The 72,089-nt window shown below is 41.9% G+C and overlaps 1 protein-coding gene across 1 annotated transcript; it reads right to left on the reverse strand.

Annotated features, from left to right (window-relative positions):
• Nucleotides 1-24,358: 24,358 nt before the first annotated feature.
• Nucleotides 24,359-49,306, reverse strand: LOC115338669 (hormonally up-regulated neu tumor-associated kinase homolog A-like). The gene is made up of 9 exons (XM_030007404.1): nt 48,888-49,306; nt 47,641-47,933; nt 43,140-43,195; nt 41,887-42,025; nt 37,310-37,437; nt 34,990-35,125; nt 33,258-33,435; nt 26,473-26,692; nt 24,359-25,555 (listed from the first exon to the last, which is right to left on the reverse strand). The coding sequence occupies exons 1-9, from the start codon at nt 49,137-49,139 to the stop codon at nt 24,819-24,821; spliced, it is 2,139 nt and encodes a 712-aa protein (XP_029863264.1). The 5' UTR covers nt 49,140-49,306; the 3' UTR covers nt 24,359-24,818.
• Nucleotides 49,307-72,089: the final 22,783 nt, after the last annotated feature.

A 72,089-nucleotide genomic window follows, 5' to 3' on the forward strand; every position in this document is an offset into this window, starting at 1 on the left:
TGCTGATGGTTAAAGACCCCTCAGTGTGGCTGGGAGACAATGTATTGTAAATTGTATGAGCAAATTATTGTTGGCTCTGTCTGTTACTATGACAGTAATGGTGTGTAAAATATGAAGCTACAGCCAAGGTCAGGATGGACAGTATCTCAATGAGTGAGATACTAAGCTATAACTTTCAGTGTCAATCTGGCCAAATATAAATTTATGCTTACTATGTTGTTTAATGTGGCACAGCTTAGGTCTCTTAAGACAGAACAGAAAACCATGCTGGCTTTAATTCTCAGTTGATTTATTTAAAGATAAGAATAGATACAAGGAACCCTGTATAGATAGCTATTTTGTATGGAGAATTTACCCTTGTTCTGTACAGCCTTGTCATAACAGTGCAAAATGTGCAGAGGCATTCTGCTTATGTGAATTTAACAAATGACATAACTTATTGGTGCTAAGATTTGCTTGTATCTGAACTGTCAGACATATGAGATCATCCTTCTTCTTTCTTTCTTATTTGAGCTGACCTTTTCCTCTAGAAAATATTTTAACCATAATTTCCATTACAATCCTGCTTTAGGCATTACGTACTCTCACAAAAAAGATCATTGCAAGAAAAGAACACTTTCATCCCCCTCTCCAAATTTGAAAACACTACATATCCTGATATTCCACGTCAGGTGGAAAAGTAAATAAAGAAGAGAGAACGAGGTAGGCTGGCAATTAGTTGTGAACAGTGTCGTAAGTAAGAGTCTTAGCACCCCAACTGAGAGTCATCAAGCATATTTGACCTAACTTGCTCCATATATTATTTGCCTTACTTTGGAAGACATGCTCAGTTGCTTTTAATTTCATTGCCACAGCCCAACAGTTATTTTGGTTTATTTTCAGCTGTAATATGTTTAGTAACACATCCAAGGAAAGCAGAGCAGAAGGGTGAAAGCTCGAACAACTTGATCACAAATTGCCAAATCTTGTATCTGAATTCTAGAATGATGATTTAAAACAGTCTAGAACTAACCTATTCCTGGGCTAACTTTGGAGCAAATTTGTCAGCACTGAGCACACAAAGACTAAGTCAGGCACTGAAAACCACAGGCTTTGCAGTATGATGGTGGGAATCACTACCAGGTCCTTGCAGGTAGTTTTACAGTAATTCATCTTCCAGGTTGAGTAGCATAGCAACTTTTTTGAAAAGCTGCACTCTTAGCTTAGCAATGCATATTTTTTAGAAACACAGCAGTGCCAGCTGAGTTTGTTCTCCACCTTAATTTCTTGAATTAGACGTATTATCTGACGCCAGATACCAGAGGACAAGGAGTGTTGCAATGCTGGAGAGCTAACTGGGCTAACAAAATGTCATGTTACTGTTTTATTTACATGTGGGCAAGCTCTTTCCTCACATCATCGTCTGGCTTGCTGACTTTTCTCCGTCTGGAGTTCTTCTTAGTAACTGACCTTCCAGCGGTCTTGCTCCCTTGTGCATGACCTTGAAGTGTTTGAGTCCCTAGATACCTGCTGCCAAGCTCAAACCTCTTAAAGGAGGGCTAGTAATCCTGCAGGTCTCCATGGTATATATTGTCCTCCATCCTCATTTTTAGCCTCAGAGCTCCTTCTTGGATAGAGTCAAGCTGCTCCATTCCCAATTAAATGCTGAAGGCCTGCACAAGTCCAGCCTTGCCTCTCATACATTAGATTGCTTCTCCAGGCTCTCTCTTCATTAATGGCCTCAAAGGGAGCTTCTAATTTCTTTTCTCATTTGTGACTTCAAGCTTGTGTGGAAACTTGTTATGATCCATCTCTCACTTATGCTGATTTTCCCCCTTCTTCCTACTTTCTGCTGCCTTCCTCTGGTTGCTCCTTCTCTTTTGTCCCTTGCCCCCATACTTCTCTTGATCTCCTCCTGTGGATGAATGCCTTTTTTCTGGGATGCCAAGGCAGGATGTTGTAAAAGGCTTTTGGTTCCTTCCTATTCCTCTGATGCATTGGCACCTGTACTCCCTCCGGGTTAAAGTCATAAGCAGAAGGCAATGCTGCAGAAAACACACCTTGGCAAGCAACTACAATATATCTAAAAGCAGCCAATAAGACCAGCACATCAGCACAGTTCTTACAGTTCAGTGCTCAGAATTCACAAGTGAAACTCTTCGATTCTCTACCCCTCCTACCTTTTTTGCCAGGGTATATCACCTCCATCACTTGGGGATCCTCAGACTTGGTGGTGCTCCTCTGATGAACACCTTGAACTCAGCCAACCCAGGAAGTGTGTCCAAGCCACATCCAGCACAAACCAATACTAGTGAGGTCAGGACAAAGAAATAGCAGTCAGCACCACTTTACAAATATGGTGTTATTCACTGCTAGGGAATAGGAAACCTAGGTCAGTTCTTCTCTCAGAAGAGTACTGAAGGAGAAGAGTATTCACCGGTTTACGGTAATAAGGGGCAGTTTCCAATCTTCCTTTTGAAGCTGGGATGCTCTGTAGAAATAAATGCAAGTTTCATGGACCTTGACAGATGACTTTCCATCCAAATAATTGAGTGTTACCTGGGGGGGACCAGAGCTGGGCTCTAATCAACTCTTTTAGGGCTGTTTACACTATTTTACCCAAAATTAAAATCCCAAATGGATAGGGTATAAGACACTTCTCTGTAGCATTTTTTGTTGGCTTCCCACTATGGTCCCAGTTACCAATCTAATCTTCACCTGCCTGGTAGTCCTGTGCACAGTGTAGAGAGCACCAGTGACTGTTCAGTGCTGTGGATTTGAGACTAATGGCCATGCAGTGTATAAGATAGCCATTGACATGCTTGTTATCACTTCCCTTAGTCCCTTTGTGGGTTGAGCCCTGGGTGTCTTTATTAAAATCATGAGAAAAGAGGTGGAGAGGGAGGCAGTCAGTCTCCAGTCCTCAGAAAGAAGTGTGTTCCTAACAGTGGTCCCAGCTTCTCTCCCGAAATGGAAGATGCCCTTCTTTTCACCTTTGTAGCTCTGCCCAGTCAGCAGCTTCTGCTCTTTGCTTTTATTTGACTCAGATGTTCTCAGCTGCCAGCTGGTTCTTCCATCCCAGTGACTGAATCACAAGGCAGACTAGGGCTGTGTGTGACATACTGAATGGTGTCTCAAGAGGTAGTAAATAAAGCCTTGTTTATTCAGAGGAAATGAAATACAAGATAATGAATAAAATTCATTAATTTTTTGCTTAAGAAAATAAGTCTGGTGAGATTCATTTAAAGAGTAGATTTTTTGTCCGTGTTTATGTTTAAGAAAAGTGCATGGATGCCAGAGTTCCAGGTATTTTTTTAGGATAAGCTCATGAATTCTTCAGATGCGACTTTGAAGCTTTTCCCAACCTTTTGAAAGTATAAGTAATAAAATTGGGTGGGTTCAGTGCCTCAGATGGAATCTCCTAGACGTAAAATCCATCTACTAAGGTGTTTCATATTTTCTAAAAGCCAAAATCGTGCAAACTGCAGCCCGAACTACGAGGTGCTTGTTAAGTGTAGGCAGAAAACAGTGTCAAATGTTCTTTAGGCTGCCTTTCATAATCACTTGTTGGCTCCACTCCTGCAGGACCTCCTACAAAGAGGTCTTGGCCATGTTCTAAAATAATACATTTATCCATAGGCAGCAAAGGCTACAGCTGCAGCCTGCTGTTTGTGTGAGATTTAAACACCAATGGAAAGGTCTTTTAACTTCTCTGAATTCCTCATTAAAATGCTGGTGTGATTTTCTGCAGCCACCTCAGCTGAGAGTAGCCGTCCAACAAAGCAGCACTGGAAGAGATTGTATGTTTCTCTTTGAAATGTGGCAAACCAAGGAATAAATTTGGATCCCCCATCGAGAAAAATTTAAGCAGGAAAAGTATTTTCACCACTAGCCGCTATGGGTAAGGATTCTGTGGAGGCAGCTCTCCAGCAAGGAGCTGATGGTGAGAAGTTCAAGGAAAGACTGCAGTCTCAAAATGCTGCATGCCTTTGTGGATGTTGTTGTTTTCTTAAAAAAAAAAAATTTTTTTTTTTTTTTTGTATTGCAATTTTTTCTCTAGCTGGGCTTTCCCCTTTTTAGCACACAAGCTAGTCTGCCTTTGCCATCTATTCAGATCTCTGGGAGTGCAGAGAAGACAGGATAGGATTATCAGGGCTGTGTATCTATGTGTATGATTATGAACAGGTTTATTTGTCCAAGGAATAATGAAAACCAATGGCCTCAAACTGAAGCCAGACAAAGTCATATTGGAAATAAGACATGAGTTTTTAACAGGGAAAATATTAGCCTTTGGAAAATACGACTGTGGGGAATATTAGTGTCTCTATCTCTGGACATCTTCAAATCAAACCAGACCCCCAGCACTAGATCTGTGTGCTGGACTCACCAGAGCCAGGCGCAGATGCTTTAGCCAAGCTCAACCTGTGGGCTCAGCACAGGAATAACTGGGTATGATTTAAAGACCTGGGAAGCCAGACTGTGATCTGGTTCTAGCACATCATCCTCACTTTTTGGATATGAGAAGCTTTACAAGGAAAATAAGAGCACTGAAATTATGCCCAGCTTGAGACTGACAGGCTCAACTCTATTACGCCTGCTTGCTTTTACTAGATGTGTAATGACGTAGTTAAAAGGTATAGTAAATAGTTTTATTTCAAGTCTCCTAAGGTATATGAGCTTTTGAAAGCAGTTTCTCAAGGCTAGTGGGTACCTGATTTATAGATGTTTCCTAACCTGGTCCTTGTGAAGTGATAGTTCATCAACTAAAGGAAGAAGGCCTGGATCTGTTCTTGGATGCATGATGTAGTACTGTGTGACACATTCAGGTGTACTGAAATGAATGGGACCATCTGCTGAGTATTAGTTAGGATGAAGTATCAGAGTAAGACTGGCAGTTAATATTGTTACTCACGTATGACCAGACACATTTTACACTTAGAAGATACTGTCTCTTTTCAAAAGCTTACAATAAAAAAATCTGAGTTTGACATTCTTACAATGATTATTCTGAGACGAGTCCATGGTGGCCTGGGAGTGGCCAGAATTGCATGCAGCATGAGTAACAGGTGTAAAAATCAGTCCTGTTACCAGAGAAAATAGGTAAAAGAGAAAGCTGAAAGCAAGTGGAATTAGGAAGCATTTTTTTTCCTAACATCCCTTGAAGAGAAATAGGTGCCTGTATTCTTATCTTGGAGATGAAGTTTAAAAGTGTGCTTGGTTTTATTTATTGTTCAGAATATCTGGGATTCTGCTGATGCTTTTAAAATTGCAACCACAGTCAGCATTGCATGAATTTGGGATGGCTTTCTGTCTGAAAACCTTTAGGTGGTATGCTGCTTTTGGCTGGGATAGAGTTAATTTTCTTCATAGTAGCTAGCATGGGGCTGTGTTTTGGATTTGTGCTGAAAATAGTGTTGGTAATGGTGAGATGTTTTGGTTCCTGCTGAGCAGTGCTTACCCAGAGCCAAGGGCTGTTCTGCTCCTCACCCCACCCCACCAGCGAGGAGGCTGGGGGGGCACAAGGAGTTGGAGGGGACACAGCCGGGACAGCTGACCCCGACTGACCCGAGGGGTATTCCAGACCGTAGGACGTCATGCTCAGCACACAAAGCTGGGGAAGAAGAAGGAAGGGGGGACGTTGGGAGTGATGGCACTTGTCTTCCCAAGTCACCGTTAGGCGTGATGGAGCCCTGCTTTCCTGGAGATGGCTGAACACCTGCCTGCCCATGGGAAGTGGGGAATGGATTCCTTGGTTTGCTTTGCTTGCATGCACGGCTTTTCCTTTACCTATTAAACTGTCTTTATCTCAACCCACGAGTTTTCTTGCTTTTAACCTTCCAATTCTCTCCCCCATCCCACCGGCGGGGAGTGAGCGAGCGGCTCTGTGGGGCTTAGTTGCCGGCTGGGGTTAAACCACAACAGATGGTTTGTTGCACTTCAAAATCCCTCAATCTCTGTAGACATTTGCACAAATCTGCTTAGCTATATAAATCTTTTTTTAAAGGATTAAGTCATTTGGTGTTCTCCTGACTTTGGAAAGGCCATGAGAGTTAAGTGGCATAGTGAAGATATTAGAGTCAAAATGATAATTTTATTGTAGAATTAGGAAAAGGAAGCAAATTGTGTCTGAGTAATGCTCCTACCTTGGACAGGTAGATACTGGGCCTGAGAACTTTGTACTGCTTGTGAAATGCTTTTTTTTGTGGAGGAGAGAGTTAAAACACAGCAGTGCTTATGAAAGAAAGCATCATATGTGGCAAATTATCACTGTGCAGTAAATAACTGAAAGGGAAGAGATCTACAAGACTTCACGCAGAATTTTATTGGCCTTGATATATTGTTGTCCCAGAATAAGTTGAGTCTGGTTGGGAAACTGTGGTGGGACACCTGCATGAAGGAGTAACAATTGATGTGGATCCAGTAGATACACCAGTCAGAAGAGAAGGAGAATCCAACCATGTAGCTGAGGATATTATCGAAGGAGGCTTTGGAAAACAAAGGTTGTCATCAAACTGTAACACTAAAAGGCACTGTAGTAGTTTAAGAGTAGGTGTAGAGCTGAAGGAGCATGAGTTAAAGTGTGGTGTGCAACTGAATTTCTGCTCACATAATTATGTTCCACCTTGTTCAGATTCAGTAGCGTAAAGCATTCATCACGTCCTAGCCTAAAATACTGCAGAGAGCTTCTGTGCTTTGCTAAGCGCTTATGACAGGTTGTCCTAGAGGCTGAGCACATTTCAGTGGTGGATGAAGAGGTCCCTGTGTACATTGGCCATGTATCAGCTTAATTTTGTAAAACACTTTGGAATCCTTTGGGGCACAAGGCCATGTAATGTAAGGCCATCATCATGTTTGCTAAGAAAGCTGGGTTTGCTGCCAAAAATGACAAAATCTCCTTTAAACTTTGAAAGACTATAGCTAGATTCTCCATTAAAACAGTGCAAGAACAAAGTAAAATGGGACTTACCGGTAATTTCAGTGTTGCCTTGGCGCTGCCTCTTCCCAATGTAGGCAATGTTGATCCTATTCCTTTTCACCTTCTTCCTCTGGGTTCTCCAGAGTCCGTGGCTATAATCATGGGGTGGACTTGGCGGCGGTGTGTAGGACCTGGAATGTGTTTTTCCAGCAGCCGTGTCTGGATTTGTGGCTGACTTCTTTGGCTGACGCCACGGCTGGCTCTGCTGGCAGACAGATCTTCTTGGGGGCTGTTTTGGGTTCACAGGGCTGTCAACTCACTTTCTCTTCTGCCCTGGATGCCGTTTTCTTTGAGTCACACTTTTTTTTTTTTTTTTTTTGAGAACTGTGTTTGTGGACAAACTTTCTATTATGAAAACACATGATACGGCAAAAATCTTTCCATATTTCAGGGTTCCTGTAAATGTTTCCCTGTGAACCAAGAGTAAATATGCACATTCGCTCAGAAAACTGACTGCTGCTGTAGACGTGGTCATTTCCAAATAAAGCTGCTTGGCTGGAGACCTTCTGTGGTAATTTCTGTCACTGGTATTGTGGCAAATCCTGATTCCCATGACAAAAAATGCCCTGCAGTGCCCTTTGCTGAAATAAGACCTTGATCTGCAAAGATATTTAGGTGACTAACCATTATGTAGGTGCCTCATTTCCACTGACTCATATTAAACGCACTAACTGCTTTTAAGGATGTGGGCTTAAACCTTGCAGACAGCCAGAGCCAGGAGGTCATGTGGGTGATGCCAGCTCGGCAGTACGGATTCTCGCTCACAGTCCTGGATTTCCACCTGATCACTCCTTTGCTGGCTAATTGCTCCACTGGAGATTTCTGCAAGTAGTTTCACCAGGGGATGGGATATGTCCATTCATAGTAAAATGAAAGACCCTAATTGGATCCTGATGACAGCTCTCCAAGTTTTTTTGCTTTTTCTGAGATTTTGAAATATATTTTCAGTGATTGATTTTCTTTGTTTTCTCCCTCAGATCTTTCTTTTTCTTTCTTCTTTTCTTCCCACTTTTCCTTCTTTCACTTTCTAGATTCCTTCCTTCAGGGATGGCATGGAAAAGAAGGCAAGCAGGAAAGTAAGGAAAAAAAAGCTAAAAAATAGGAACACTGTGAAAAGCAAAAATATTTCAATTTGGAAAAGTGGCCTGTACTTTTTAGAAATGCTTTGAATGGAGAATGTTGAGAACTGCAATCTTGATAACTGGATTGAGGCAATAATTCTCAACCTATATTAGAACTGTTTTTAGGAAAAAAGGGTTTCCCTTTCTATGTTAGATACTCTTATAAGCATTTTGCATTTTGATGTCTATACTCCTTAGGTGAAGCTGTGAGCATGTACTCTAGGCCATATTGGCATGTCAGCAAAGTTCATTTGGCTTATACCCTCTTTTGACCCTGGTTCCCAGAGGCACTGGTTTACTCCTGGGCTTTTTTCTCAAATGACCCAGCTCTTGATATAAGCTTCTCTCAGGCATTGTTGAGTAGCTAATTGACTAGCATTGAAGTCAGCACCCCTGTGTCCTTTATATGGCTGAGCTTGAGCCTAATTATTATATGCATAGAATATGATTTTTGAGGGGAATTTTCCCCAGAGTCCACCTTGAGTACATTTTTATCTTTTGCGCCTTCTAATCCATCTCTAAAACACAGAAGCAAGACTAAGAGGGAATTAGTAAATAATGATACGGCTTTGTGCAAGAGTAGTGGGAATATCAAGTTCCTCTTTTGCAAATAAATGGGAATTCCAGATTTTTGACAGGGAACAAACTTTTCTTGTTATAACAGCAAGGCTGAGCAGCAAAGGAGAAGTACAAAGTAACATTTTCTGAAGCTGCAGAGGAAAATGGGAATCCCTAAATTCTGGATTACAACTGCAGCGATTTATACTTTCATTAGGTAGAGACACGAGAATGACGTAGCAGAAGATAGTGGATTTCTGTAAATAATTCCAACTTTGCTTCCTAAACAATTGTTTAGAAACAATTTTTTTGGTAAGTTTTTTGTTGTTGTTGTTTTAAATGTGCAGCACTGGGGTTTTATTAATTTTAAAAATATCTGACAGAAAATACCTTCAGGAAGTGTTTATGAGTAAAGTATGCATAAGGGTAGTACATTGTTTAACATTTTAGACAAGTAAGGTTAAGTGATATAAATGGCTAATGCAGTTGAATGAGTCATCACTTGTCTTCTGCATTTTGATGTATAAATATCATAAAGGAAGGAATTATCAAACAATAATAGCTTGCAAGCTCTCTTACCAGCCAGCCCCAGATAGATACCTAATTTTTTTTTTTTCAGTGATTTGTCCAGTTTGCTCTCGAAGTTACTAGGAACAAGACTCCTGATGCTTTTCTTCAGATACTTACTTCTAGTTAACAAAGCTCATTGTTAAGAATGTCCCCTAGTATATTCATTTTCTCTATTTTTAGTTACACCTTCTTGTTCCAGCCTGGTTATTTATTCCCTTCCTTGGTGTTTACACTCTTCAGATACTTGAAGTGGTTAACATATGGCTGTTGGACATTGTGCAGACAATCAAACATCATTCCTTTAATGTCTCCTCATAAATCAGCCCCTCCAGCTGCTCAGTCATTTTTATGGCTTTTTTTCACATACCCATCATTCTGTTGCTCTTTCTGGTATTGAAATACCCAGAATTGTGTAGAGATTCCTGCATATAATCCCCCCAGAGGGAGGCTGAGTCATTCACTCTCTGGTACAGTATCTGTGACCACATACACAGCTAGCTCTGAATTCCACTTTGGGTTGCTGTCTCGCATCTGATAATTTGGTGCTTTGTAACACATCTTTAATTTTGGTTAAACTAGAACAACATTTTGGACTGTTGGAAAGCTTGAATTAATAAATGTATGGTATTTAGAAATTTTAGGAGAGATGCTGTAAATTAGTGAACACAGATTTGCATAACAACCAACAGCAAATAAGGACTAAATATGATCTTGCAATGTCAGGAAGAGATGAAAAAGGAACAAATGTTTTGACATAGCATGTAGGAAGGAGATGTAGTATTCACATGCACTTAAGGATAATTGGTAGTATTACTGAATCAGAAAAATAAGTCAGGAAGGATCTAAGACATCACCTAGTCCATTATCCTGCCTAGAGGTATGATGCAGTATAGCTCTGTTGCTCATGATGGGCTTATCTTTCCTGTTATTAAGGACATCCACCAGAGAGGCTGTAATTTCTACAGGAAGTCTATTCCAGTATTTAAAAAGCAATCCAGCTAGAAGGCTTTTCCTATCTGCATAATTTTGATTTTCAGGCTTCACAGGAGGATTAAGAGTTGCCTTTTTTGCTACTTTAAATGACAACATTGATGAAATATGGGACTGGGACCTGGGTGCACCTGTTCCTTGCAACAAAAAGAAGACAAATGATGAAAGAAATATGGTTACTGTGTGGCCTGTCATTATTGATCTAGTCCTCTAGTCACAAAATATTCGAGCACCCATAATCAGTGCTCTTGAGAATGACTGCCTGGGAGGGAAATACTGACAAGAAGAAGTACTATTAGTTTAACAAGAAAGGGTTTATCCATGCCAGAGTCCCAGCTGCTAGTAGAGATGATTGCAGTAGTGCTGTGCTGATTTGCACAAGCTGAAGGTCTGTGATCTATGTAGACTGAGTTTGTTTGAAAAATACAGAACTGTGGTACAAATTTTGCCCCAGCTCCTTGCTTGTGTACCCAGTTTCCTCTGAACTAACTAAACTTCACTTGTAAAATACTATCAGTTCAAAACTGACCTAACAGGTAAAAGTAGCAGGCCAAGATGCAAAGCCTGCAAAACTGCCCTGGAAATACTGTAAGAAGTTATTTCTTTTTTAAGTTGTGTTTAGAATACTTAATTATTTGGGGAGGGGGACTGGAAGTACATTGCAAATGATTTGTGGTTTTATTGATCCTTCAATCCCATATTCTAGCTAGTGTCAGGAAATGCAGGGAGACATCATGGAGAAAGTCTAGAAAGTGTTTAGTGGTCTGGGAAATGGTCCAAATTGGATATTCAAAGCAAAATATAGCACATCTTTTGAAAGTCTCAGAAGTATTCCAGTTCCCATGTAAGTATTAGCATTTACTGAAAATGTAGTACAGACATACACGCGGGTCATTCTTAGCCGAATCTGGACTCGTTTGATGAATAAGTAAACACACTTTCAAAAGTAAGTACTCAATTTTGAGGTGTGGTTATTGTAGAAATCAGGTGTTCAGATAATTACATGTCTTACTTTCTGCCATTTGCTGCTCATAAATGAACTAATTGTAATATCCTCTGTGTGGATGAGCCTGGAAATTTTTTGCCCAGATTGTATACCCAGAAAACATATAAGTAATGCTTCGTACCTTGGACAAGGGTGCCACAGGTAAGAGAAGTTCTTTGGAATATGCACTTGTCAAGCGGGAATAAGGCCATCAAATATGTCAAGAGTGTGCACCAACATCCCCCTTGATGTCCCTTTTAAAAATAACAACAAAGCAAATGCAATAAAATGGCACCATCTCGCAATTCCGTAACGCACAAAATCACAATACACTGCCACATAACCTTGTAGGGGTTGGTTTACACTACCTCTCTTTAAGCACCTAGTTGAAATGCCTAAATAATGAGCAAAGTCCTCAAGTACGTTCTCTGTAGTCAATGGAAAGTGATGGACACCACTAGAAGGCAATATAGGTCTTAAAGTCTGAACTGTAGTGTTGGTAGAAAGCATTTCTGCTTCCTTCCCCAAATCAAACCTGAATATATATTTTAGTTAGAAAAAAAAGTGCAATTTACCAACTAAATTAAAATACAAACCTTAATAGTCTGCTCAAACCACACAGACTGAATCTCTCCCACAGCCCTTTCCCAGTCAGCCTCACCACGGGATTCTTTGAGAAAATGCATACTGATATACAACAGACCTAAAAATCAGTAAAATTAGACTCTGGGGAGCAAACGGAGGAAATAAAACTTCAGAATCAAGATTTTCTTGTTTAAAATGTCCTGTGTCTAATAGGAACCTTTCTTATTTAACTTGGGATCCAGTCATGTTGGTGATGGAATTCCTGGGTTTTAAAGATGGCACTTGGAAGAACTGTATAGAAGATTATTTTATACTACTCAAATTGTTTTAAACCCACAACTAAGGATGTATGTTTCTATATGTTGTGGATTGTATATGTACATATAAAATATATAATTATCTATTATATTTTTCAAATAGATTTCTGGTTTTGGTAAGCCCATGCCACCATTGAATTCTCCTATCTCAAGTGAAATATAGGGGATAGGAAAGAAACTAAGAGTTAAAGCATCTACTTCTAATAAACTAGGAACTTTTTCAAGGATAACAATATCTAGCAGTATGTATCTTACTAAACACTAATGCTCTTCTAGCATTTAATGTGCAATACCATGCTTACTGTGTCTCTATTTTATGGAAGTTTTCTGTTCTAAAAGTGATATTTCTCTTCTGTAAATTAACCGTCTCAAAATGGGGTCTAAGCTAGTCAGCTTCATCTCCATATATATTCAACGGAAAGAAATGGGCACCCCCAGGGAGCAAATGCATCTGGACCTGTCTTTTCCTAAAACAGAATCACAAAATTGTGCAGGTTAGAAGCAAACTCTGGAGCTTATCTAGTCCAGTTTCTGGCTCAAAGATGGGCCAGTTGTTCAGGGACCTGTCCAGCCTAGTTTTGAAAATCTCCTGGGAAACCTGTTCCAGTGTTTGATCACCCTTGTGGCAAAAAGTTTTTTTCCTTTTATGCAATCAGAATTTCTGATCAAACTGAGCTCCAGCTTGCATCTCTTGCATCTTATTTTACGCCTGTGCACCTCTGAGAAGAGGCGCTCTCTGTCTTTCATATTCCCTCTTATAAGGTAGTTACAGACAGCAATAAGGTCCCCCTTCTCATCATTCCTTCTTCTCTTCTGAAGACTGAACAAACCCAGTTCATGCAGCCTCTTGTTGTGCACCCTGTGTGTTGGCCTCCTGCCCATCTTGGTGGCCCTCCACTGGGCTCACTCCAGCATTTCCATGTCTTTGTGGTACCGAGTAGCCTAAAACTGGTGCAGTACTCCAGGTGCAGTCTCACAAGGGCCAAATAGAGGCAAAGAAACACTTCGCTTGACCTGCCGGCTAAACTCTTCCTAATACAGTTCCATCAGCTCTCTTTGCTGCAAGGGCACACTGCTGGCTTACGTTCAGCATATTGTCCATCAGGATGCCCTGGTCCTTTTCTGCCAAGCTGTTTTCCAGGTGGTTGAGCCCCAGCCTTTATTGCTGCATGGAGATATTCCTTCACAGATGCAGGACTTTGTATTGGCCTTAGCAATCATGAGGTTCCTGTCAGCCCATTCCTCCAGCCTGTCCAGGACCCTCTGAACAGCAGCCTATGCTCCTGCATATTGACTCATCCCCCCAGTTTGTTATTACCTGTGAAGAGGCTGAGCACATCCAGTCACTAGTAAAGACTAAATAGTATCAGCCTTGCTGAGGTCAAGATGTGCAATACATTTTGCTCTTCCCTTGTCCATGGAGCTGATCATCTTATCATACAAACCAGTCAGATTGGTCAGACATGATTTGCCCTTGCTAGATCCCCATCATCTTCTTGCCTTTCATGGGATCAAAAATGGCTTCCTGGAGGATTTGCTCCATAGTCTGCCCAGGGGGTGAGGTAAGGCTGACTGACCTGAGTCATCCCACCTGCCCTTTCCAAAGATGGGTGTGATGTTTACCTTTTTTCAGTCATCAGGAACCAACCCTGACTACAGTGACCTTTCAAAGATGATGGCTCGTTTGCAATGATGTCAGCCAGCTGCCTCAGCACCCTCAGATGTATCTGATCTGCTCCCATGGGCTGCATGTGCTCAATCTGCTTAAGTGGTCCCTGACCCTGCCTTCCTCTCTGCAGGCATGGTGTCATTCCCATAGACTCTGCCGGTAGCCTTCAGGGGCTGGAATGCCTGACAACACACCTACCCAGTGAAAACTAAGGGGAAAACAAAACAGATGGAGTACTTCAGCTTTTTCCATGCCCATTGTCACTCAGTCCCTTGCTCCACTGAGCAGAGAGCCCACATTCACATTAATCTTCTCCCCATCGGACATACTTCTCTTCAGTAAATATAAAGACAGAGCAGGCTGATTAACTTAGTCTTCACTAATTTCCAAAAGCCTAGAAAACAATGACTTGAATTGTACTTCAGATTCAAATAAACCTTTGTTTTGTGATTGACTGTTGCCGTTACCAACCCGCACTGGGCTGGTGCAGCCTTGGCTGGTGGCATGTTTGTACTGGTTGATAGCTGCCTTCAGCAGCCCGGCAGGGTAGTGCCACTGCATTGCACAAGGAGCAAGGGCTTTGATCAAGCGTCAAAATCAGGGTTTTCAGGCTTTTATTCTTTGTCGTGTTCTGACTTGTATACTGGTTTTAATTACTTGAAGAGTGATTCATGGCAGAGAAACTCAGCTTCATGATCAGTGCGGTCTCAAGCAGTTACTTAGCCTGTGATGATGTGGATTGCCAGAAATCTTCCAGCTCTTTGGAGGTTCCTGCTGGTGTGCAGAGGGACATGCGCTTGGCTTACTTGTCACATATGGCAGTTTTGCAGGGTCTAACTTTTGACGTGAAACAGTATTAAGTCAAATAAAGTTGTCAAAGATTACTTTTATCTTATGAGCTAACACTAAAGGAGGGTGGTACAGAAGATGCCTGTAAAGTATTTAAAAGCACTTAAGGGAAGACTCATCTACATGGAGAAGTCATTCTGCTGTTGTTCTGCAACACTTTTCTTTTAGGGGCAGTTTTACTCACAAGAGGCACACTGTCAAGGCACATGTTGCCTTTATGGGTTCTTCCACTTCTCAGTGCCTGTTGAATGTTGGGCTGTGCTGTTGGATGGCTGATTTAGCTCAGGTTTTATACATCAAGATTATGTTAAAAATCAAAACACGTGACAACCTGAACAGAGAAAAACAAGGCAGGAAAGCATTTTCTATCCTAAAACTCTTGAAGAGAATGCTCTAAATAATACTTGGGGGGTGCAAGAATGTAAAAATAAATTGGTGAAAAAGAAGAAATAGTTTATCTCATTAACGTCTCTGCCAGTGCAGTCCTTCCTATAATATCCATAATAATAACTATTCCAGGAGATTTTTGCCTGCCAGGAGACTGGTGTTTCAATGGAGCATGCAACATGCCAAGGGGCTGCGCAGCTCCCAGCGAGGGCAAGGGACAGATTCCAGGTGATTTTAATGCCTTTTCAATCCAGGTCTAAAGCCTACAGTTAGCCTAAGACTACAGTTAAATATGACCTTCCTGTGCTTAAAGGCCCAGATCCGCTATAGCAGGCAGTGCCAGATTAGGGAGGCAAAAATTACTTTATAGATCTTTAGGCTGCTGTAAAACTATTATAAATTAATCTTGGCTACCTGTGAGCCCAAAGAGTACATCTGGCAGCAAGGGAGGAACACAGTATTGATACTACACCCTCTAGCTGAAGAAGGGAGGGTGGCATACAGCCACTATTCCTGCTTTGAATTACCCAGTATTTCCCTGATGGAGAACCATCAGGAGAGCAAGACTGCTGGGTCTCTGGCTCTTTTGCACCGCTGAAGTGGCAAAAAGCAGCTGGAGCAGACCTGAGAATGAAGCTATACAGCTCATTTCATTTAGCATGCTAATATATTTTCTTCCTGTTTCTGAGCTGTACGGCAAATGGCAAAACTTTCAATTGGCTTTAATTACACAATATGTTAAAATATAACTAAGCACTCATCATACATTAATTACCAACAGATTTCTGAAGACACTTACTGACATTGAATAATTACATAGGAGATGTGTGTCTCTTATAAAATGGATAATCCTCAATAAGTTTATTTCTTGCAATCATTCTGTAATTATTTTACACTAACTATATTTAGATTTGGTAGCATAAATCATAAAATACCAAATTATTATTTAAAACAATATTTTAAAAGTCTAAGCTATGTAAGTTAATCCTACGTAAATATGTCTTCAATAATCAACTGGTATTTTTTTAAAAATGCAATTAGAATCTTATTAAATCTAAATTAAAAGCTTACATGAAAAACAATTTAAAAATAGATATTGAAACCTAAGAATTCACACTCTTCAGTGTTTGCTCCTATTACAATGCACACTTAAGAATTTGATAATTTTTTCCAGGTGGACAAAAACAAAAAGGGTTTAAATTTGTAGCTAGTTTCAGATTTTAAAGTAAACAGGCTATTTAAATGGAAGGACGTGGTTTGCCCTGTTGTACCCATATGGGAACATTTAATTTTAAACACATCATAAAAATAAGGCAGATTAACATTTTTAAGGAACTTTGTGCCATTTGAAGGGAGTTTTTCTTTTCATTTCAGACACTGAATTTGGTTTTTCCAACATGCAAATTCTGGGTCAATGATAGGCACAGGGAAGCAAAAGCAAGGATGTGGTGGGCAGGTGTTCATTTTCACAAGACAAATTAAAGTGAAAAAATCTGTAGAGACCACAGGGTATGAGGGCATAAAGTATAGTGAGTGTGCTTAGTCACTGGAGTGGTGCTGAGCTTGGTGCAACTGGTTAAGCCTAAAGCCATGGTTTGCTTTCCTTGCTGTAACGGAAGGGCAAAAATCTCAGCTCTTAGTTATTGCTAAGCCAATTTTTGGTCAGTACTTCCAAACTGGGTTATTACGAGGTTCTCTTACCATGCCACATAATATGTTTATACATTGAAATCTGTGCTTGGCATTTCTTCTATCATATCCACAGGGTAAAAGCAGAATTAGACATAGAAGCAGAGAGATTCCTGCAGAGAAAGCAGCAAGAAAGGGCAGCGTATGAATTCTTTCTGGTATTGCGTAGAGATGTGTAATATATGATCTATAGTCGCAGGCTGTGCCCTTTGAGCTCAGATGTTCAATAGTTGATACTTTCACATACTGATATCTATCAGGATAACATAATAGCTATATAACAGTCATGATTTTACTGACTTTCAGTCACTGCTAGCTATTTTTCAGGCTTTCTGGGAAATTTTGCCATCATGAGCACAGAAGTCTCTCAAATGTCCATTGTTCTCAAAGGATTGCCTTTGGGAACTCAAGGGATGCTTGCTTGCTTTTTTGTGGAAGGAAGATAATTAACTTAATGGAAGAGAATCAGGCTCATTGGAGCAGGGTATCCTTAGAGCATTTCCAACAATTTGGGGGTGGGTTTTCTGAAACATAAATTTTCTTCTCAGCTGCAGGATTGGGTCATTCACTTACTTACTTCTGATGAAAGCAGTGAAGTGACTGGAACATGGTTTTCTTTCTCTAGAAGGATGTCATAACAAAACAGCTTGAGCTGGTACTGTATAATCATCTCTATGACTTGTCTATCTCACTGAATGTCCAAGGAGGGGAATGGTCTCGCAGCAATAAAAGTGAGGCATTATGCACAAACACAGACTGTGTCATTTGACCTTTCATATCCATCGTGTAACAGCATTTCCTTCGCACCTCTCTATGTTACCCTACATGTAAAGGCCTGTAAATCTATGTGGCTTATATGTCAATCATCTTGGGGAGTTATTTTTTGGCTTAGTTGCAGGAGAGACGCTGAGCTATTAAAGCATATGGGAAGCAACAAGTAGAAATGCCTAGAAAGAGCAGGGTCTCTGTAACGTGGGAATTCGCGATTATGCTAGGAAAGGGTGTAGGCTGGCTAAGAGTGGCTGTCTGGCAGATGTATAGGCTGTGTTCTGTGAAAGAGACCTCTTGGTAGTTTGAAATACTGCCATACCCACAAGGGCTTGTATGCAGAACTTAGCTGGAAAGACACCCTGAAGATCTGAAGGAAGGGGCTCCTCCTTTGCTGGGGGAACACTTGCTTTCCTTTCTGGTCCCATTGAAGTGTACTGTAGAAACTGCTGATGTGAGTTAAGTATTTATTAGCATAGAAAAGACTTGTGTAACATAGTCCCTCATGCTTTTCATTGCCTGCTTGAGCTGCTACAATGGATAGGCTTGATATTTAAATCCTTCTTTTGTCTAAATAGGGGAATACTCACTTTCTGCTTTACAGAGGAATTGCTTTCTAAGAAAGGATTTGTAAAAAGTGGCTTCCAGTCTTCTTGGTGGCCTCAGAAAGTTGTTACAGTTACTAAATACAGATGTCCCAAGTAAAATATCTGCCTGCCTAGAAGCAGCTGTTTAGGTTTAAGGACCCATTTGATCCTCCCTTCTACCTTTCTGAGCCTTTGATACATGCTCCAGGTAGAGACTTAGAACTCTTACTTTTGTGCTCCTGTGGAGGTCAGGAAAGAGTCCTGCTGGCTATAATGTTCATGAGATGAGATGAATGCTCCATATTTATTCCCCAGTCTGTGGAAACTCAAAGCCCAAAATACTGGATCAAGTCAGCCTTACGGCAGTGCAGTTGGGCAGCCTTTGAAGACTCTGTCCAAGGAGCTCCAAAACTAATTTACTTTCTCTCTTTTCCAGATGTTCATCATCTCCATTGACAACAAAGGAGTCTAGACAACCAGCTTAGTCAGAGATGTCTCCTCTATTTAACGTTGGGTGACATCCCACTGCAGGACCCTATTGCTCCTCAAAATCTCAACCTCAGTATGCCTCATGGTGTTTAGCTCTATTTGTTCCCTTTGCCCCTCTGCCCACTCTCCTGAGTGGTGGTAGACATCTTAACTTCTATGATAGCTCCTTCCTAGCTGGAAATAGCTCTTTCCTGAAAGTCTCCTCTAGCTTTCTCTCTAATGGATTAGCCACAAAATATGTGTGTATAAGGGACTGGAGCCCAAACACTACAGCCAGGAAAATGGTGGACTTGGTGGGAAGGTCTCTGCTGATTCTCATGCTGGAATAGTTTATGCCAGAAGTCCTAGCAGAAATCTCAAATATTTATTCTTAAGACGACAATGTTTCTTAAGTTCACAACCTTAACATTTTTCTGTAGTATCCATCTATGTAATCTGTAACCCAAACCAACAACCAGAACTGAAAAAGTGGTGAAAGAGAGGAAGGGTATATGTAGTCATTGTCATTATGACACTGAAAGATTTTAATTTCAGATATATAGGTGAGGCAAATGTATGTTACATATAAGGAACATAAAAAATTGTAAGTGCTGCTTTATAGAAGAAAACGTGTTTATATATTTCTCAAGCTCACTTTCAGTTTGGCAAACACTGATTTCTTTTAAAATGGCTTTTGTATGATGAATATCTTCTGAATTTCTTAAACCGTTCACATACCCTATGATTAAAGCCCGGGCAAGTCAAAGGAGTGGATTTCCTTGGGCTGCAGATCAGGTGTTGTAGTTTTAACACCCTGTTTATAAGGAATGAGCAAAATGCTCCTGTTTCCCCTTTCTCATCATCTTGCTGGCACAGACAACAGGTGAACACGAGCTGCTTTCTCTGTTTTTGTGAGCTTCTGATTTGCAGAGTTTTGTTGTTCATAAGCTGTAATGTGAGACAGCTGTGAGAGAATGGGTCAGTCACTTCTATCTCTTTTCAGCGTTTTACCCAGGGTGGATGGGTCAGCATGACAAAGGCTATCTAATGTCAGAACTTATGAATTATTCAGGGATTTCTCAGAGGCTAAACAGAAATTCCTTCACTGGCTGAATTATTAATCTTGTTCATTTATGTGTTTAAAGAATGATGAAATTAAAAGTGCAGTATGAAAGCAGTGACATTTTTTACATATTTTTCCAACTGTAGGTTTGATTCTGCTTCCTGATAGCTTTTTCTAAGTGTATATTTGTACTTCATCCCCAGAATTTCCTGTGGTTTGAAATTCTTTTGCTGACATGAAAACAGTTGTGATTTGAAAAGCAGAACAGTGTTGAAACTGGTAATACATAAAGCAGTTGAACTTATTAATATGGCTCAGAAACAGGATAGAAGTAAAAGGTGCCATTTCCTATGTGTAAATGGAAAACCTATGAAATGGAGGGCTGGGAATCTCTCGTGATTGCATTGACAGACCAGGCATATAGCAGGATCCACTTATAGAGACTGCCTTGAAGGACCTAAAGATCCAGTGTCAGTCCCAGCAGAGACTCTATGCAAAGTTTGTTTGTACAAGGGACTGCTATAGATGTAATGAAGTAGCTAAATGCTCCTTCAGAAGCTGTTTCTTTGGGAGCCTGTTGTTACATTTCTGCTACCAGATGCAGGAGAGGATGTGTGAAAGCCTTGCTGTCCCACTTCACCTTGCCTTGCATCTTATTAGCATTGGCTTTTTATCAGGGTTGTAATAAGACTTTACTCAGTGTTAGGTATTTTCAATAACCGTTCCTCAAGCAGCATGCTGTGGGACTCCTGTGCAAGGTGTTCGGCTCCCTCCTGTCCCCCCACATGAATTGCACTGGTCAAACACTCCTCTGCATGACTCAGTGCATTTCTGGCCAAGTGTGACTTAATATATGTTTTCTTGCCAAGCAGCGATGTCCCCTTCCTTAGTTAGAAGCATATTTTTTAATTTACATTGTTAAATAAAAGGGCAGATTCCAGAGCCCCTCACTTCTTTCTGCAGACTTCACATCCCTGAAGCATAAATTTATCACCTGCTGAAGGAAAACGTTTTTGTGGGAGCCACTTGTTAAAATATTGGCACCATCTCCCTGCCTGGGCCACCCAGGCAGTCTGGCTGCCTGAAGGTGTTTCCATCGTCATGTGCTACGTTATCGGACCCGCTTTTATGGCATTGACCTGTTAACTGCACTCCTTCCTTCTCCCCTTCAGGAATGAGGGTCTTTTATTTCAAAGTGTTAATATCCGTGGTAGATGAGTGCTCCTGCTCAGATATGGCTGCCCTGTGCTAGCTGCAGATATATGTTTCAGAGGTGTTGGAACAGCTCAGGAGAAGGCCAGGCTGAAGCTAGTCCTTAAATGAGTGTATGAAAAGCAAAGGTAGAAAATCTCTTTTCTCTCTACATGATGTCCATAAAGCAATACTCAGCTGTGGCATGTTGAAGAAACATTTATTTCAGCACTGTGACCTTTAAAGGGCCAGACAGGGCAGAAGAAGGGATATTGCCTTACTTTTTAGTAAACCACTCCTAGAAATAAGAAACCTGTATTGGGTTTGCATGGCCAGGTTTTGGTAGTGGGGGGGCTACAGGGGTGGCTTCTATGAGAAGCTGCTAGAAGCTTCCGCCATGTCCAACAGAGCCAATGCCAGCTGGCTCCAAGACAGACCCATCACTGGCCAAGGCCAAGCCTATCAGCGATGGTGGTAGCACCTCTGTGATAACATATTTAAGAAGGGAAACAAGTTGCTGCTGAACAGAAACTGCAGCTGGAGAGAGGAGTGAGAAGATGTGAGAGCACCAGCCCTGCAGACCCCCAGGTCAGTGCAGAAGGAGGGGGAGGAGGTGCTCCAGGCGCCAGAGCAGAGATTCCCCTGCAGCCCCTGGGGAATACCATGGTGAGGCAGGCTGTCCCCCTGCAGCCCAGGGAGGTCCATGGTGGAGCAGATCTCCACCTGCAGCCCGGGGAGGACCCCAAGCCGGAGCAGGGGGATGCCCAAAGGAGGCTGTGACCCCGTGGGAAGCCCGCGCTGGAGCAGGCTCCTGGCAGGACCTGTGGCCCCATGGAGAGAGGAGCCCACGCTGGAGAAGGTTTTCTGGCAGGACTTGTGACCCCGCGGGGGACCCACGCTGGAGCAGTCTGTGCCTGAAGAACTGCAGCCCGTGGGAAGGACCTGTGTTGGAGAAGGTCGTGGAGGACTGCCTCCCATGGGAGGGACCCCACGCTGGAGCAGGGGAGGAGTGTGGAGTCCTCCCCCTGAGGAGGAAGGAGCAGCAGAGACAAGGTGTGATGAACTGACCCCAACCCCCATTCCCCATCCCCCTGCACTGCTGGTGGGGAGGATGTAGAGAAAATCAGGAGTGGAGTTGAGCCTGGGGAGAAGGGAGGGGTGGGGGGAAGGTGTTTTAAGATTTAGTTTTATTTTCTCATTATCCTACTCTGTTTTGATTGGTAATAAATTAAACTAATTTCCCCAAGTTGAGTCTGTTTTGCCCGTGACAGTAATTGGTGAGTGATCTCTCCCTGTCCTTATCTCAACCCACGAGAGCCTTTTGTTATATTTTCTCTCCCCTGTCCAGCTGAGAAGGGGAGTGATAGAGTGGCTTTGGTGGGCACCTGGTGTCCAGCCAGGGTCAACACACCACAGAACCATATTACCTTGAAGATGGAAAGAATAGGGAGGTGGCAGGGACCCCGCAAAGGCTTGATGTTTTCTCTGATCGCTGGTAAGTGTCTCACCCCTTGGAAATCCCTGTCCTCTGCTGCAGCCAGAGCAGAGGCTGGGCTGGAGGCAGCTGAGGCCACGGGAGGATGAAGGCATCACAGTTTGGAGCTCCTCCAGGAAGAGCTGGCTCTTCTGCACTTGGGTCATGGTGCACAGTCACTTAACACTGATCTTTCTGGGCCTTGTTTTAGTGGGGAATGGGTATTCTCCTGTGGCTGTCGTCTGGTTGGCACCTACATAGGCACACATGGACTGACTTGGTGAAGGAGAAGCATAAGCTCCTCTTGCTCTCCTGTCTCTGAGGGCTCATGGAGGAGCTGCAAGATGGTGGTAGAGCTGTTTGGAAAAATGGAGTTTTGACTCGTTGAAAAAAGTTAGAGCATTTCGACATTATTGTCATCTGGAATTAGAGTATAAAGACAAAATATTAAAAAGTGTCAAGGAAAGAAATTTTTCTCAGAAAAAACGATGTGGAGGAAAAAGCTTTTAGACATTATGGTCAGAATGAAGCACTTCAGTATTGTGAAAGGAAACAGTAAATTGAAATGTCAACTTACAGCTGAAATAATTTGTTTCAAACTGTATATTCAAAGAAAAAGTGTTTTGTAAGGGCAATTCAAAGCTAAAAATATTTTCGAGACATAAACATTTTCTAAATTCTAAGGAAATCAGATTTTCTGAGAAAAACATTATCTGGAAATCACTCAGCTACCTCTAGGTTCTGAATTGCATGGTGCCAGAGTTATAAGCAGAGCAAATGGCCCCTGTGCTGCTCATTACCTCAGGTGTGCATAAGTGAAACTGCTGGATTTGAGCTTCCTTGCCACCTGCCCCTGTCCAGGGACCAGTCGTTCTTCCTTGCCCTCTGAGCAGAGGAGTGCAGATGCCACATGTGTATCTATCTGCTTCCTGGCCACGTTCTGCCAAATTGTGCTGGGGTCACCAAGTATTTTTAATAGTAAGTTTCTTTCCAACCTCTATCATTCTGATCAACTAGATTTTGGAGTGACTACATGTGCTGTTATGCTCTGAGGAGACTTTAAGCTTTGGAGAAAAACAACAGGCAGAGGCACTAGCTTTTCCACCTAGCTCAGCTGCAAGCCCAGGTGGCACGTCTGACTTGCAGCCACACGCTCACAGGACAAAGTTACACAGTATGATTTCTTCAGTGGTGAAGCTGGTGTAATAAATTCCTGCTTACACGCCCCATCCTTCCTCTCCAGCTCGTCAGCTGCAGCTCTGGACTTGCCCTGTAAGCCCGGTCAGAAAAGATGTACTGAGTTAAAACCAGCTCTGTTATTCAGAAGTTGTTTCAGGGCTGGCTGAGAGCAGGGCTCCGCAGTAGCTGTTTCAGCCCAGCCGAGGAGAGGTCGGAGTGGCTGGCACCCATGCAGGTCTGCATAAGCTGCCCTCACCGAGGCGGTGCGGCACGCTTGTGCAGGAGCTGCGTGGACCATGAAGAGCTCACCCCGTCGATGTGGTCCTGGCGCATTGGGGAAGGCAAGGCAGAGTAAAATGGGACCACAGGTTTGATCCCGCTTGGTGTGATCAAATGCTTACCACGGTGCTTGTCAGATAAAAGCCTTGGTTTTAGCTCATAGGATTGTGCCTTCTTCTGTGGCTTTTTCTTGCTGCTGTTCTTTGTATATCTATCTGGTGTTACTTAGAAACCCTTTGCGCATCTTTTACTTCTACATGTGAGCTTACAGAGCAGCAAACATGCAGATTCCCATTGTATCCTTACCTCTGTTGGAGTCAATCAAGTTCAAATCTGTCAAATTTAAGGGATTTAAAGTGATATAAAACTGGTTTGAGGACAGAATCAGGCTCAAAGCTTAGTACTATGAAAATCTAACTAAGAAGCATCAGTCTGAAACTGAAAGCAAATGCATGTTTTCAGTAGTAAGGGACAAATGTTGCAAAGGCACACAGTTACAAATAGGCAGTCCTAATTAAGCTGCTAAATTTACAAGGAAAATGTATTAATTTGTTCCTTTCAGGGGAGTTAGGTTGCATAGTCTCCATTAATTAGAATACACACAGTTAAAACTAATAAATAAATAAATAAATAAAAGATCAGTGCCATGACTATTTTATTACAACAATCCCCCCCAAATCAATTATTCCATCATTGTTACTGTTTGTTTGCCTTCTGCATTATGCTCACAGCTTAATGAAAATTGCCTGACCAGGTTTATTTCCTGAATGAAATGTGTAAGTACAAGTGACACAAGTTTGGGACAACATGTATTGATACAAAATATTTAAAATCATATCTTCTGCCTGCAGTGTCCACTTTTTTGCCTAAACATGCTTGATGTTGTACTGTTATAGTGGCATCCGTTTTTCTGCATCTTTGGTGCGCTCTGCAAAATTTGTAGCCCAATGTTTGATGAATATCAGAGGATACGCAGCTTAAATCATATCATTCTTCTTTGTGTTTGCAGGTGTCTCATTTTGAGATTGGATTTCTCTCTCCTGCCTTCCGTTTCTCGCTCTCTGTTTCTCTCCATCTTTATTTCTTTCCTGCCCCTTCATCCTATTTTCTTCTGATGGTCTGTGCGTGTTTTATTTATGCAAAATTTAACCTTAGAATCTCTGCTTTTTTCCCCAACCTGGTTTGATATGGTGGAGATAAAACTGGAAGATTTAGATCTGTAGTTTTAGGTATGTGTCTGAGTTGGACAAAGTTTTTCTTAGTTTTCTTGTTGAAAAAATGGGTTGGCTTTTCTTTAGACTGCCTCATACTTCTTATGGTATATGTTTGCTGTTGGGACATGGGGGAGGCTGGTGGTTTTGAACTTTTACATAAAACCAGAGGGCAGATATTTGTATGTTGCTGTGATGTCCCTAGCCAGGAAATCTTTCTAGCTGGGTTTTCTTTCAGGGTAGCTTGTCGCAGCCTGGGGAAAGGTGACAGCTGGAGAGGGTCAATCATGAGGATGTCAGTGCCCTCTTCATCAAGGTGCCACTGTGTTGGGATGGGAATATTGTCATCTACTGCCTTCAGAAGATCTTTAAACCTCACGTCCTGATGAGACAAAGGACTTCTGGTAATAATTCTGTTTTCTATTAGCAACCTGCGAGGTGCTTTGCTTGTACATGTCATTGCTTGGACGTTTGAAGATGGAGGTTGGTTATCTGTTGGTGTGGATGGTGATTTCTCATCAAGACATGGGGTTTTGTCTTCAGTCAAGTCTTCAAAATCATTCACATTCTCCCGAAAGTCCAAAAGTGGCTGATAAATGGGGTCACTTGGCGCACTTTTGCTTGGTGACTTAGGAGGTCCAAGGTGGACCAACTCTCTGCCTGCAAATTTGGAAACTAAATAGAATATAGAATAAATCAGATCAGCTTCTGTGGGGATGGTATTTTCAAGAAAAATAACATGTTAATATCAAAACAGCTTAATCCCATAATAAAAAAGTCAGTACTTGTAAATGCATAAATAAAAGTAGATTTTGACATAGAAAGAAATTTTGCACCAAGGATTTAAAGCAAATGGTAATCTGCAGGTAGGCAATCAGCAGTTTTTTTGGTTGGGTGAACAGTCTTAAATGAGCATCTCAGCATAAAGTTGCTTGACTTAATTTTAGTGACTATTATTCATTTATGCTTCTGGTGCTATATCACATTCATTTAACCATGCCACATACGCAAATAGCTGTGGGCATGCATTATGGACTAGGAGCAGAAATAAGTCTAAATTCAGATCTGGACTCTGATTTTTCCAGTACTGTGCATCTTCTATATTTTTGAGACTACGGAAAATGATGCCATATATGTGAGTGCAACCCCTTCTTGAGTATAGTGAAGTTGTGACACTTGCGCCATGCCCACATTCATCCTGGGAATGTAAATAATTTCCTTTTTTTTAATCAAAAATGTCTGTTCTTGGAAGTGCCTTAATGTACTAGTACCATCCCAGGGTGACTCATAGAGGAGCTAACCTGCCCAATGACACAGAACTGTGATTTGTAATCAGTACCTGCAGAGTATGAAGTGGATCAGGTGTTCACCTGCTAATTTTTTCACCTGATCAAAATTAAATCAATCACCAAACTTGGGGCTGGGAAACAATTGCTCAAAATACTTGTAATTTCAAAACAAAGTAGAAGGATATTTCTATAGTATTTTCAGGAATTGTGTTCCCTTTTTGTCCCCCAAGACAGATACCCTAGTACCCTTTCAGACTAAGATGCCAAGACTATGTTTCACAACAGTACCTTCTGGCAAGTTTTCTTGGTTTTCCAATGTAATTGCAATCTCATCTTCTTGAATAGCATCTGGCACTGCCAGGGTTAGTACAGAAGGAAATGCCCTATTGCCATAACTCCTGAGGTTTTCCAGAGTGTCCATTTCAGCCTTCTGGGAAATCTGAATTTCTGACTCCTCATTCAAATGTTTATCAGGGTTAACATTGTGGCTTTTTACTTCATTTTCCCTCTGCAAAATGATTGGACAGCATTCAATTAGTATGGAACAAAAAAGCATCTTGAACTTTAAAGGCTATCACAGTATAACATGGGCAATGGGAAATCTTGTTTTCATACAAGCCTTCATTCCACACACCAACTTTTCATCTCAGCAGACCCCATGCCAGAGTTTCTTCCTGAAACCCAGCTGCACAGGGGCTGGCAGAACCTGCCTTTTACCACAGAGGCCATAGGGAGCAAGTTTTCCTGAAAACCCACTGGAGACTAGAACGCTACCTCTGGAGAGCCTGTAGGTCTTCCTTCGAGGCTTATGGCTCACAAAGTCTGCTAATAGATGTCTAAGGGAGACAAGGGTACCACAGAGCTCATGCTGCAAAGCAAAAACATTACAGGATGCTTTGAGCTATCCCCTGATCCAGGAGGAAGATTATTGTGGGACTGTTGCTGTCTGCTGTGAGGAGAGGCAGTCAGCACAGGGCTAGCCCAGTCCTGGGAAGGTTTTGCAGTGGGATTGCAGCAGGAAGACCTCCATGGAGCTGTGGTAACAGGACTGAGCCTTCTGACATGAGCATGGGCTCCAGGACTCCCTCCTGCTGCAGTGCCATCACCCTTACTCCTACGTGCATCCTACATGCACATGGGGGTGTGTTCTCATATGTAGTACACTTGCCTATCCCATGATCCAAGTTTTCAGAGTCCTCACTATGGTAGCCTCATGCACACTGAGTTTCAGGTATCAAAACCTTGTTAAAATGCAAGGGCTGAAGAGTGAAATAAATCCACTTCTACGGTACTAAGTCCCGTGTACTGCTTCTGCCAAAGACCATCTTCCCTCGGGTCTGGCACTCCTGAAAATGAAATTTCTGAAATGTATTGACTACCCACATGGATATTCCAGTTCAATACCAAGCTTTTTTGCACGTTCTCTATATCATTTTTCACAGACCCACTTTGTCATTATGCAGCTACCACTTCAAGGATTTTGTGTAGTGAGTTTTGATCTTTTCACTGCCATCACCACGTAATACAAACTTCTTGCTTCCAGAATTGGAGAACTCATTTGTTTTACTATGGTATAGTTATCTTTCATTGTTTTCTTCTATTCTCTGCATTGCAAATTACCCCCCTTGTGAAAAATATGTTCTAAATCTAACATGCCATTATAAAAAGTGGGTGTAATTTGTGGAGAAAAGGCACTTTTGAAAGCTTGCGTGTATTTTGTGAGTTAACAAAAATGTTTGGAAAAAGTTGAAGGGCCCCAAACCTCAAACTTGTGGGGTTACTCCGTCCTTCGTACATATTTGCAGCACCCAATCACAATTAAGGAAATTATTTTTAAAGTATTTATAAAAAGAAACACAATATGTTTAAGTTGACAACATATTGCTAAAACCACACTCGATCAATTGGGAATTTGAGATGTCATAAGCATTTTAGGCTATGCAATCAAATAGTCTCCCAGGATTTTACACACTGCTAGTTAAGAAAACAAATTTTCATCTTACATTTTGCAAGCTGTCACCTTATATACAGTATATCAGAAAACTTGCCATGACTGGTTTTACTGCCAGACCTCTTAAGAGCTAATTGGTTAAGCACCTGGGCAGGAAGCTTTTTGGCAGAAATGCTATTTTCTGCAAGGACTAGCTATAAAGTTCTGGATGGCAAATTGTAATCATTAAGGCTCCCTCTTCTACAACAGAACACATAAAATGTAAATACATTGCTTGGAGAAATTACGATGCATAAAAGGACAGGGTGTGTTTTAAGTTTATCCAATGACTTATGGCTCAAATTTGAACACGGGAAGGATCTTATGCTTTTTTCAGGGTCAAGCTTTCAGCAGACTTCTCTAATTGCACCCAGAAAAATGAGAATCACATCTGTTTGCATCCACCAAAACTATTATTTGCATGTACAAATGTTAACTTGTGTATACAAGGAGTTTCAAGTACAATGACTCGCACTGGTTTTTCAAACAGGGGTTTTGTACATGAAAAATAATTTCCACAGACTTTTTTGCAGTTGTAGATTAGAAGTTCTGCTGAAAATTTGTCCCCAGGAAATTGTATGTTTCTTCAGTATTGTGTGAAAGATCATAGCATAGTCTGCTGCCTGGAATGAGTTGAACGCAGTGGTTTGTGAATATGTGTTTGAATTCCAAACAATGTTTTGGGCTGATCGCGTTGGTGGATTTTTTTATTGTGTGTTATTCATGAGCATTGTCATGAATGCAAATACTTTTTTGTTTGTGTTGATATTTGATATGCTTGGTTCTTTTTGGACAGAATTTTCAGAAGAGCCAGATGCCAACTTTCTCTCCAATTTACTGAGGGGAGGTTTTTAATTTGCTCAAAAATACTGGAGTATTTTTTTTACCGTAAATTTACTCCTTTAGAAATATTAGCTGTCTGTAAATATCTCTTCATAGGCAGACAAGAATACGCAATAGCCTTTATGGTCCTAGACAGAAGTAATGTAAATGTATGGCAACTTGTTTTCAGGGTACATCCTTTTGCCTGTGACTGTTAGTTGTTACTTATTTGTTTTGGTCATTTAGATCTAAATTTGCACTCATTTAGATGTAAATGCTTATTTTTGTGCTTTAATTTTAGGCACACAAGTTGTCTTGTTGAGCTCAGTGAAACTATTCACATACTTAAAGTTAAAGCAGATGCATATATTTGGAAGATCTGGAGAGCTGAAAGGAAATTATGTGATTTAAAGACAGATCACACACTGCTAGTAATAAATAGCAAATAGTTGGCATTATACAGAATAGAAAGAACATCTATCTATGCATTTTGAAATATCCTTGGCATAATTTGTAATACAAATATCAAATACCCATGCTGTTGTAATTAAGCTCCAGTAACATTATCAGGAACTCAACAAGAAGATGAAGAAAAAGTTGGAAATTTCCCCCTCACACTCTGTTAATCTTTACGCTTCTTCCTGGGTTTCAACTCTCTGTGGCCGGGTGGTCGGATAAGTGCATTGCAGACTGCCAAAGAGGTGGTTGAATTTGGCCTCTTTTAGACCAAAGCAGAGAATCCTCCCCCCAAGATAATGCCCTGCCAGCTGCCTCCTCCAAGAGCCACGCCAGCGCAGCGTGGGCTAGGCTCCAGGGGAGCTGGGGGCTGCTCTTGGCTCTGCCTCTGCCCAAAAACGTCATGCCACCCGTGTGGGGCTCCGCCTTGGGATCCAAGAGATGCATTCTTTTCTTTTCCCTATATACTTTGCATACGCTTAGGGCTAAGTTTTGCCATTGTGTAAGCATGTGCATAAAGTAGCTTTTGCTGAAGAACAGGCCAGAGGATACTGGAAAAATAAGAGCATTGAGTAAGAACGCCCAAATTGATTTCTTAGCCAGCCTTCCCCTCTCTCTCCCCTCTTTTTGCCCAAACACCAACCTTTCTGGGCAATACGAATGTTATTGAACATTGGAGAAACTGACATAAGGTGGTAGCATTGACAGTCATGATTTAAAAGAGCTCCTGGGGAGGACTGATTGCACAGGTTAATTGTGTAAAAGGCTTGAATAAGAAACAACTGAGCAGTGATCATTATTAACTAAAAATAGTTGCAGAGCCTAACTACTAGCAGGGAAGAAATATTAATTTTCATAATACAGAAGAATATAAGGGAGAGTAGATGGACAAAATTAAGAAATAAACAATGTAGAGTGACTGGGAAAAAAACTATGAGTTTTATAAACATTCTCTGATAACAGATAATCTCTAAATGGTACTAGTAGCAGGCTTTGTGTTTATGTGTTTAAAGGTAACATTTACAAATCTTGTGCTGACAAACAAGAGGCAACAAACTTTTAGCAACGTGGAAAGATGGTATGAATTGTTCTGGTCTAAATTCCTAATTTCTATGTCTTAGTAACAGATATGTAAGGTATTATTTATGATAGAATCCACTCTGCCAAATTTAGGCATTTAGCTTGTGCCTGTATTTCGGGTTCTCGGCAAAGATCTCCTAAAAGCGAGTCATTTCCCTGCAAAGCTGTCAAAGGGAGATTCTGTCTGTCTAAATGCAAATTTAAGAAGTCCCCAGATTGAACCTGTGAAGATTTGCAGATCGGCATTGTTTTGTGGTGCAGAAGAAAGAACTGCACACCTGGGATCTACATGGAAAGGGATATAAGGAAGGTGTAGAAATGGGGAGCTGTGATATGACACAGCTGAATAGACCTCAGAGTGTGTACACAGTTTACATGCTAAACATGTTCCCGCTAGGTTTAGTTCAGCAAGGGGAAGTGCGAAGTCCTGCTCCTGGGGAGGAACAGCCCAGCTGGAAAGCAGCTTGGCAGAAAAGGACCTGGGGGTCCTGGTGGACACCGAGTTGATCATGAGCTGGCAATGTGCCCTTGCTGCAAAGAAGGCGAATGAATGGTGTCCTGGGCTGCATGAGGAGGAGTGTTGCCAGCAGGTCGAGGGAGGTGATGCTGCCCCTCTACTCAGCGCTGGTGAGGCCACAGCGGGAGTGCTGGGTCCAGGTCTGGGCTTCCCAGTACAAGAGAGACGTGGACATACTGGAGAGAGTCCGGCCAAGGGCCACAAAGATGATGAAGGGACTGGAGCATCTCTCCAATGAGGAAAGGCTGAGAGAGCTGGGACTGTTCAGCCTGGAGAAGGGAAGGCTCAGGGGGATCTCATCAATGTTTACAAACATCTGAAGAGAGGGTGCGAAGAGGACGGAGCCAGGCTCTTTTCGGTGGTGCCCAGTGACAGGACCAGAGGCAGTGGGCACAAAGTGAAACACGGGAGGTTCCCTCTGAGCATCGGGAAACACTTTTTTACTGTGAGGGTGACCAAGCACTGTCACAGGTTGCCCAGGGAGGCTGTGGAGTGTCCATCCTTGGAGATGTTCAAAAGCCATCTGGGTATGGTCCTGGGCAACCAGCTCTAGGTGGCCCTGCTTGAGTGAGGGGGTTGGACCAGATGACCCACAAAGGTCCCTGCCACCCTCAGCCAGTCTGTGAAAGTCACCACTGTTTTGAGCTGGTAGCTGGCTGGGTTATTTTGAGTCAGTACCAGTTTGGGTTTAAACCTTTGACTGGAAAAATGTCAACACAGAGAAAGAAAATGTCAGTCATTCCTTTGTTAAACTTGCCCTCTTTTTCTCCTTGCTCTACCAAAACCTCCAGCCTGCCTGGAAAATATATATATTCTAGGACTTCAGAACAATAATTTGTAGTGTTAGTACCTTACAATCGGAGCCATTTTTTGCATCTGTGCTTGAATTCAGCTTGACTCTCTGCCTTAAGAGGGCATTTTGGATGCCAGGAGTGTCAGGAAGCAACACAGCCCCTTAATCAGCTTGTAACTTACTTTATACGCATGATCGCTTCCCTCTTCCACCAGGGTAGGATGCTGAAAGAGGTCATAGAGGACGTGAAACACTACCACTTGCCTGGAAGGCTAGATCTCTAGGGGCTGTAAATCAGCTTGACATCCAGAGATTCAAGAAAGCTGGTCAATAGCCTTCACAATATGTCTCTTTTTGAGTGACTTATGATTTAGCAGATCCAATTTAAAATTATAATATGAAAAAATCACATATGTGAAGGACAGCCTCCTCCCCCTAAGCATGCACACACACATACACTCTCCAACTCATATTTTTGAGTTATGGCTCTGCCTGCAAACACTGCACAGGCTGTTGCAACCTTGGGGCTGTGTGCTGGGATGGAGATCTGGATCTGCTCAAGCTCATCTGAATAATTTCTAGAGGAGTCAACTGGACCTTCTCAAAATACAGCTTCTCCAGGGCGAAGGCTTTGAATAGGAGGCTAATCGCTGATGTGTGTTGTTTTGTAGCTGAGACTTTTCCCATTGCACTTGTGTGTTAGAAGCTGGAATTTGGCTTCCTGTCTGCCTAGTTTCTGCCTGAAGCAAAATTTTTATGACTGGGCTGTGAACCCCTTAGTGGAGACGGTTGTAAAAGAAAAGCTTACAGCCTTTTTAACTAATTGTGGCCTTACCAGCGATTACCATAATTTTCTGAATTTATTTTTTAAACTTTTGTCCCCTCTGATCTCACTCCATGTCCCTGAGTGAGTCAGAGCTGGAGTGTGAGCCTAAGATACAGCAGTAAAAATACAAAAAAGGATGCTGGGAAAAGATTTTACAACTTTCACAGCTTCCCACTCGCTTCCCCAGACTTTGGATCAGGCCCTCACGGAACAGTCAGAAAGGGAAGGGATGGCGAGGTCACTGAGATGCTAATGCTCCTTTTCCCAATGGAAAAGTAATCTTTTATGTAAAGCAAAATAATTCTCAATCCCGTTACAACCAGCAGCCCATTTTTAAAATTCATTAGTCATAAAAAAAGGGTATATTTATCTCTGGGGAAAAAATCTCTTAAAATAATCACCTCTCAGAATGCCAGAACATAGGTTTCCTGAGACTGCACCCAGATCTGCAATTTCACTACTATTTTTGATGAATGTTATCTCCATTCCATGGACAACCACCTTTTGCACGTGTGCTGTGTGGCTGTTGTGATGTTCCTCATAAGAATCCAGGGAGCACTTTATGCCTGTCATGATCATGATATCTTACCTGGGCTCTTTTGCGGTCTTTCTGGTACCTGAGCAGTTTCTTCAGCAATAAGCAATAAGAAGCCATGGCAGGAGAGGGTCTGTTATTTATTAAAATGTTGATAACTTCTGAAAGATTGAACTCCATAATTTCTGTCATGTAGTTTAAAACAACAGGATTCAACTCACTGGGGCAAAGTCTGAAAAATTAGGAAAAAGTATTTAAATACAAATGATGCATCCAGGTACAATGTCTGAATTTACAGTAAGTGGACAACACACTTCTTGTGATGTAGCTGGAGTAGGCTAAGTCGATTGTACAGACAGATTATGATGCACAGTTGTGCAAAAATCCTCTGTCTGGCTACGCTAACTTCACTGCTGGGCTGAGGCTGTTACTGCATTACTAAATATCCTATTGTTGATATAATTGATTACTCTGAAAGGACACCCACCAGGATTAAGCTTGAAAAATTAAAAGATGGAAAACAGCATTTTCTCATTTTAATCAAGTGTGTATATTTTGGTTATCAGTACAGTAGTCTCAAATGGATTAGCAGAGAGATAGTGTGTGTGCGTGTGCGTAGGAAGAAAGGAAGAGCCCCAAAGGCAGGAAAATCTCAAAGGACAAAAAAAGAACTAAGGAAAGTACAGAAGGATTTTTATTTTTATATAAATCAGATTGTGAAATAAAACTGGTTATGTTACAATCATAATTATTTTGGTCACAGGCTTCTGTAAGCAGTAAAGTCTAGTAAAGGCATTTTAGAAATATGACAGCCTTGGATTCTGAGACTCCTAAGACATTTTTTCAAACTTGTCAAACTTCAATATGAATGGGCACAGACACATCTGAGGGGAGGGAAGTAGGGCAAAGGTAGGAGTGGTGGGCAATTCTCAGAGAAATGAACAAATTGTGCATAAATTTCTAATAGCCCTGGCTGGGACTGGCAGTGGATCACCTGGATTGTGGCAGGAAAACCTGCATGTGTCCTGTAGACACCATTGCAGATGGTGCAGATTACATAGGCCAAATTACTCTCTCTTTCAACTAGTGTAAACTATTGACTTTTGCAGAATGATCTGGTCACAAAATATTTGACCCATGACTAGCTACTTTCAGCTGTGAGGAAGATGTGGAAGGTCCATCACTGAAATTAGGTATTTAAAGACATGCAAAGTATACTTTGCAGCCTCCCAATATGAAAGATCAATAACATCTCAAAAGTTGGCAATATTTAGGTGAAGTGTCATATTGCACATATCTATTTCAAACTTTTATAATCATTTTAAACTGTGAAGTAGCTTGCTAAGAAAAAATGGAGACTAGTTAAGGCCAGTTACAAAGATGGGTGAGAATAAAAATTATTAGAATAACAAGAACTTCAGTGTAATATAAAAATGTCTTTCCCACAGGTGGGCATGCAAGACCTAGTTTTGCAGGAAAGGATTAGAAGCACACTGTCTAGAAATTAGTGGCACCAGTGAGGCATGTTGAGAACAAAATTATCGATACAATGGATATAAGCAGTTCTATGAGGATGTTTCCTCTTATATAAAATTTATCCATGGTGAGAAAAGTTGATGTGGTGTTTTCTGAAGTAAAATTCTGTCATTTTGGAACAGCCCTGAGCAGATAACAAAAATCTTCTAAAAACAAACAAACAAAAAAAATTCCTAAAACCCCCAACACTTCCCCCCCAAATCCTGAATCCTGAAATCCCAAGCTAGAAGAGAGATGTGAAAATTGTTACCTGTTCTCATAGGTAGCAGCATTCAGTATTTTCCTGGTGAAGCCTTCGTTCAACCATTTGTCTTTTATTGCTTCTTTGACTCCAGGCCTCTTAGCAGGGTCAGGCTCAAGTAAGGACTGCATGAAGTGTACAGCTCCTGTGCAGTATTCAGATGAAATAGCTTGTTTACTAGTAATACCTGATTATTTGGGCAGTGCAAAATTTCCCTTTTCAGAAATGTGGCACTTGCCCTGCTTCTCCACATTGTAAGAAACTCAGCTAAAATCCAGTCTCTAGGGCTGCCTCTGGACTGCTGAATAAATCAGCTCCAGCTCTCCTCTGAAACTGCTGTGGTCCTGTGTGGTGACCCTGTTCCCCCAAGGACACCTGAGCTGGGTGGGCAGCATGGGCCAAACCATGGTGGGAGGCATGCTATGGACCTATGGAAGCTGCTGCTGTAGATACAGCACTGGACCTCACTTCCTAATTTGCTTGATTTACCCCCGTGAATGCAGCCTACGGCATCAATAGCAATCTCAGCATTGTGCTCACTCAGCATTTGATCAAGGCTCTGAGAAGGAGCACTTCTGTGCCAGCTGACTACCCAGGAGTTAATGTTCCTCACACAAAAAAGCTAATCTCATTGATAAAACTCTCTGTATCGAAGGAGGGAGGTGGACCTGTGTGCTCAGGTAACATGTTGTACTTTGGCTTCCTGGAGTTGGGACAGAGAAAGTTCAAACATTCCCATATGTCTATCACTCAGCTCCAACACTGCATAAAGTCCCTCTCTTTTTTTTCTTCTTGGGAAAACTCTACCGAATTCTTCCATATTCCTTGGGGATGTTTTGAAATGAGCAAAATGGCAAGTGAGCATTAAACTGGGAACATACTGCTCCTTTCACTTGTAATCTCCTTCAGAAGAACTTAGATCTAAAGTATGCAAAGCTTGTTTACTACTGCTCTCTCACTAAATTCCCAATGGGCAAGGGAACAATGGAGTTATCCGCAATCTTCCACTAACTGTGTGGGCTTTGTAGAAAAGCAGAGATAATGCATTTATTAGTAGAAGCTATAACAATAGCATAAATAAGAAAAATTAGAAATATAATAATTGCAGCTATGGAGGGATTGTAGAAAAATGGAGCTGCTATCTGGCAACCAATCTCCAAAGAAAGATAAATGAGAGACTAATGTACAAACATTCTGGACAGCTATGGTAGATATCCTCATACCATTTACTGGGGGAGAAAAAAGAAATTGAATCATCACATTATCTTGATACTGTAACTCCGGACTAGATCCAGCTAGCTTAGTCTGGAACTCTCTGCTGCTTCCCAGCACTTGGCTGCAGGCAGCCGCTGAAGCTAATCTTGGTTCCTAGGGTCATTCTTGCATAATGTCAGAGTAAAGCTGCTCAAAACGATGGTGAGATCTGAACTCATGCTGGTAGATAGCTGGGCAAAACATGTCTCATTCTGCTCTGCTTTCTGACTTGGTCAGTGAAGCTGCACGATAACAGCTGTGAGAAGGGGCCCAAGCCTGTGATGGTCGACAGAGAAGCTGCTAGTCCAGGTGGAGAGAAAATAGGGACTAAAGCCAGAGGTGTATAGGAGTCATTATAAAGCAGCAGAATTTTGAGCTTTGAGGAAGTAAATTTCAGACTGCTAACCCAGAGTGTATATACACTAACATGACTTCTGGGTTTTAGAACTATGGGCTGTAATTCAGGCTAGAACTTTTGAGAACTATCTTTCCCAGTTGTCCTAAAAGACTCCATAGACTGTACCTCATTAAAGATTGTCAGTAAGATTCATTGAAAAATGTTGTATTTCAGTTCTTTCTCATGAAAAATATGAACAAGCTCTTCACAAAAATAGCCCTCACATTTCTTTAATTATCTCAGTGTTGTGGGTTCTGTCTGTAGCCAAAAGATAAGCTCTTCAGGAAAAATTATCTAAGGTTCTGATAACTGATTTTTGGGAAAAACAGGAAAGAATGCCTGGCTATGACACACAGCGTGGGACATACTAAACATGACAGTGTTCTCATTTACTGCACAGCTGCTCCACTTATGTAAAAGCAATGTACATTTTATTCCCCCTGTAAATAAGAACCAAGAATAGTGGTCTCTTTAAGAGACAACAATGTTATTTTCCTACTAGCCTGAGGTAAAGATATCTTGCCTAAGGCACAAAAAAGTTATTTCTAAATGCAAACAAAGCAACTGGAAAAGGTACCTTTTATTTTCCAGAAGATTACGTTATTGCTAAATTCACTTTGCTACATGGGTTAGACCTTTTATACATCAGTATTCTTTATAAAACTTGGAGTGCTTTACCAGGGGAGATATCTGACGGAACAGGGCTGATTTCTCCAATTAACATCTTTTGATGTAGTTGCTTGATATTAAAGGGTTCCACCATGAAGGGTAATGTGCCGGTTAGCATAACAAACATGCTTACACCTCTATCAAAGAAAAAGACAAACATCAGAGCTCCATTTAATGTTAATAAATATTTGTTAAAAAATCCCACAAAGCTATGACTCAAGTTTCAGAGATTTGCCTTCAGTATCAAGAACGAGGTTACAAATCACCTCTAACCAGCAATTTGTACCAAATATACATCTTGCACCTTTTTTCTTCACGTAAATGCCACTTTTTCTAGAAAAGAATGTTGTGGGAAGTGTGTATAAAATAGACTGTACAGTGAGTGACTGGAAAGCCTGCAGTGTTGAAAGTGGAAACCTGCTGTTTATTTTTAAAACAAGCTCACTGGAGTGTCAGTGTAGCGTACCCAGCCCATCAGAATAAAGCATTTTGGTTTGGAGGCTGAGTGACAACACAGAGCTGGGACTGATGTGATAGATCTTGTTCCAAATAGTAATTCAGTTCTTCTTGCTTTGCTCAGATTGCTAAATTAGGTGTGACTTATGCCTAGAAGGCATTTGTTTGGTAACAGCTTGCTGTTGGCTGAAGACTTAAAACTTTAACTCTTGCGAAAGACTAACAGTCTGCTAGCAGTGATCAGCAAACTTTGTGAAGGTTTGCCATTCAGTTTGGAGAAGTACCAACGTTTGGAAAGGAAAACTTGCTTAGCTGTCTGAGTTTGCGAATGGGGAGGTTTCCTTGAACACTCTCCATGGTACTTCCTTGCTCCAGCTGAGCTACACCACCACAACAGCACTTCCCTTCGCCATCCTTTGCCGTTCCTCTGTTGAACTTAGTTGAGACAGTCATTTTAGGAATTCAGGCAATTCTAATTTAATTGATCTGGTTCGTACATTAGTGCAGATGATCACAATGTTATCTGTGAAACGGATCTGCTCTTGGTGTGCACAACTGCAACATTTTTTTAATGTTTTCAGATGGTTGAAAAACTATGAGAATATGATGGCATCATTGAAAAACCATGAGAAGATGGTGGCACCTTTTTCTAATTGTTGCATTGGATTGCAATTGAACCAGTGACCTATGGATAGATGCATTTTATTACTCTCAGCTAGGACTTATGTTGCCTCAGTTTAACTAGCTAAAACCTAGGTATCAGTAGTTATCAATGGAAAGAGATGGGCCATTCCAAGAGAGATTCGTCACAGCTATGTTATACAGCTGTTTTAGGCTACAGTTAAGTATCTCAGGAGATGAGCTATCTCCTGCACTGGCAATAACAGGACACTAACTGCCTGGTATAATCCAAATGCCTGGTTGTTAGATGGCTAAATTTCAGTGAGATTAATTGCTTGTCACTTTACCAAACCTTCTGGTAAATCTAGTCCTTGAATGTAATGCTTTTGAAAACTTTCCTGATGAATCCTTTGAGTAAAAATGTACAGAGCTACAAAGGAAACATACTGCAATGAAACAACACTGAGTTGACTGAAGTAGCAAGGATTGTTGTTCTATAATACATAATAGCATGTGAATTTAATGGAGCTGGAGTTGAAGTGAGAGAAGGGTCCCTGAATATTCTCTGATGAGTGGAGTAATATGCAGTGCAAATGGATCTCTAATGTCATTACAACATTAAATACATTTTTCTTTTCAACACTGTAAACACTACCATGCACTTTAAATTGCTGGTGATGATATGCATGATTGGTGCTTTAAACTGGCAATAGCTCTTTTCATCAGCCTACTGGATGGGGAAATCCCCAGGGTACAGGAATTTGGGGAATGGATGGAGCTGCTGTCCTAAAATCTCTTTTCAAATCTTAGACACAAATTGTAGCTAGTTAACAGTAATGCACTTAGTGTTAATTGTAGCTGGAATCTGATGGTATGTTAAACTTGAAAGTTTATTAGCTATAACAATCTGCTTCTCTATCCCACTGAACTATCTGGATTTGTTTGAATACAGCAGCTGTTTCCTCAGTTCAGCTGGTGCACAAAAGCTAATCACTTTCCAGTCCTCCGAAGAATCTTTAAAATCTTCTGCACAAAAGTCATGATTAGGTAAAACAGGCACTGCTGTTCGCTGTTGCCTCATAGGAGCCTTAGCTGTATTGCAGTTCAATCTGGTTGGTTTTCTGAATGTGCTTTTGACTGAATATGGCTTTCTGGTTCCCATTGTAATTACTCCTCAGTCCTGCTGCATAAAATCAGTATTTCTGCACTATACTGAAATCTTTTGATTCCAGAGTCCAGTCAATCGGTAATCCTTTATGTATTTTGTGACAATAGAAGTAACTTATCTTTCTAATTAAAATTTTAGTCCATCAGAATTCCCTTTTCCACTATGATAATGTGAACAATTCAGATTTAAATTGTAAATATGTTTTATGCCTAAGATGCAGATGTTAAACACCAAGGGCCATATGTAAGTTTTATATAGCCCTTGACCTGTTATGTGATGTTTATTAACAGAGTGAGCTCAGTAAATGGTTCTAAGGTTACTGCTTTGCCCACATTCAGATATCTGAAATGTGAAATAAGTATTACCCTATTTAAGTGCTGACAGCATCCTCTAGACCTGATTCATCTGTGTTATGTCTACATAAATTCAGAGTAGCACTCTTGAAATCCAGACTTACACTGAAGTTATTTGGTAGAATTTGGCCCTTCATCCTTAACTTTGTGTACCATTCATACCCTGTAAGTTTGGAGGAAGCTGAGGTATAAGAATCATAGTTAGGTCAAAACCCTAATATATAGTATGCCTGCCAGAAGCAGGTCTTGAGAGGAATAATGTACATTATATATTTATGTGTATATAAATGCTCTTTCTCTTCTGAGCATAGAGGAATGCTAAGCTTCTATTTTAGACATCTGAATCAGATGCCTATATGTAGGTACCAGCAACACTGTAGAGCAAACTAAAACACTTTGTCCTCTGTGAATACACAGTTTAGTTAAGACTGCTGAGAACTCCTCAAGGAGACTCCATATTCTCACAGATGGACAAGCAAGTGGGACATCCCAGTCCAGAGCAGCTCTGTATGTCCAGGCCTCCCATTCCTTCTGTCAGGTGTCCTGAATGAGGTGGTTTGGATTTGGATCAAATTAGCATTGTGTGCTGAGCAGAAGCATAACATTAAGATCCTTTAGATAATATGGTTGTGGGGTGGGATGGGAGGTGGCACTTCTAAGCCAGAAAGTCTGATCACTCTTACAAGCCTTGTGAGCTGTTTGAAATCCACAGGCTTTTATCACCGGCTTCAATAGCTGGATTTTTACCCTACCACTTGTTAGTTCAGATACTGCAAGGAATTATGGTTATAATTGTAAATAGGTGGGAGGAGTCTGGACAAAGGTGTGTTTGACCAGCCACAGGGTGTTTTAATCTTAATGCTCTAGGTGAAGATTTGGCTTAGTCTATATTACTCATGCTCATCTTCTATGCTCATCTATCATACCTGCTAGAAATGTCCTTAAAAAATGTGTTCTAGGTGGAACACTCAGACCTGGGCACATGGTTACTATCAAAACAGTTGAGGAGAAGCTGATACGTGGGCACATATATATATATACATATAGATAAACATGAATTGCCTTTGGACGAATGATGGACATGGAGAGCCACTCTTCTATCCACATCCATGAAGATCAAAGGATAAAAAAATTGACTTAATATACTATCATTTTCCCAGCTCCACCTAGCAAAACTGTCAAAAAAGTGAAAAACCCACAACTTGGCTGCTAGAACCACAGATGCATTTGAAAAGTCTGAGATAATTTATGTGAAAAATTACTCTTCTGATGGCACCTTTTGCATTCTTCGTTATTATAAGAGATACATCCTGTAGATGTAATGAACAAGGAAAATGAAGTACATTCAGGTTTGTGCCACCTATGAAGTAAATAACTCCACCTTTTTATGATAATCTGATATAAAGGGCCTCACTAAGGTATCGATGAAGGTCTCATAGCTCTGCTATAGCCACATCTTTGGTCTGTGTGTCCCTGAGATTCAACTTTTCTGTTTAGATTTCTTCTTTTGGCAAAATATGCCTTAGACATAAAATGCCCATTTGTCAGTCCAGGGCTTCCAGGGCTTCTGATTTTGACAGAAGTTACTCAGATATCAGCTGAACTTGTGTGCCAGGACAGGAGGTGGGGGTTTCACCTGAGGGGGTTGGTACATACAAGTTCTTTCTCTGTCTTTTCAGAACAGGCTCCTAGGTCCAGATACCCTACCTTCTGCTGACTTCCCTTGCCACACGGTTTCTCCAGAATGGCACGTGTATTGCTCATTCGGTTTTTTGTCCAGTGTTTTGCAATGGATACACATTTCAAGATACTTTTTTCACACCCATAAGGTTTGTTTGGGTTTTTTTTCTGGCAACCCTTCTCTGATATATCTCTGCTTTTGCTGTTGATGCCGCAAAGCTGAGTGCCGCCAACCCATTTGTATCAGTCTTGTCTAAGCCATTCAGTGCTGAGAGTGTTTTGATAAGTATATTTTTAGATCTACTTACATGGACCAGACATCCACCTTTGGACCATATTTCCTATGAGCAAGGAGTTCTGGGGCAGCATAAGCTGGGCTTCCACACTGGGTGTGTAACAGCTCCTGGGATAGATCCTTGAACTTTGCAGTATTGCTCAGTCCAAAATCTGACAGTCACAAAAACAAAGGCAAAGAAGTTTTAGTCTCTTCTCAAAATATTTTAACTTTACCAGTTGGCTGAAGATGGGAGAAAGATGAAAACAGCAGCTAGCTATAGCATCTGTTGATGTCTCAGCTGTGGATACCAATTTGGGTTCAAATAAATGTGCCATGAATTAGCAGAGGAGTAACAGTGAAGTACCCAGCCATGGGTCTGGTTTGGTTGATTTTGGTTTCTGTATGCTAGTACAAGAGCTTAGCTACACAGCTGCATTAGCATGGCTTAATCAGCTACGGCATTCGGCTCAGCTGGGTGTGCTTTAGCCCGTTTTAAATGTGGGATAAAATGTGCTAACTTAAGCCTTTTTCTCTGTATATGTGCATGTGTGCAAGGGGGAGGGAAGAGAAAGGTGTGATTGTAAAGGACTGGCTGGCTATAAAACAGGGGTGAAGAGTTAGTGCCTTTTTTCTTAGAGGTGTTAAGCTTTTAAAAGTTTGGGAAACACTGGGTTAAACATGTGGCGTCTCCAAGAGTGAGCTTCCCTTGCGGGGATTTTTCTGTGCGGTTTCCATAGAATAAAATTAATGTTTCTCTGAGCTGTGTTAACTGCTTGGTGCAAATTCCCTCATTTTATAAATGTTTGCTTCACAACCCTAGCAAGATTTCTGTTAGTGACCAAAACAGTCTTTTTTTTTTTTTTTAACACATACCAAATGATGAGGTTTCTAGTTGGAGTAATGACTTGACAGAAGCTAATATGTCCATACCTGTGTTTCACCCCAGAAGATTTATTTCTTTGTCTACAAATCACTTCTGCTAGGAACAGCTTTCTACACATAAAAGCTGTAATTGTTTCTTGCTTCTCCAGCAATACACAAGGGAAAACAATAGGCAAAATTGTTTTCCTTGTTCTCTTAAAAATATGTTTTAGTTAAAGCTCAAATAAACAAGCTGTTAAGTTATACTTCATAACTTCTATTTATTCTAAAAGCTCAACTATGTTTACTGAATAATCACAAGCTCAGTCATAAAATGTGCTGTTTAAATAGTAGCTAAACTGTCACTGAAAGCCACACAAAATAAAAAGCTGAAACCAAGCTTCACAGATAATGTGCACCTACCAACAATTTTGATGTTGTTGTTCTCATCAAGAAGAAAATTTTCAATTTTTAGGTCCCTGAAATGAAGACAGAAAGCAAACTTTGAGATGCTTGATGTCCCAGCTAACCATTTGCAGATAGTTTTTAGCAAAGTTTAATTGAAATAATAACAATAGTTCTGCACAGCTCTGCCTACAATTGTAACAAGATCCTTATTCCTTCCTGAAGTTTTCAGTTGGGAAAATGGAAACTTTCTGTATTTCAGGGAATATTTTGTGAGTATATATTTTAAATAGACCATTCATTTAGGAATCATCCATTCTACCTATGTATTTTTTTCAAAAAGTGAACAGCATTTATTTCTTCTTTTGAGTAACAAAGAACAACACATACTTGGACCAGAGTTTTTTTGTCTTTGTTGAAGTACTGAGCACTGCTGACTATTTTTGCTTTCTTTGTGAGTAAATCATGCCTGAGAGATATGAAGGATGAGAAGGGAACTGGAAAGTGAGGTTTGCCTTGCTTGCGGAAGAGGGGATATGTACCAAACCTGGGTTGGGAACAGATACCCTGAAGGTGGAGACATCTCCACAGTGATGTTTATGTAAACAGGGTCAACCAGTATCAGCCACCCCCACAGGAGGACGTAATTCAGAGCTGCAGAAAATCGCTGTTAGCTGGCTCAGGTGCTTACTCTCCTATTGTGGGAACTTTTATATCCTTACAAATTCAAACCAGAAGCCAGAATATTGCTCCACTGTGGGGAGCGCCTGAAGTGGCAGCTCAGATCTTTCACAGTGTGAAGGAATCCTCAGCCAGTGTAATTTGGGTGTTGGGAGCCGGTCCAGGAGCCCGTGATGCTTTGCTGACTCCCATCACAGCCTCTCACGTGCCACTGGGGGCTTTCCTCGGCTCTGTGGGGGACACGGAGGGACAGAGCAAGTTTCAGAAGAGGCCCTGGGTACACGGGTTTCCCTCCCATCAGCCCAAAGACCTTGGAGAGTACAGGACGACAAACCAGAAGGAGGGATGGGAACAAGGACAGGAGCAAGGAGCAAGGGCTGGGAGGACCAGTGCTGCACGAACAGCACTGTGTTGCTGCAGGGGATTAAGTCTGGAGGTGTACCTGGTGGTCCTGATGGGTGGTTTTATGGGAGCATCCTTTTATCTCCGTGGTTCTGGATGGGACAGCATTGCATTTGAAAGCCTCTGCTGCCGCAGGCTGAACATGGGGTGGAGATGGTTTTAATGATAACTTTTTAATCAGTTTTAATTTCAGTAGCATGTTTTCTGGAGTGGCAAAGAAGCCCGTGCCCAAAAGCTGGGAGGTAGATTTAAGATAACTTTGTTTATAGCCTATCCCTGTGACATAACCCTGGGCACTAAAACTGTGTGGTTTAAAACTAGTTGTGTTTCAGGCCGCTGCCAATCTGGCATTTCTATCGGATTTAGCACCCCACAGTGCACCCTGATGACTTTCACTACACTACAGTCAAATAATGTTACATTGGATTGCCACAACTGCTCTTCTATATGCTGAGCTGAGTGCTCACACAGTTAATAAAAATGTATGCTTTCTTGCCTGAAAAAACTGATAATGGTCACTATTAAAGTTTACATAGTGTCAGAAGTTATCTTGCATCAAAGATACATCTTGTTCTTTTTTTCCAAAGGAAACTTTCCCAGAAATGTTCTAAGTTTAAGCAACATCATGAATTTTTTCTCATTCCCATGGGGACTTCAGAGAGAGTGCCTAGAGGGCAGCTTGTGATGCTTCTCCAGGTCTTTGGTCCAGCAGTGATTCAAAAGGATATATGGGAGAAGGGAAAATATCCAGGAAAAATATCCAGGAAAAATTAGGAACTGTACATACAAGCAAGTTACTGTCACTTAGCAAACACCAGCTTTAGGAGTTGGTAGCTGACTGTGTGCATGCGCTAGCCCAATCCAATTGCAAGGTAATGTGATTTAGCTTATATGTCTTTATTTGAGGTTTTTAAGCTCAGATGCATTACCTCACCACTTGGCCATGTCTAGAGCAGGCATAGGGATAGTTAGCAGACCTCAGCTGATGAGTGTTAGCTTGTGAAGCTGTTGAACCTGATCTTGTGCCTGAGCCTTCTTATATCTGGCACAGTAAAATGCTGTGTGCTGGGAGAATAGGCAAGTGAGTCAATGATCCATCTTCTGGATCATTTTGGCAACTGTGGCATCAAAATCAACGGTGATCTTGCGTGGACAAGAAAGGTACTACCTTTACTGTGAAATGTAGACTCAACCTTAATTTAAGCCATAAGGATTTGTTGAATCACTGCTGATGTTAGTGCTGAATAGGAAAAGTAAATCTCAAGAAACAAAATAGCTGTCAAAACGTAGCACAGGATTTCTGATGAGTGATATCAGTTTGGACTAAAAATAGTTACAAAACCAGCCAGTTTTTCATCAAGTATATTATTAAGACAATAGAAAATACTGTTTTTCTGAGGTATATCCCAGGGTTAAAAATCAGGAGTGCCTGTAAGACACTTCTGAGCAAAACTAAATTAAATTAGCAAATTGCTAAGCTCATCACTTAGGAATGAAAACTTGCAATCACGAGGAACCTCCATTCTAGTAAAATAAAGGGGGCCTGGGCATAGACCCAGGCATTGGCACACAATTATCCATGTCATGAACCATGATACCTGGTGTGATTTTACCAGCACCGTCTCCGTGGAGCAGCAGCTGTTCCCAATAGGCAGTTTGGGAACCCTCCTTTCCTTATGTTAAAGCAATGCAAAGAGTTGAGCTTTGCTCAGTGCTTAGATGAGAAAATCAGATTGACTGTGAGGTAACTTTCCTGTTTCTGTGCTCATCTATCTGGAAACATTGATGCCCTTTTTTCAGAAGAGGATACACCCACAATTATCCTCATCAGTTTAACCTCAGCAGCGAGTTGCTATAAATCACTGGAGCTGAGCAGGGAAGCCCTTCCAGATCCTTTCCAGTCTGATTCTGGTATGAGGTTAAGGCCACAGCTCTGAATCTCAAACCTAACAGCAGGTCACGAGTTGAGGTACTGCTCACCAAACCTATGCCCATGACCTAGCAAGGCAGCTGGGCTCCTGCCGGACCATGCAACTTCATAAACCCTATGAAAAGGCACTTGAGTGCCAGGGATGAATTTTCCTTTGGTTACGCAGGTTTGATATTAAAGCATGTCTCCAGAGGAGCTCACACCACTTCGTACATGACTACTCTTGGGGTGTGCAGCAAAATCCTTCTCTATTGCAAAGCTTTCCCAGCAAAATGTTACCAACAGAAGAAGATAAAAGTAGGGGAAGAAGTCAGGCTACTCCCTTGCTCACCGGGAAGAGTTGTTGCCAAACAAAAAAAAGGGAAGAGGGCTTGAGAAATTCATGAGGAATGTTGTAATGGGAAGAACGTAAATGTTATGATCATAAGCACTGAAGAAATGCTGTAAAATAGATTAGTTAGGGAACCAGCAAGGCAGGGACTGCCTGGTCTAAAGTCCAGTCAGCCTGGACTAAATGGGTGAAGCCCCTTGGGCTTATTTTCTGGCGGGTTTTTTTGTTTGTTTGTTTAAATTCTCTAGGTCAGATACTGACTGTTTCTTTCTTGTCCATTCCTTCTTAATTAACAAATCCAATATAATTAGGTGCTGGATTGCAAGCATTTCAAGTCACAAAGCACTTGTAAATGCTGAGCCATCACATTCACAGCTTATTTGTTTCATGGTTGCTGTAACGATACAGTCAACTGGATTACTTGTTAGGTCCTGGGGGCTTTCTTGATGAGTGCATTTACCATTTAAAATTAAGGATCTGATTGACCATGAATTACTAAGTAAAACAGCAAAATGGTGGGAAAAACTGCTTCTTGCCTATTGTCGCACCTAAAATGGAAGTCCTTATTCTGCTGTTCTTGGCACATGTGCCGAGATCCCTGATGGGGGGAAGAAGATCAGCTCTCCTTGCATGGGCTGCTCAGGTTCCTCTAGCAGTGGCTGAAGTCATGATCTGTCCCCATAATGCAAAAGCCAGCGTGGAAGGTCTGCGACCTGCCACAGACCTGGACCCATAGGACCACATCCTCTGTGCAGGCAGTGAGCTGTGATTCCTCAATCTTCTGTCCAGAGTGATGTGTGCTTATTTCAATATGTTGTGGCTAACCAAATGAAATCAATATTTACATGCATAGCCACACTGAAATATTTGAATTAGATACATGTTTGTCACCAGCTAATTCTAAGATAATCATGGCAAAGTATTGATTTGTTGCACTCGTCAGCTCTTATCCCTGGACTTCGTTACTTTACTCCCCACGGAGTACGTAACAGCTTATCTTCTACCACCACTGAGAATAAAATGCTTTATTAAGATGGGCTGAGAAACATAGTCGTCTTGGCAATCCCTGTTTTTACAAGGGAAAATTAAAGAAATGCTCTCAGTGAAGAAGACCACTCTACGCTCTTGCACACTTTCATTTCTTACTGTTGTTTGGAAGAGGGGAAACATCTTACCTGTGAACAATCCCCTGGCAATGCAGGTGCTCTACTGCAGACAGAATTTGCCTGGTGTATCTCCTTACTTCCCTTTCCGCCAGCCTCTTTTTGTCACAAATTCTGTCCAGGAGGTCCCCGCCATGGCACAGCTCCATCACCATGTAATAGGAGTTGTCAGTCTCCAAGGTCTCATATAGCCGAACAACATTGGGGTGCTTAATCATCTGGTGTATCCGTGGCTCGCGCTTCATGTTTTTTAAAACGTAGGAATCCTGCTTGGCTTTTCTCTTGTCAATGACTTTTATGGCTACCTAAATTGCAGGATATATGCAAATTGGCAAAAAGCTTTGCAACCCAGATTAATTTTCAAAAGGATGGGGAGTAAGCTGACATGGGAGAAGCTGTTTTTGACATGTCGTTGATAATCAGTATCAGAGAGCAAGACATTCCTGATGGAAGAATACACTTTTTATTTCTCTTGAAGGCCAAACCAGGAAAGCTGAATTCTGTCATATCTATGCCTCTGCATAAATAAATATGCATATATGAAATGTTCTCAAATGCAAAAAATCCCTACATGCTTGACTGGTAACTGCATCTGTACTGTACCACATCTTTTTTATCACATGTTCCCTTCTGACTTGGTCTAAAAGCTACTCAAGATGCTGGCTATAATGGGCTGGGATTAAACTCTTTGCAGTTTGGGAAGCTAGTCAGCCAGTGAAGCTACTGAAGCCACAAAAAAAGTAAAAATCAAAAGCCACTTGATAGTAATCCACCTTTCCACAGTTACGTCTAGTGCTACGTTATTTTAGCCCAACTGAGCTAGAGATAACAGATGTTATCTGTGTCCTGGCAGATAAATGATTGCTGTTGGAGTGGCTGGCTTTTCAATAAGTGTTGCCCATAGCTTTAAAGGTCAGATGCGCGGCACTAATTACTCAATGAGGATTATCAGGGAAAGCAGATTTGAAATTGCCCTTATGCCATCATCCTGTTCTCTTTCAGCAGGAGGATATCTTTGTTGTCTATATTGTTTTATAATTGTGAAAACAGTTGCACTCAATACATATTCACACATGTGACTGATTATACGTAAGCAATAAACTCAATTTATGAGGTTAATTTATGAGGATAAGGTTCAGAGGATAATTCACTGAGTAGGTTGTGGTTTGTGGATTAAATGGTCTGAAATTCTCTGACATAAATTAGTGTGAGGTTACTTGCAATTCCTAGTTCATGATACCCTCTCATTAGGAGCTTACCTTCTCCCCCGTGGGGATGTGCAGCCCCTCCATCACCTTGGCAAAGGAGCCCTTGTTGATCATTTTGCCTACTAGGTAATTCCCAACTTGTTTGGAGTGAGCGAAAGTCTTCCCAGTCTCTTGGGGCATCCTGTTAAAACAAGCAGGTATTTTTATATCCTTGAAGTTTTTCTCCCATTCTGGTAATACCCCATCCACATTGCCAGTATCTGTCATTTTGTCATCCAAGCCTGCTTTCATTGCTGTGGGCATCCCTGGAGAGTCAGATTTGTATTGCTACTTTCCAGATGTAGCTTCTGATTCAGAGCAGATCCAGGCATTAAGTCTGTACATCTTGTGGTGCAAGTGCCATCCTGCTGATCACAGAGCAACTAATCCTATCCCTCCGAGACTCCGTGTTTTGTCACTGATCTCTAGCCTGAGCACATAGATCTGTTCAAGCAGAACCAAGTGGTAGATTATTAACCTAACCTGATATGCGATGTCAGTTAATGCCCCAGAGCTGCCGAGTCAGATGACACATAATCCCAGCATTAGCCTGGAATATACAGCTCTCTTCCTCCTACAATAGTTCCCTAAACACGTGCTCAGTGCAAGTTGCACCAAACTAAACTGAGCCACAGTTTTCCTGGCGTGCAGATTGCTGGTGTGCAAGGGTACAAGTTTATTCTAAAAACACCCTGGTAGCATGAATGCAAAGCTGAGTTATGTACTTGATGCTGTGCAAGAAGTTACACATTTGCTGTGTAAACCATATAAATATATATGCACTTGTAGCACATTTAAGTCCCAGGGTCCTGGCCTGACTCTAGGTCTTGCAGAAGTACCTTGCATTTCCTGGGACTTGGTTCCTGTTCTGTAAAATGTAGTGGTGGGGACACAGAGAGAGAGAGAGAGCGCGTGTGCGCGCGTGTTTTCCTCCTTACAGCAACAGAAGGGCAGGGCAGGGCAGGGGAGAAAGGAAGAAAGGAAAGGAAAGGAAAGGAAAGGAAAGGAAAGGAAAGGAAAGGAAAGGAAAGGAAAGGAAAGGAAAGGAAAGGAAAGGAAAGGAAAGGAAAGGAAACAGGAAAGGAAAGTCAAGGAACATTCCCTGCCATCCCTTCCCCCTTCCCTTCCCTTCCCTGTCTTGCCCCTCCCCCCTAAAGAAAGAAAAGAAAAGAAAAGAAAAGAAAAGAAAAGAAAAGAAAAGAAAAGAAAAGAAAAGAAAAGAAAAGGGTTTTTTTCTACAGCTGTTGTCTATCTATATCTGTCTTCATTACCTGGGTTCCTTCCAAAGTCAAAGAGAGAGAAAAGAGCCTTTCCAGAGAGCACTTTTGCATACCTGCAATTTGAGCCGGGAGTTGCCATCTCTCTCCACTGACAACAGTGAAATCTTAGGGACTCATAGCCCTTCCCTTCTCCACCCTTCATCACTTGGAGTTGAACAATAAGTGGTGTCCTGCTTGCCTGATTTGACTTGTGAAGCTCATGAAGGGCAAAAATTTCCCAGGATGAGTGAAAATGAGAAGGAATTTTTTAAAAAGTGTTTAAAATCCAGAATTATTTACTGTACACTTTACAGTTCAAACTCTTGCAGGCGAGTTCAATGCATTGCCATCTGCATGCAGCTGCTTGCAGGCACAGCGCAACCCCTTGCCATTTAGTGTCTAAGTAAAAGATAAAGTCCCACTAAGCTGAGCAGGTTTTCTCTTCATAACATACTCAGTTGACATGCTTTGAGCTATATCAGTTGCCCCAGCTGAAATGGAACCTCATTTGCTAACTTAAGTGGCTTTTTTCTGTTCCTTACAGAAAGCCAGAAACAAAGCAGACATGATTTTCTGAGAGAAGAACAAGGAAATTCTCCCTGATTTGTGCATACTATTTGCTCTGCCTCCTTCCTGTCTTCCTAAGACACTGTTCATTGACTTTCCCACTAATACCAAGAAAATAAAAGTGAGGGGAACCACTGTATGGAACAGAAACCCCATATTTCTGGCACATTTCAGAAGAAAGGAAAAAACCTCTTTAAAAATATAACAAACATTTAAAACATGATAGCTAGCTAAGTTAACTATTGCTATTTTTGGGGAAAGTCCCAGCCTGACACCTTGAAAAATGTTGAAGTCAAAAAGCTTCCAAATACCTTTCAAAGTAATTTTTTTTGGCACAGTGGAGGATTAAAAAAAGGGAGGCAAGGCAGAAGGAGCAAAAAAGAGTCCATCTCTGTGTTAGGGAGTCCACGACTACTGACCACAAGCCAAATGAAGCTGAAATCCTGGATGAGAAGGGAACCGTCCACCAGCGCTAGTAGTATTTCTGCTCTGTGATACAGCTGTTCTGTGATGTGCTGCACTGCAATGTGAAAAAAGTGTGAGAAGAGACCAAATAAAGCAGATCTCTGGTAGAAGAGAGATGCCAATAAGGAATAAGCTCCAGCAAGGAGGAAGGGTTAGCACTGTAGAAGGAATGACCACCTTAATGGCTTCAAAAAACAAACAGCCCTCCTCCCCAAACAAGCCCTGTGGCGTATTTTTACCACCTCGCATTCATTTTGGGGGGGGAAAGCAGTTCTGCTTCCTTGTGAAATAAAAAAAACCAAACCAACAAAACCGCAGATCTGAAGAAGGTATACAGTTTTCCTATCAGCGAGTGAAAAAAAAAGGTTTTTATAAAAATTGAAGACTAATTCAATGTTTGAGAAGACAAATTTTGCTCCATATTCTTAGTACCCTTCTATGGAAACTGAAATGAAAAGTGCTTCTTATGATACCTCTGCTACTGATCCAGCAAATATAAGGCCACGTGTGTGTGGGAGTTAACTTTACGCGATGGCCAGGCTAGTTAAACAACCAAATTACGTTCAGCAGAAATAAAACAGCACGAGCAGGAATTTGTCACTTCACAGCCACCATCTTGCATTTCCTCCTATGAAGCAAAATCCTGCTTGTGGCTGTACCCAAAGCTCTTCTTGTCTCACATTAGAGATGAGGCAACATGGTCCTGGTTTCTGGTTTTTGCCATTGTAGGGTGAAGCCTTGGCTTAATGAGAGGCTGGTTTTTACTTCTTAGAGTAATTATTTTTGAAGTCCTAATTTATACTCTTGTGAATACTGCCCTTTTTGTAAGATCTAGTGTGTGATTTGAAGTCCTAATTTATACTCTTGTGAATACTGCCAGTTTTGTAAGATCTAGTGTGAGATTTTTCAAAAGGGCCAAAAAGTCAAATTCTTAGAGCTGTGAAGTCCCACAGATTTGACTCAAGAGTTTCCCCAGTGCCTGGCTTTCTGGGGTTGCAGAGCATATGCCGTACCTAGAGATGTGCTTTCCACAGGCACTGAGGACATGCCAACCTAGTGGGCAGCTGTGTTGCGGTGCAGAAGCAATGCTGCGGTGGGCTGGGAGACAAGGTTTGTTAGTCAGGAGACAGCATCCCACCGGAGAGAGGTCTTATTAGTTGAGAGGCAGCATCCTACTCTCAGGACAAAAGTCAGCATCTCCTGGATCGACATTGTCATAGGGATGTACCAGCATGCACAGAATTACTGCAAACATCTCTTTTCCAAGGGTGGTGCTTTAATGCACGCATGTTCTTAGGTGCTTTGGCAACTCTCCCCACTCCCTCCCTTGACTTTTGACTTTCCCACTAACTACTGCCATCTGCTGCTTGAGGTACTAATGGTGCTGGCTGAGGTCCTGAGCTTGGCCCGCTTTGGAGGACTCAAAAGTTGTGAACAGTTCATATTTCCACATGGCTTAGGTTACCTGGGTGTAGAACATAGGCTCAGCAGCTCCTTCTGAGACTGAGAGCTTTTCAAGTTTCATGCTGAGAAGTGGAGATTTCCTTTTCAGAGAAGGAAATCCAAGATGGTGGCATCTGAATGTGGTGAATGGAGCAAATAAGAGGGAAAAAAACTGGTTTGAAGACATGGTAGGAGGAATTTCATCTAAATAGCAACCTCATAGTCTGTGTCGTAATAACTCTCAGATCCTGGAACTACTTCAGTCTGTGTTTTATAATGTACCTAAGACATGCCCTTATTGCACTGTAACACCTGCCATATTGTAAGTTATTTCTGACTTCTTATACACTTTTTGGCAGCCATGGAGTTTACTTTAGAAGTTACTGCATGTGCAAGTTCAGCAGCTTTTCTGCAGGATTTACTTACTGCCACATGTTAAGGGGTTAAGAAGGCATACACTCAAGGGCAGGCCAGACTCTTCTCCCAGAATGGTGTAAATCAGGGATTACTCTCTTTCAAGAGTCATAGTACTTCCTTAGTCAGAGATGACTATTCGTCACCACCAAAAGACCAGTGGAATCAGAAACATATGGGTTGTTATTTTCTTGGTATCGATCTGGTCCAGCACTCACAAAAGTGAATGGGAATATTTCTTTTGTCTTCATAAAGAGCTGGATCAGGCTGTTAAAGCACAAAAGACTTTGTTCTCCATAATATATTAAATTTTAATTCATGTAAGCATATTTCCAAGATGTCACTTGTGAACATATTTTACTCACACAATCCATACCACCATTAAATTTATATCTGATTCTGCACTGATTCTGTAGGCTAGCTGTTAAATTAAAAGAAAGATTAATAGGTTTACTTTGTAGATAATCTTTGTATTTCTGCCATGCAATATATGCTTACCAGATTTGCAGAAAGTTTCTCATGCATGTGGATATTTATTTTCAGATTATTTTCCATTTCTAGGAAAGAAATCTTGCACCTTTTATTAATTGTCCATAGGTACTGATTCATGGTATATTTTAGATCGAGTGTTTATGTCAGACCTGTATTTTCTCCAAGTGAGGGTCTCTGTTTCTCAGACATACTGGCAACTTTGGTCTAGTAACCCTTACTTGACTCCTTGAGATAGCCTTTATAGATTCATTCATGTTTCAGTACTGTGTCTGGTTCTTGAATGTATACAAGAACATCAAAACCAAAAAGCATCCATATTGGGTCAGTCTTTGAGCGGGGCCAAAACCAGAAACCTGGAGTTGAGCATGTCAGGTGAAGCCTATGTGATACCTCTCAGTAATACATCCCAGCTCCAACCACTTACCACTCAAGGGCTTCATAAGCCAAACGTGGCTTATGTGGACTCCATAAATGTACACTATTTACACCGATATCTTTCAAATCCTATGGATACCCATAGCTTTTATCTTTAAACCCAACATATTCTTAAGTGTTATGCTGTGATGATACATATTAGTCCTTCATGTATGTGTGGACCAGATACAGGAATGGCAGAAGTATTTCAGTAATCTACGTCCAATTTGGCTCAAAGGAAACAGTGATGGGAGAAGCAAAGGTAATTTCCAAAACCCAAATTATATTTGGCATCTACCACCAGAAGTGCCCACCGATGATGTTTATATTCATCTTTTGGAAACTGAACTCAGACATTCTGCTCTTTTCACAAAGGCATTAAGAATTTATGGCCAGAGGCGTGAGGTGGATTCAAATTGCTGATAAAAGTGAAGAATTTCAAAGACTTTGCTGAAACTGGAGTTCTTTTTCTGTTATGTCAAGTTACTTTTTTCTATTTAAAAATTGCTCTAAAGGCCAAGATAACACTTTCAGCTTTACTCCCCAAACCATAAGCATCTAGTGCATATTGTGAAGAGCTGGGTTTGTTGGGGTTTTTTTGTGATTGGGACAAGATACTTACCAAGGTGACTGCAAGCACTACAGCATCTGGATTATTTTGCTTGTTTACATATAGCCTGCTGAAGGACCAAATTGGTATGCATTCAGAAATGGGGTGTTGCTAGGGTTATTTATTTACTTTTTCAGCTCTTTGGCATCTCCAGCTGACTTTGGTGGGGTTGGGTTCAAGAATAAGACACCTTATCTTAGTCATTTACAATTAGGTGTCCTCATGGGGGCCAGTAAAGGGGCTCAGTTGCCTAAACTTAGGCATCAAGTGGTATTTGAATTGCCCACAGGTATCCTGTCAGCTTTCATCTTCTGCTAAAGACAGACACGGGTATCCCTAGGGTCCCATGTCAGATCTGCCAGCCCCATGAGGGTGTCTTGGATACCACAGAGCATCTCAAGTGACACTAGACATCTACATTAGTCAATTGGACCAAGCTCTCAGTGACCAGCTAAGGATGAGGTGAATCACTGCCAAGGCTTCTCCAACTGTACTAGGATCTCCATGGAGTACAGTGGGAGCTCTGACCCTCCTCGTGCCCACAGACAGTGGCTTGTAGATATTTCCATGTAGGATTTTTGATCTCAGACAGAAACCACTCCTCAGTGTGCTTAGTGTGTGTGTGAGGGTAATTCTGTGCCCTTGATAACCTGTTCATTTAAAAACTGCTTTTATCACTGCAGCTTCGTAAAGTTTTACATGTAATTCTATGACTCTCAGCAGCTTGATGACTTCAAGAGACAAAGTTTTATTGCTGGGGCTATTTATTGATTAGATAAAGTCAGATCTCATTATTACCTTTCTTCATTAATGCCTTTTGGAAAAGGACAGATGTTCTTTTTTTTTTGTGAGTTTGTCTTTATTGAACTCAGGGGAAATCAACAGTATCAAACTGTAATTCTTAATGGACTGAACTTAGAATGAACTCCCTTTTTTGTCAGTTTTTTGTTGTTTGTTTTATATTTGCTTTACTGCTCTGAATATAAGAAAATGATACTATTATTGTCTGGAGCCAGTTCTAATTGGCAATTTTTTTCTCCCCTAAAACTCTCAGTGTAGGCCTAACACTGTCCTTCCTCAAGTCAATGAAAAACTACCTCTCACTGAAATGGGAGCGGAATCATGCCGATAAATAGTCCTGAAATCCCACTGAACATGGGTGGAGACCATACCATTTCCTAATGCACTCTAATGCAAACATATGTTGGACCTTCAATTAATAATGATCACTGGAGTCCAAGAGAAGGGTAGACAATTACAAAAAAATAGTTTCTTAGACATTTTGCTTGTGTTCAGAGGCTTAATATACTGCTGGCAGCAAAGAGGCAAATGGGAGCCATTAGTTTGTATGATTGTGAGATTTCTCCTTATTTTCCTTTTCTCTCTCAGTCCTCACCATCCAGAGTTTCCAAGCATGCAGTACCATGTAGGAGTGGTACCCTCTGTCCAGCACCCAAAATCACTGACGTACTGAACATGTAAAGGTCACAAATTGTACAAGATCAGTGCATGGTTTTGTGATGTCAAGAATACAAATCATTACTTTAAATTACAATATCCATGGTCTTGGTTGTCCATCTGCCAGCTGAAGTAATAGAGTTCTGAACTGCATCTTCTGTTTGCTGAATTATCTTTTGCAAGTAATGTGATATGCTGTTTACAGGTTGCTTTTTTACAGTGGCATTGTTTGGATGCCAGCTGGCCACTACGTGCATGGTCATTGACCACAGGGAAGAATGAAAGCTGAAGAGATCTTTATCTTTGCAAACCCCACAACTTCTGAGTGGGTGAATTCCCTCTTGCGATCTTGCAAATTGATCGCCAGTGCTCTGATGATAGCCAAGCTTCTCCAGTGGTGCAATTTTTCAGACAAGCTGGAGTCCAGTCACTTGTACCTGCTTGAAGTGTAAGAATGTAGGAGAAAGCATGAATCCTTGATCTTGCTGACACCTGGTTCCTGCAGCGGGAAAAGAGTGTCTACCTTTTGGGTTTCCTTCTTACTGAAGGGTTAATCAGTCCTGAGGGAGACAGCTCTTATTGTGACGCTTTTCCTTCCTCCCAGATGAGAAAAGGAGAGATGTCAATACTGTCTGGGTGATTTAGTGAAAACATAATACCCTGAATGAGCAGCATGTGACTTTCATAGCATAAACTAAGCTCTCTGTGAAACTTGTGGAGGAATTCATATAACATGTTTTTCTTCCACCCCCAAAAGCTAGAGTTTAATAATCTGCTCTTGACTATCCCCATTTTCATAGCTTTCCTGATGACAAGTTTACAGATGTGAGAGAATCTTTGGTGCAGCCTTGTCCCTCTGGTTTCCTTTGGGATGCTCAGCATGGCTTGCCCAAATCTGCAGTGTCAGCTGTCTGAGAATCCAGTGTCATATATCACAGAATAGTGAAATAGATGTGTCTGAAAGGGACCTCTAGAGGTGATCTCATCCAAACACCCCTGGTCAAGTAGGGTCAACCAGAGCAGGTTGCTGAGGGCTGTGACCAGTGGGGTTTTGAGTATCTCCAAGGATGGAAACTCCACAACCTCACTGGGCAACCTGCTCCAGCGCTCGGCCACCCTCACAGTAAAAGACTGTTTCCTGATGCTCAGAGGGAACCTCCTGTGTTTCAGTTTGTGCTCATTTGCTTTTGTCACTGGATACCAGTGAGAAGAGTCTGGGGACCCCAGAACTGGATCAGCACTCCACATGTGTCTCACCAGACCTGTGTAGAGAGGAAGGATCACCTTCCTCAACCTGCTGGTAAAGCTCCCACTCATGCAGCCTAGGAGGTTGTTGGCAGTCCTTGCTGCAAGTGTGCATCGCTGGCTCATGGTCAAATATACATCAAGGCTGCCTTGAGGGTAGGATCAAGAAGTGCCATTCTGATTTTGTTTTCATGGGTTTTGTAAATATTTTTCAGTGTCCTAAAAAGGGATGAGGTAGACAAAGAGGACAAGAACAACATCGGGGAGTAAGTGTACAATCCCAGTTTAGTCTGGGGTAAGTCGGGACACAAGGATGGCTTTGAAGGTACTGATTCTGAGTGCTGATAAAGGAAGGCACTCATTGCCAACTCTCCTTTCAATTACCACTGGAGAAATAACTCCATTAAGGGACTAAACCAGAACCAAACTTGTGCTTGGCCATTTAAAAAGGAAATAAAAGGCATTAAAAAAATGTAAACTCCCACAGCAGACTTGTGCAGACCAGTAAAATAATTAGGAAACACTGAAGGATGCATGGTTATGACTAATAATAGTGAGCAGAAGAGTCTAGACAGCAATCTATGCAGGGTATATTTGAGAAACAGACCCTTTTACTTGCATATTTGCGGGACTTTATATTTTTGTTTGTATACTTTCTTAGGACAATCATAAAATTGGATGTCATGACTCTCAGAAAAATTTCTTTGGTAGGAAATAAGGTAAACAAAAATAATGGGGCTGTTTCAGTGGGTAGCAACTTTTAAGAAATATGTCTACTTTTTAATTAGTTAGCCAGTATTTTTATTACTAAAGGGCTCAAGTTTTCGAGCAATACTGTGGAAAGAAGTTCTAAACCTGTCAGAACTGTGAAAGTTTGCCATAATTTATTCAGCCTACATATTAATTTATCAGCAGCTGCTAAGTCAAGGATATCCACAGGATATCTAGACAATGTGAAAGCAGTAAATCTCTGATCAAATGGAGCCCCAATTGGAAGACTTTGAACTGAGGAAAGAAGTGTCTTGCAGGGTAGTGTTGATGACGTCCCACTGTCTGATAGCACATATTCCTACAGGAGCAGTTGCTGAAATTAAGGAAGGTGAAATAGGAGTCACAAACTTCAGCACAGTGGAACCCTGCACAACACATCAAGAGGTGGGAGCACCATGTGCCCCCAAAATAAAACCTGAAATCCTGGTCCTACTGTGCTGACAACTGAAATGGGCATTAAGAGGGTAAATGTCAGCAAACTTGGTGCAAATAGTAATCAGGTGCAATGTGTCCCAGACTGCAATTCTTCTTTCAGAGGCTTTGGTTATTATGTGAGATTTCACCAAAGCAGCTACTATTAGCAGTACAGATCCCAACCTGAATAGCCACCATCGACCATCATTTGTGAGACTGGAACAAGCTGGGATTTTTTAAATGAAACAATTTTTCAGTAGGCAAATACTAAACTGATGTTTCATGGACATGTACCAATTCTGATGAGAAATTATTTCTCTGCTCCAGGGTAGAATTTGATCTGAAAATCAAAGAGAGATTACAGGACCAAGCAAATAACAATTTTATGGCTAAAGCTTTCCTATGGACTGTCGGAGACACCTATCTCCTGAGCCCTCCAAAATCTTCTGGCACTTCAAGAAATGTTTTAACAGCGATCATGGGGAAGTTGCCCCACTTCTGTAGGCAAATGAAGGTTCATTAAGACAGAAAAGGTGAAACTGGATCACTGACTCATTGTTTAATGCATTGTCTTAGATATAAAAGCAGCTGGAAATGGAAGGATTTGAACTTCAGTTTCTCTTGTCCCAGCCCAACTAGTGGCTATTGTGTTGGTCTTCTCCTTCAGCTCCATTCTTGTCATGGACAAGATTCCAGGGATCTGGTGGCATTCTAATGCAGAATGAGCTATCTTTGTTTTCCACTGTCTTGAAAAAGTCTTATGAGGTGAGAAAACTATCACCTGCTCAGTTCTGATGAGCCCAAGCCCAATATTGGCCAGAACTTACTCTCCTGCGGTTAGACAGAAGCCTCCCATTGACTGTACTGGGAGAGGGTGATTTCTTAGTAATCTACTGCTCAGTAGAAAAATTACATTCTTTTATTTTTTTCTAATTATCTAGGATTCAGGGGAAAAGCAAGCTGTTCCAGGGCAATGTGCCTTCCTGAAAAGAGATTCTGCAAACACATCAAAAAATGCAATTGGATTGAAAGGGATACAAAGGTTAGATGTCAGGGAAAGGGTCCAGCTGCATTAAAGCTAAGTCAGGCTGTGCTGCCCTTCCCTCCTTCTTAACCATGGTCTGTAGAATACAGCCTCAGTGGAGGTCTCCATCCTTTACCCTGTCTTGGTATGTCTTTTTTACAGGCTCCCCTGTAACCTACTGTAACCTTCACGTGCATGGGTTTGAAATGTCTGAACAGCACTAAAATGGTAAAAACATAAATGAGAAAATATTAACCCATTCTCTATGTATCTTATCTGGGCTGCCCCCCTAACACCTTTCCATTAAATGGATTGGGTTTTGGATTTATAAGGAAGAATAAGGATTAAAGACCATGTTTCCATGCAAGTTATTTTATTTATTTATTTAAATTGACAGCTGGAGAGTTTGTACCGACACAGTGAGCAACAGGAATGAACCAGAGAGTAAGGCCTATTGTGCAGCCCTATTGACAAGCTGTCAGGTTTAAACTGACCTGAAATTTTTTGTACCATGGCAATACACTGAGACCATGACAGGGGTGCCCATTTTCAGAAATAGTTACAAGAAGGAAGAAGAGATAAAACCTTTTTCTTCCTAAGAACCTATGCAGAATGCAGTTTGTACTACCTTTGAATTCTCATTCCTCTGTGGATCAGTAAATTAAGTAGCACATCAATAACAGATAGCAAATGAATCTCTGCAAAGAAGAGCTCCCCCCTGTGGGTTTCTCTCTTGCCATGAGAAGTGTGCTGTCATAAAAGATAAGAGCTACTTCATCATCTTTGGGGATTTTGATTTACTAACTAAAACTGATGGGGTACCTGTTTCTCAGCCCTAATCTGAGATGGTATGTTTTTATTCCTTTATTTCTTCCTTGAAGGGTTTGCTTTTTGGTGGAGAATAACAAACTGAGAAGTAAATAGTTGGAGCATTTGTAGCAACTGGTCTTTGAACCGGCACTGCGATGGGCAATGCTATGCTTGCAGGCAAAAGGCAAACAAGGGCAGAACAATCACTCAAGAAAGCCTTCCTTGTGCTAACAGTGTTTGCCAGGGCCAGACTTTGTTAAATCAATACCGGATGCAGGATTTTGGAAGCGGTTAATACTCCTCATGCCTCATCAGACGGACCCCTCTGCATGGCCTCCAGAAAGAGCCAGGGAGCTCTGCTGGGTGCGTGCAGGGCTGCCTGCAGAGCGATGGGCAGCAGTGTCTCCTCCGTTAAACTACAGCACGAGATTTCTCACACTCAGCAAGGTAATTCCCTGCTGATTTATATTAGGAATACAGTCTGGGAAATATCTGGTGCGGGTTGGGGGTGCCTAGGCTTTTGTGCATATGGATGTGGTTTTTCCTCCTCAAACACCTTCCCTCAGAATATCTGGAGCTGCGTTTTATTTCTGGACCTTCTGGGAATAAATCCCCTGTGCTCTGGGGTTTCCTCAGAGTCGATGCTGCCACAAGAGGGAGCGGAGCTGCTGGGGAGGGCAGCGAAGGCAAATCATTCGGCAGGTTTGTTAAAAAGTGAAGCCCTACTTGGGTAGAGGATAAGCCAGGAATATGTTTTGTTTTTACAGTGGGGAAGGAGTTTTTCCCCTATTCACCGAGCCAAGGGTGAGGCAGGGGTAGATTAAGCCCACAACCCTTCTAGAAGTATAATTTTGCATGCTACATCTGCCAGGTAAACAGCATGTGCATGTAACACATGCAACAGTGCTGGCAAGTTGCTTATAAATCAGATAGTTAAAGATGTAGCTGACTGTAACGTCTTGATGGAGGCTCAGCATTAGGCAGTGACTTTTATTTACAATTTAACAGTTAAACATATTATACTGCATAAACCTTGAAATGGCTTGATTATAAAATGTGTTTTGGAAAGTCCATGTGCCTTCCCCACAGAGTGCTAAACCTGGTGAAAAATGGGTAGCATCAATAAACACCAAACCTTGTACCAATAAATGTGTTCCCTTCATTACTCAAAGAGCCCAGAGCTATGGAGGTATAAAAGGCCCCATTCTCCCCTACAGGGGAATAACACATGTAGGGCAGAGGAAACTCAATGAATTTCAGCATGCAGTTTCCTGCTCATTTCTCCATGGGAGGGGGATGGGTAAGGACTTAGGGCTTGCTTTCTCCATGGGACAAAAAAAAGTAGCTGCCTCCCTAATTTACAGATGCTGGGAAACCCAGAGAGTCAGGAAACTCTTTGCTAGTTAACTGTCCTACAGACTGCTTTTGCAGTCGTCATTAGGTACCCCTCACAAATGCATTTTTTTAAAAAGTCAGGCAAGTGAGTAGTGTGTTCCAGTCCTGTCATTAGCCGGAGAGGGGTGGGAGCTGTGTGTCCGTGCAGCAGTGCTCCAGGCACCCTGACAGACCTTCACACCGGCACAATGTTTGGCCGTAAATTGCAGCCTTTGAGTTCCTGCAGTCCTAATGGGCAGTAGGAGATCTGCTATGTTTTTAGAATAAGTTAAAATTGCATTGTTGCCATGAAATTATGCAGGACGGTTATAATGCTCCCTATATTATGTGTGCTTTATGTATATATATATATATATCAATATCCAAAGACAGGGCGTGTGTAATTTCTCTGAAGTGTCTAAAGAAACCTGTTTTTCTGATGCAGTTGAGGTATAGTAGCATTTGTTGCTTCATACCACTACGGCAGCAGCTACCTTCATCAGCCCAGGAACTGAACTTGGAGACTGCCCCAGACCCAACTATGTGCACATGAAGGTGTCTGATGGGAGGCAGATGCTGGCCCTGTGGGGGACTTGGAGAAGACTTTGACAATCTGGTCCACAGTTTTCTCTCCTGGTTGGGGGGGTGAGTCTCTTCCATCCTTTCATCCTTCCTCTTGCATTATGCAAAGCTGGATTCCAGTCAGACCAGGGTAAAATTGGGGTACACTGCAGTGGCTGAGTTCCCAAAATGTCATTTTCGCAGCAAGAGTTCTTCCTTCAGTTGGCCCCAATCTCAGTTTGAGCCTAAAGGGCATCTTTTGGCAGACTTGAATCAGATCCAGAGATGGGTCTATACATTGTCTGTGTATGCATGTTGTATGATTTTACATATCTGCAGAGTTATGACAACCTTAGTCTTTTTAGATTATTCCCTATGTCTTAAGTGACTTTTTTTACCTGACCTGTAACTTGAATAAGGATTCTCCCATGCAGCTTTACCCGTGGTCTGGAAAAATCGGTTGAATTTGCTTTGTTTTTGTTTTTAATAGCTTTCCCTTTTTCACCTGACTTTCTCAAACATAAATCCCAAACAAAGCATGTTGGCAGAAGTGCCCCTCACCATGCCTCTGGGCAATCTCTGAAAAAGCAAAGCAGGAGCCTCCCCAAACATGACAGTTGTTGCAGATGCATTGCCCCTGTGTGGCAGATGAGAGAATAAACAACATATGGGAGATGCTAAGTGCTGCTCCAACGCTATAGCAATGAGCACAGGATAAGAGCCCCTGTAAAACAAAATAGACTTTTTGCCCTAATCTGTTTTAAAGTGCCGTAAAATTACATTTATTTCAGGCACATTTCCTTAGCCCTTGTTTTCATTATGTTGTTCTTGAAGATTTAAGTCGGTGTATCTGAGCACAGACCCCATGCAGTTCCTCGGATAATCAGAAAGATGCTTATCCTGAAAATTCACTTGAGCTGCTGAATATCACGAATCGGCTTTTCTTTTTCCATACCAGCAGTTGCCTGCCCTGTACCGTGGCAGCAGCCTGTGGCTCCTAGCCATAGCTCATGTTTGCCCCCCAAATATGCCAGGAGCCACTCTGCAGACCCCTGTGCTGCCTGTCCCCTGAGGCACCTGGCCAGGCCAGGAGGCTGCTCAGTCCAGGGCACACCATGGTGGCTGTTTTATCTGGGCTGGAGAGACCTTCTCCTGTAAACACTTCAGCATGAGTGTGTTACCTTTGGGAAAGGTGCTTTTGTTGCTAAATATCTGACAAAGTTTTAAGAACATATTATTTTGGACTCTTAACCCACTCTGGTAGTGAAAGCACTAGTCAGTAGTGGGAATATTTATTTGTTATTTGCCCATTGCTGTAGACAGCTGTAACAGTTACAATAACTTTGATCTTTTGTTTTCCCCACTTGGAGAAGTCCTCATTACCAAAACATCACCTCTGACCTTCTTTTATATTTTCAGCATGCGTTTTATTAACTCCTTTTTCATATGGGACATGTGGTGTCTGCCACTTGGTACAAAGGAGACAAAGTTTGCACTTCTGATGCAAAGAGCAGCAGTGAGGAAGCTGGCTCCTTGCCAACAGCTTATGCAAAAAAAAAAAAAATATGGGGAGGGGTGAATTAAATGTGTGCATATAGAGTCAGACTTTCTTTGGGCTTGCTGCTGGAACAAACCTATTGCACTTAACGGGATTCATCTAGGGAAAGTGGAGCGCATCCTTACCCCACCCCATCCATGCACTTTACGCAGAGATGATAAATTTCAATCAGTTGCCTGAGGAATTTATTTTCACAACACCTCTTTACTTCCCAGGCTAAGAAACAAGGCATCCGGCCCTTCCCTGCCAGTAACACTGGAGGTTTTGCACTTATTATACATTTGGTGAAACAGTATGCGACAGTGAAAATTTACTAGATGTTGCAGAAAGAAGCAAGGGAAAGTTAAAGCAGAGCCTAGAAAAATAAAATGAGTACTGTTTGCATGTACTTTTATTGATTTCTGACAGCCATGTTATTTTCAGGGACAACAGAAGGGAAAAGAATTTCAGTCTTTGAATGGATGAATGATATACTACCCCCCCTTTTTAACTAGTTTTTTGTTGGGGGGGGGGGGTTGTGCTGGTGTGTGCATGTGCAGAAGGGTGTCTACCTAATTGACCTCAAGAGGGGATTAAACTAAATAAAATCACAGCCCACAGGGGGCCTCTAAATATGGCTTTTTAATTTGAAAATTTTTGTGGGTTCCAGTGTAATTCAAGCTTTTCAAGCTTTATTAGTGCACAGTCGTTCGTGCAGCTTGCAAAGCTCCCATCTCGGCGAGTTTGATATGCCCGCCCCTGCTCAAGCAGAAGACAGAGTGCTCTCTTCAGCTGCGAAACACACTCAGTGACATAACAAAAGCCCTACTGTAAATAAAACACATGTTAATAACAGTGACAGGAGGCGGCAGAAACCAGCAACGCGCATCCAGGCAGCAACGCTGCTTGAAAGTGGTACTAAACGGAGGTAATGACAGTCAGCAAGCATCTCTCTGCTCTGCCTGCGACAGAGGCGCTGGGAGCAGATAGGAGTAAATACCAGCAATTTTACATGTTCGCTTGTAATAAAAGTCAAAATATGCAGCTTGGTGTAACTAATTGCTGTGGAAGGAGAACGAACCAATAGTGCTCGTTGCTGTGAAACTGTTAATGGAGAACTTATGGAGAGAAAGTCCAAGTTCTCTCGTCCAAATTGGAATGTGAAAGAAATCTGTTGGAAGGTGATGACAGAAATGAAGTAAAACAGTTGTTTCCTGATCCATGTGCCAGATGTGTCACATACTGTGATAAATAAGATCTGCATCTTACACTCCAGAAATTGGGGAATATTACAAGCGTTTATTATAGTGAGGTACAAAAAAATGTACTTGAAATGCTTTGTTTCTCCTGGCACCAAGCAGTGAGAAGTTATTGCACAATGCCTGGAGCTGCTAATTCTTTTGTTTAGGTTCAATCCAACACAGCCTATTAAAAGCTTAAATTCAATTTTATTGTTAAGGTATTTATTAACTGATTATGAAAAGACATTAAAGGGCTCATAATTAAACTACTAAATTGTTCCTTACCTTGACGAATCCCCCATTTTCCAAGACTGACTTCCATAGTATAAAATATCAGGGTTTTAATTTAGAGAAGAATGCTGCTCACAGGCAAACCCCAGCTTTTGCTTCAGCTCTTGAGCCGATCCCAGGCTGCCTTGCTGCTGTTCGTAAGCCCAGAATATCATGGCAGAAAGCCTAATGCATTGGTGGCATTTCTTGTGAAGACTGCTCTGCAGGTTTGTGGCATGTTGTCACACATTTGCAGAAATAGCTGCGTGTTGATGTTGGATAACCCAGTCTTATTACTCAGGAAAAAAGTCTCATTGACTTTTGGCCCATATGCTTTTGAAAATGTGTATTGTGAACAGCTTGCTAGCTCTGCTGAGACTGAAGGCACAGGCTTCCAGGCAAAGCAGATTCCCAGAGTGAGATGCAGTTCCCAAAGATTTGCTATCTAAATCCTCCCCCAAATTCAAAGCCTGGGAAGACAGTGGGAGCAGAGTGACTGCATCTCCCACACCAGGTCAGTGTAGGACCTCAAAGAGTCTGCTGGCCCTCCAAGCCAGTGATTTTATACAGGCAACTGTATCGTGCTTTCATCTAGATGACTGATGTTTGGGTCGGGTGGGATGGGTGCAGGAGGCAGCCAAGTGGGGTTGAGTCTTTTTGTGTTTTCCCTTTGGAAATTGCTCTGTTCATCAGAAGGGTTGTATGTCCAGCACCTGCACCAAGGTTAACAGGGAGACTGGGTTGTCTACGCAGAGGTCTTCCAGCTCTCAGCTGGCTCTGCCTGTCTGTGTTCTCACAGAGCTCACCTGAAGGGCTGTAATACTCCGCAGCCTTTCATGCCAACTTCATCAGGAGTTTTTTACTGTCAGAACAGGTGAAAAGTACATGTCTGATTACCACAGGTAGAGATGAAAGCTTGAAACCTCTGATAAGCATGGGTGAATGTCTGCAGTCCCTGGAACCTGATGGTGAACAGGAATTCCCTGAATATGTGAGCTGTCTTTAAAAAAAAACAAACAATGTCATGGTTGCTATGCCTATGATCACCCAGGGAAGAGGTAGGTCCCTTTACTGTGGTTCAAGAAGCCTTCCCAGCCTGGCTGGGACATTAGGCCACTGTGTGTTCATGCTGCATGCTTGCTCAGAGCTGGGGTGGGTGTCCCATGTGGCACTGCACCGTGCCGTGGGGACATTCTGGTTGGGATTCATCTCACCTGACCCTAAGCACTGAATGTAGGCTGAGGTGAACTGCATCTTCCAGGTGCCTCTGCCTCTCCTTTGACGATGAAGGGATAATGCCTCACTGCGTGTAGAGGAAGCCCACCCTGGTTACCACTCATATTTTCCAGGGTTACTTCAGAGAGATTGGCTTGAGATACTTTTCAAAAACTGAGATTTACAAAAAAGTTGCTTTGGGGAGGTGCCAGTATCCTGTCTCAGTGTTTAAGACCTGTAGGCGAGTCCCAGCCGGGAACGTTTCCTAAATCACGTTCTCTCCTGCTGCCCAGTTTCCCCACACAGATCTCTTCAGGATAGTTTTTCACCTTTGCTGTGCAAGTTAGTCTGTCCCAGCCTGAAGATGTGACATCATCTACAGTCTTCATCAGTATACGACCAGCCTTTACTCAGATTTCAGAGGAAAATACCTCTGTAGCTGTTTTAAAATTCTTGGAAACAACTTTGTTCTTAGGCTACATCTCCACTGCTGGAAGAGAGTTTGCTTACCCAGTGGTAGATATCTTGCTCTAAAACCCCAATTCAGAGCAGCATAGGTAGCTTTTACTTTGAGATAGGTCTTTCACTCCTCCTGGGATTTGCCTTCCTTAGTCATATGGAAGGAAAAGCTCTCTTGCCCTCCTGTCCATTGATGTTTCCCAGTGAGATACTGAATTTAGCAACCCCACTGGAAAAACCACCCTTTTTTTTCTGGCAGAGAAGCTGCGGCTGTAAGTGTTTATGGGAAACAAAGATATCTGATTAGGGTTTTTTGACACACTAAGCTGCATACCCTCTGGTAACCTTATTATTTGTTATACTGTTGGAGGCTGTGGAAGAATGGAAAGACTGCAGTTTCTCAGCGGCGCAGCTAGAGCTGGCCCACCTTCCAAAATACAGAGGTGCTGTTGCTGTTCAAAGATATTTTATTGAAGAAAGTGATACTGCTTTCGACAAAACCAGGCACAGCCTTACAGTAAGGGCTAGTTAGGAGCCTCAGCAAAATGTTATTGTCATCCCGAGCCATGTTTACCCTTAAGGGACACATTAGAAAAAACAATGGACAATGGGCCGTACTGACAGCTTATGGGAGGAAATAAATGAAAGAAATAAAGCTTACTATGCTTCTGTGAAGCTGACATGAAGACAGCTGACAAAGGTTAGTACATTATGGCTTTACAAATGGCGAAAATATCGATTGTCCTGGTTTGTCACAGAAAGTGAAAACACCTATCGTGCACGCCAAGCATATGAGAAAAAAAAAAAGGTGATACTTACTGCAGTGAATAGCCAGTGATGAATGTGGTGAATAACATGTGATGCACATTGCCTAAGCCAGTCAGTGGATCTCCCCTGAGGCAGGGAATATTTTTATGTTGCCTCTTTATACAGTGTGGTATTCATTTCTCCTAAATGGAGACTCCAGAACCTAAGACCTAAACAAGAGTTCAGTCTAGCCACTTTCCTAACCTCACAGGCAGCTAAATTCACTAGGTACTTCCCTCCTTAGGCTGAAGGATCCTGCAGCAATGAATGCTAGTGGCCAGAAGTAGCTGTTCTGGGAAGGGGATGCCCATCTGCCCCCACACACCCTCTCAGAAGTCTGCTGTGACCCAGTGTGGTTGGAGAGGAACCTCAGCTCCACCTGGGGTCTTGGCAAAGCCCAAGCATGGACATGCAGCAGGGATGAGGGGAGCAGGCTGAGGACTGCATCTGCTCCCTGGGACAGGGACGAAAACCTGAAGCTAGAACTCTCTCAAGTTAGGCATTCGAAGGACTGGGTGGACTGGATCCCTCCCAGTGTTACCAGTGACACTGGAATTCCAGCCAGGTTCACCAAGAGTCTGTGCAACAGGGGTCACGGGCAACAACTTGGGATTATTTACACCAGTGTAGCTCTCAAAGTTTACGCTGTGGATTTCTTGGTCTAACACAGATAAGCACTGCCAAAAAAAAGTACATTCCTAACTCTGGTTAGATAATCCAAGTTTGCTCCTTCAGTCTGAATTCACTGTGAAAACAAGATGAGTTGGGTTTTAGGCAATGCCTGTATCTCAACTCCAGGTTTATAGAGGAGCCTCGAGCAGCTTGCTCAGGTTGCTGTGTCTTTTGGGCTGTTTTCACCTAAGTCAGATAAATTGGAGCAGCAAACTCTGGAGTCCAGAAAGCTCGTAGGGTCTCCTCAGAGATCTGTCCTTCACACAGAGCGGCACATGGCTCAGTGGCCATACAGTCGGGGCAGTGCCTGCGGCTGCGAGATGTGCCCAGTGTGGCACAGGGGTAGACGTGGGACCCCTGTCAGCCCAAGAAGGACCTGGGGCAGCTTTCCCTCGTAAGCCCTGCCAAGGATTGTCAATTCATATTTCACAGTTTGTACTGCTCTTTGCATTTAGAAAACAAAAGCTTGTCCTGTCTTTCCAAATACAGCACTGGATATGGTTTGGGTGACCCCTCAGTGAGAGGAGGGCAGTGCATTGTGCATGAAAAGCGCAGTGTCTCCAATGCAAACCTGGCCCTTGCCATCAGCCTGACTGAAGAAATGTGCGCTGGCAGTTCCCGTCCATAGGTGTTACTGACTGACAGGTAGCGACGGAGGCAGAAAAATGTCAAAGTGTTAGAAAAGTCAATATTATTAAGACCTTGCTCCCCTCACTTCCCTGTTCCGAGTAGTTTCTTGAGTATGACCAATTACATTCTTTTTTTATGACCAGTCACAAATGCAGTTTTTATTAGCTGGTTTGCTCAATGATTCAAATGTATAGACTTTATTTCAGTCTCATTTGAGTTGGAGGAAAGCATACAAGGATTTTTGCTGGCTTAAATTAGTGGAACTGCCCCTTTGGCTGAATGACAGGGCCCTCGCCTTGCAGAGCAGAGCTCCAGCCCCGTCTCTGACTTTTGCCTGTAAATTAGTTTGTGAAGTGGTGTTTATTGCTACATTGGGAGGTTAAGACAGCCTAATTGTATGTTTGTACAGGAGAAAACATCACGCCAGAGCCTTAAGCAATTATTCTTTCCATGTCCTTTCACTGTTTAATCTTGACACTGTTCAGAGGGGAAAGGAGACAATTTGTCTTCACCCTACAGCCAATTAGCAGTAAAAGTGCAGAATGGCTAATGCAATATCCACTGAAGTGCCATCGTCCATTCATCAAGATAAGATCCTGAAATAGCATGCATCTAGAACCCCTCGTTGGGGATTGTTCTGAGCCCATGCCTGATTGCAGCTAAGGATATCTCCATGATTTATAACCCAGCGTATGGTTCCAACATGTGACAGTGCTCAGCACCTCTCCCCCCACTTTTCCTCTCCAGTGGCCATCTTCTCTTTATGGAAGAGTTATTCTCCAGAGGATCAGTCTTTTTAACAGGCCATTACTCACTGAAATGTTTTGTCTTTTCTAAACAGCTAAGGTGAATCACAGGGAGTTGCCTTTCTTTCCCAAGGAGGACATGCCAAATATAAACCAGACCAGTAGTGTCTTCTCTGAGATGGCTAATAGGTATGGCATAGCAAAGGTAGTCCTTTGATACAATAGCCACTGTGTTAGAAAGAAGAAATCTCTCTTTCAGACCATGTCTCATTTATGGAAGTGGCAAATCTCTTAAAATCATCCAGGTGTGCTCCACATTTGCATGCAATAAGCCTACAGAGCCACAGTCAGACTCAGGGTAAATGACTGACAACAGTGGAGCTCTGGTCACGTACACATGATCTGTATTTGGTTCTGCATGTCCGGGATTTGGTTTTCTTGAAAGTGTCTGCATGCAGGTTCTCTAAATGTTTTTCTTGTCCACAAAATACTTCTCTTAAAAGCGCTATATAAAAAACCAGCAGGATCTATCTTCCTTGGGGCCAGCACAACAGGGCCCCAGCTATTTTTTACTGGATGCTTAAATATATGCAGTAAGAACAAGCTCACACTCAAATTTTGTTTTCAACTGGCAGGGCAGAAGTTTTCTGGGCTCCTCCCCAAGAGTGATCTAGTCCTATATGTTTTAAGAGGTTAAATTCAGCCCCTGACTGTTGGTGCAGGCAATTGCATTGCATCAGGAATGAGCACGACCCCTAATTTCTATAATAAATGATATAGGAGGACACCTACCCAGAAATGTTCATTAAATCCTTACTGCGCTGCTTCATCATCGTGACCCATTTTGGTGGAGCAAACGAAGCTTTCCCTCCAAGATGCTGAGTTTTGATACAGGAAAACTAGAGATTTTCAAAGAGGCTTTATTTGCTGGATGGAATAAAAGGAAGGCGCCAAGAACATTTTAATCAAATGCTCATTACTGAGAGGATCCAAGAAAAAAACACTGGCTGCCCTATTCCCTTCCAAGCCAACAGAGCATTTTGAAGGCTTCAGCATCTATCTAGTTATATATACATACACAAGATATTCTTACTCTTCCAACAAAGGATAAGGTGTAGGAGGACTAGTGGTTAGCAAGATGGGAACAGGACTGCTTGTGAGACTGGTCTGCGAAACATGTTAGACTATTCCAAAGCTTCAATTCTGACCTTTCTTCAGGAAAAAAATAAAAAAAAGTGCTTTATGTAAAAACCCTCAGATCTTTAGCTTCTCAGAGAAATTGTCTTTTGCCAAGTAACACAGTCACTTACTTACATTCCATACGTCTCTGCCAGAGGGTATGTCCCAGGCCTGATGTGCTAGTAAAACGGGGAGTGTAAATCTGGATAGGGTGCTCACGCCAAGCATAGGGATGTGAGAGGACAGGAGACAGGCTTTAAAAGTTTCGATGCCTCAAAACGCACCTAGGAAGGCAGTTGCGGGTGCTGCAGTGTATGTGGAAGCTCTGCTACCCAGGTACCCCAGGGACAGGAGGAATGACATCACAATGATGTCATGCTCGTCCTGAGCTTCCCTAATGTTAATCACAGCAGCATCTGCCTCAGGGAAGCATTTCTGGGAGAAAGGTGTCAAAAAACATGACACTTTCCAACCGTAGCCGGAGTGGGGAGTTTCAAGCAGCGGAACGCTGATGCCGTGTCCCCCGGGGCCTGAACCACTTCTCTTCTAGGTGTCTGACTGTCAAATGTGCTGTGGCGCGTGTTTTTCCTCTCTTTCGTTTACTTTATTGAGGACGGCATCGGTTACAGCTGTTTAAAAAATATCTGAGCAGGTTATTATGGGAAAGGACAGAAGTTCTTGCTGCACAAACGCAAAACTCAGATGGTTTTCTTTGCAAGGGTGAAGATCATTAGTGGTTTTTCTTCCTGGGCTGGTTTTGGGGAGGGGAGGCATCTTTGGTGTGAGAGAGCTAGCAGAATGGGCAGTTAGGGATTTTGGAGCGCTGACTGCAGCTCTGGCACTGATTCCCGCTGAAACTTAGCTAAAAATTTTGAATTGGAGTCTCTGAAAGGTCGATAATAATAAGTAATAGGGCTGGCCAGAAAACAAGAATTCTGTTTTGTGAAAAATGTTGCGGTTTCAAAATTTGTTTTCATTCCAGTGCAGAAAGAATATGAGATCTTTCTTCCTTTTTTTCTTTTTCAAGGGAGAGGGAAGAAAATAAAAAATAGGCAGATTAAAAAAAGCCTCAATAGTCTAGTAGGTTAGGGCAACGGTTCAGATGAGGAACTTGACCTGACATCTCCCCATCCAAGG

This window comes from Aquila chrysaetos, chromosome 2 (assembly GCF_900496995.4).
Source record: "Aquila chrysaetos chrysaetos chromosome 2, bAquChr1.4, whole genome shotgun sequence".
NCBI classification, from domain to species: domain Eukaryota; kingdom Metazoa; phylum Chordata; class Aves; order Accipitriformes; family Accipitridae; genus Aquila; species Aquila chrysaetos.

What these genes read in the sequence shown, in the direction of transcription:
- LOC115338669 (XM_030007404.1), bottom strand. Translation starts at nt 49,139, where the DNA reads ATGCCCACAGCAATGAAAGCAGGCTTGGATGACAAAATGACAGATACT. An exon ending in CAACAACATCAAAATTGTTG is followed by an intron (nt 42,026 to 43,139) that starts GTAGGTGCACAT and finishes TGTGACTGTCAG; the next exon opens with ATTTTGGACTGAGCAATACT. An exon ending in GCTGCTACCTATGAGAACAG is followed by an intron (nt 33,436 to 34,989) that starts GTAACAATTTTC and finishes CTAATTTTTCAG; the next exon opens with ACTTTGCCCCAGTGAGTTGA.